Raw genomic sequence first — 71,856 nt, forward strand, 5'->3', positions numbered from 1 at the left:
CAGAGTGCTCATTTGAAGGGTCGGCGCAGACTCGATGGGCTGAATAGCCTCCTTCTGCACTGTCTATGATATCCCCGTGAACATGACATTCTGGACAATATTTACAGACCTGTACAACCCAGTCCAGTTTGTCAGTGTTCTTTAATCATACAAGGAAGTTACATTATTAAAACACGGTGAGAGTTTGAAGTGAGTCAAACTGACAGATTTATCACGATTACAAGAAGCAAACCAATTAGAAATTAATATTAACAGAGAATGATGGAAATACTCAGCAGGCCGGGCAGCTCGATAACGGCACTTACTCACCGCCTGAGCCCAAACTGAAGACAGCGAGTATCACAGCAGCAGCTGGTCTCCCACCTCCCCTCCCCTCCCCTCCTACTGAAAGTCAATGTGAGACTCACCGCTGAAAACCATGACAGTGAAATGTCCATCACCGTGAAAGAGGGAGAAAATGCGGGAGGATAGGGGGTCGAAATATCGACAGCTGCTCAATACAGAATGAACACTAAATTATTTTTGTTTCATTTTCTCACCCACCTTGTTTTGTGTTCTCCCTCTCTTTTCCTCCCTCTCTCCATCTCCCATCCTCTCAGATAAATTGGAGAATCCTGGAAAGACTATTCAGACCCCAGTATGAGAATCACTGAACTGATTCATCTCAAACACGGTGATCTATCGCCACCTTCCGCCTGTGGAGCAACATTACAGGCAGGAAGGACACCGGCTTCCTGCAGTTCACAACTCATTCTACCCAGTAAGTTCCTCTCTACAATTGAACTTCTATTTGTTTCTTCTCTCTCCCTCCTTCTTCCCCCCACCCCCCCCCCCCCACCCCAGCCCTACAGAGGTCCTTGCTGATCTTCAGTTCCCAGTTTCGATACAGCGTTTATACCCGGAATGTTAACCTGGTTTCTCTCTGCACCTGTGACTGACCTTTAATCCCGCAGATTGTCAATGGTGCGGTGTCTCCCCCACCGTCATTCAGTCCCGGAAAGGAGATGGGAAAGATTCAGTGAAAGTGAGGGTGAAAGTGTGGAGATGGGACATGCTGTCCACATTGTAAAATGACATCTGTCCAGCCTCCTAGTCCAGGAAAACCCCGATCCTTTGGGGAAGCTCACTCAGGCTGAGGGGAGTCTCAGAGGGGGAGGTCTTGGAAAAATAGCCACTTCCAGGTTCTAGTTTAACAATCCAAATTCCAAACTCGGACCTGAGGGCGATTAGCTCTTTCCTGCTCACAGACTCTCGGGTCACTCCCAGCCACCACTAGGTTTTCTCCCTCGCCCCCACCTCCCAGTAATGTCTCCCTGATGTGAATCCCTCTGATCCCAGGACACATTCCCAGGGGTTAAACCTCTCCGGGGTGTCAGGGAGCGGCTGCTGTTTGTCTCCGAGTCTCACATTGATCGGGTCCTCAGACAGGATGAGCCGGGGACTCGCTGTGGTCAGAACCAGAGTCAGAGAGGCTGGAGCTGGGGGAAAGTTAAAATAACACATTCAGTGATTTAAGAGGGAGGGGGGCAGCATGAGGAGTGAGGAAGAATCCCAACAGGAAAGAGGGGCGGTGAGGCGTGAGATGGAGGACAAAGGGTGGGGCTCTGGGGAGATGTGAGATGGAAGGGGATGACATGGGAGTTTTGAGAAAGGGAAGGGGAGCACGTGTGAGAGAGATAGAGCAGACCGTCAGGGGAGGCGAGAGCAGTGTTTTTTCAAACTTTTTTCCCGGGATCCACTTTAGTCAACTGGCCGAACTTCGGGACCCACACTGTGACACGGAAGCCTTTTTAAAAATAAATTTAGAAAACACAAATGTGACATGTAAGCCTGCTTGGTCCACATGATCGCGTTCCAATGAGCCTCATGTCTTGTAGCCTGCCTACCCAGCTTTGTTTCATTTCCTGCCCACAACCCTCCGTTGAATTTCGGCTACTTGCCACCTACATCTTCCACTATCTGCTGCTGCCATTGAGCCAACTAATCTTGAACTTTATTTGGTCTTGTATTTATTCCACTCATACTTTTAATTGCGAGTTTCGATTGGAAGCATAATGATATGGAACATGTTTTGGGGGCTTAGCCAGAGAGAGCGGTACAGCTAGCAGAAAGCATTTGGAAGTTGGGAAGCGATAAAATAACGGGATTGTTCATTGTCCATCCGGCACTGCTCACATTTCTAAGAAACTATTGATCTGTGATTACAGATCCGGGTTCGCCCTGCAGCGTCATGTAATTCTCTCATTCTTAATTCTATTGGGTTTTATACAGACCGGAACACGAGCTAACAACAGCAGTCGGAGCGAAATCATTGACAACCGGTAGGGATTGCCCCGCTCTGGCTGAAATCCTGCCATGATGTTTCCAATATCTCTCAATTTGTTGTCAGATTAAAGCAGCCTTTTTTTCGGGGGGGGGGGGGGGCGGGGGTAATCATGCATTCCACTGAATTTTTAAAAGTACATTTCAACACTATGAAACATTTTGGTGATACTTCTTCACAGCCATTCCTGTTGGATCAATCCGTCTTGCGACCGGTTCTCGATAAAATCCACAACAGACATCACACTGATCGGCTTTTAATTTCCTCATGGCCAGGTGTTGGAAATCGCCAGTGTCATGGGAATGTAACCATGTGCAGGCACGGGCTGCTATTGAATCAAATGTCAACAGGTGTAGAGAAACTGACAATGTAGCCCATGTGCTTAAAATGGATCTACCTTGTGAATTTCAGCAGACACCCAATGCTGCCGCTCGATTTGACTGCGGCTGTCGAAATAGTTTCAATAATTGTCTTCAGTGTCAGTATCAATCATGGCATTTTCTAATTGGGTCAATGCCGATGTCCTTTACTTATCAGGAGTACTATCAAACTACGAGTCAACACAAAGGTGACAAAATTCAATATTTATTGGAACGCAGCTGAAGGATTCAAACCAAATCGCGTGGTATCAAAGTGAGGAAATAGCAAAATTGCACCGTTCTTGAGTGTGGCCGAACCACCACGCTAACAGTCGATTGCGCTACCCGATGGAGCTGCAGAGACAGCAACCGCTACTAAAACCAGAATATTGCATGGGACATTTATGATGGGCACATGAGAACGGTCTTGTCTCCTCCATTCTGCAAACATCCATGTCACCATGAATAACTTATCCAGCAGCCTTCGACATTCCGGCCGTTTATTGGCGTTTATGTTTCCAGATTGTCATGAAGCCAATATTACGCTTTATTTCCTGATGTACAATAACTAAAGTCTGGTCAGTTACTAATTCTGCCAATTTCTCCAATCGGTTCAGAATACATCTTTCAGAGTCTGAAAGATGGCAAAAGTGCTTTGGCTATCGCTGTGCAGCCAGCGATCACACTTCATTGACATTTGTTTCCATTCCCCAAAACTCTTCCCAAGACTCATAAAGCTGCAGACTGTGTTTTCTGCCTTGTTCCGTTTCCATTTTACCCTCCCTCAAATGGCAATATTTTACAAAACATTGTGCGTTCTTCCACCTTGCGGAATGTCCAGGGATGTGGAAATTTAATTCGGCAGAGAGCATATGGCCGGCATTCTTCCGTTATATTTTCCCCCTGTTCCTGGGGGAGGAATCATCAATTAAACAAACAGTTACTTGTTCAAAAGTCAGTGACTTGAACAGATTTCTGGCCCATTTCCTTAAATATAGCCACCACTTAACTTTACAAATTGCTTAAAATGTATCATGTGGTTTTTATGGGAATTATTATGAATGCCAGATGGGTTGTGCGGGTGGAGTGTCCGTTGTTGGAACAGCATTGCATCGTAATACTCCAGAATTGGCTTGGGGGAAACTTACATAGTGCTTTCAGGTGAAAAGTGCCGATCCAACATTTTGTTTTACAATGGTGTGAACACGGGAATCGTTTCGTTACCTGCCAGGTAAAAGCTGGAGAAGTAATGCTTGCTCTATCAGAAATGAAGCGCAGGAGGGTCAGATATCCAGATACTAAGAATATAAAATCCATCCATTGCAAAGCTGTTTCAGACCGTGGCGGGAAGGTCGCGACCCTGAGCTCCGCGACCCTTCTTCCACCCTCCAGTGACCCACCCGCGGGTCACGACCCACACTTTGATGACCCCTGATCGACAGGGAAGGCGGTGGGGCAGTTGAGGAAGGCGAGAGGGTCGATATATGAGTATGGTGAGAAGGCGAGAAGGGGTGACATGTGGCGCTGTGAATAGCACTGGGACTGCGGCGCTGAGGACCCGGGTTCAAGTCCCAGCTCTGGGTCACTGTCTGTGTGGAGTTTGCACATTCTCCCCCTGTTTACGTGGGTTTCATCCCCACACGCCAAAGATGTGCAGGGTAGGTGGATTGGCCACGCTAAATTGCCCCTTAATTGGGAAAAAAAAAGAATTGGGTGCTCCAAATTTAAAGAAAAGAGAAGACCAGGAGGATGCTAGCACGCCAGCTCAGGAAAAGGGAGGCGGCCAGGAAGATAGGTAGAGTGAAGGACAGAGGGGGGAACACAGTCTTGGACACAGCCCCAGCGGGGGTGAATGGGGTGTTTCAGGAGTTTTACCGTCGGTTGTATGAGTCGGAGCGCCCAGCTGGGGTGGAGGGGATGAGGCAGTTTTTGGAAGGTTTGGAGTTTCCAATGGTGGAGGGAGGGTTGGTGAAGGGTTTGGGAGCCCGATCGGGATTGTAGAAGTAGTAGAGGGATTGGAGGCCTTGCAGTCGGGTAAGGCCCCGGGAACCGGACAGTTACCCAGTGGAAGTTTAGAAGAAGTTTTCTGGGATGCTGGGTCAGCTGTTGGTGAGGGCATTTAATGAGGCAAGGGAGCGGGGTGTTCTTTCCCCAACAATGTCCCAATCATTGATCCTGAAGCGGGAGAAGGAATCAGAACAATGCGGGTCATACAGACCAATCTCCCTACTGAATGTGGATGCCAAATTGCTGGCCAAAGACCTGGCCTTGAGGATAAAGGACTGTGTTCCATGGATGAGAGGGTAAGACCAGGCGCGGTTAGTTGGGAATTATCTGTGGGCGAGCCTGGGATGGTTTGGGTAGGGCTTTGTTAACTGTGTTGCTTGCTGTACCAGGCAACGGTGACGAGTGTGCAGACAAACCGGGTGAGTTCAGACTACTTTAGACTGCACTGGGGATCAAGGCAGGGGTGCCCCTCTCCTCACTGTTGATTGCCTTGGCCGTAGCGCCATTGGCGATGGCACTGAGAGCATCAAAGGCCTGCAAAGTGCTACTCGGGGGGAGGGGGAAACACAGGGTCTTGTTATATACAGACGACCTACTCCGATATATTTCTGACCTGTTGGGGGGGATGGGGGAGATTATGCGGATCTTAGGGGAGTTTGGTCGGTTTTTGGGGCACAAATTGAACATGGGTAAGAGTGAGGTTTTTGTGATCCAGGTGAGGGAGCAGGGGAAGGGACTTGTGGAATGGCCATTTAAAGTGGTGGGAGGTTTTGTTACTTGAGTATTCAGGTGGCACGGGGATGGGAGCAGATACATAAATAGCAACATAAATAGCTACATAAAGAGTAGTTTAGCTCAGTGGGCTAGACAGCTGATCTATGATGCAGAACAATGCTAGCAACCAGCTGAGAATTCTGAATTTTCCCTCTGTGTACCCAAACAGGCGTCGGAATGTGGTGACTAGGGGCTTTTACGCAGCAACCTCATTGCAGTGTTAACGTAAACCTACTTGTGACAATAAAGGCTATTTATTTTATTTAATTAAATTTGGCCCGGCCGAACTTAAGGAACTATTACTGGTTGACAATTATCGCCATGATTAGGAAGTGGGTAGTGGGGGAGGAGTCGGTGTGGGAGCAGGTAGAGGTGGTGTCATGTCAGGGCGCACGTTTGGGGGCATTGGTAATGAATGCTCTGCCGTTCTTGCCGGTCCGGTATGCTACAAACGCGGTGGTAGTGGCGGCTCTGAGATTTGGGGATGTGGCGAAAGCATATGGGAGCAGACGGAGCATCAGTGTGTGCTCCAATTTGTGATAATCGTCGGTTTGTCCCAGGAATGTTGGATGGGGGTGGGGGGTGGTTTCGGAGGTGGCAGAGCGTGGGGATTGAGAGGCTTGGAAGTCCGTTTATTGGTGGGAGCTTTCCCTGTTTGGAGGATCTGGAGAGGAGTTTGAATTGCCGGGAGGGAATGGATTTCGTTATCTGCAGGTGAGGGATTTTGTGCGAAGGCAGGTTTTGACCTTTCCACTTCTACCGCCACAGTGGATACGTGACAAGGTAGTCGCTGGAACGAGAGTGGAAGAGGGGAAGATCTCGGAAATCTATAAAGAACTTATGGAGTTGGAGGAAATCTAGATAGGGGAGATAAAGCGTAAATGGGAAGATGAGTTGGGAACGGAGTTAGAGGCGGGTCTGTGGGAGGATGCGCTGAGCAGAGTCAACATGTCCTCACCATGTGCCAGGTTCAGCCTGATACAATTCAAGGTGGCCCACCGGGCACACATGTGGCCCGGATGAGCAGGGTTTTTGAGGTTGAGGTGTGCAGGAGGGCCCACAAATCATGTCCACATGTTTTGGGCATGTCCAAAGCTTAGGGGATACTGGCAGGGATTTGCGGATATCATGTCCATGGTGCTAAAAATGAGGGTGGCACCGTGTCCAGAGGTGGCGATTTTTGGAGTGTCAGAAGAGCCGGGAGTCCAGGTGGCGCGAGAGGCCAACGTTTTGGCCTTTGCCTCCTTGGTAGCCCAGAGACAGATCTTATTAGCGTGGAGGGACTCGGAACCCCCGAAATCAGGGGTATGCGTTAGTGACATGGCTGTAAGTTTGCCCTGAGAGGATCAATATTAAAGTTCGTTTGGAGTTGGCAGCCATTTATCGACTTCTTCGGGGAAAACTTAACTGTCAGCAGATACAATAAGGGTGGGGTGGGGTGAGGGAGTAAGGGGTCAGCGGAAGTTAGGTTAGTTTGGTTTAGCTCAGGCAGGAACAGTGAGAGGTGGAGGGGATGTGACACACTGCATTATGTTTACATTTGTCTTTGTATCTTTTGTTGTTATAAAATCATCAATGCCTCAATTAAATGTTTGTTCAAAAAAAATCTCGATGGCCTGAGGGCTTTTTACAGTTAGCAGTAACGCTATTTTCCATTCATCAGGCTGCACTTGTAAACCTAAAGCTGCCACGTACAAGGGAAACTGCTGCTTAAACTCGCGTCAATTTGCACCGACGTTACCAGTTACATGAAAACTTTGTGGTGTTTTCAAACCATCCATCTTTTTCTTCTGTGACCAGTTCAGCATTGAGATATTTCTGGTGATGCTCTCCATTTATTAGGTTTTCTTTGTCGTATCATTTCCGAATTTCTTCACTTCAAATCTTCAATTCGCCGATCACCATGGTATCATGTCACGTTCTTCTATGTTGCAATGATTGAGTCAGTGCACCAAAGATCGTTTAGTTCTTGACTAGTTAGATTTCAACTACAATGGGAGAGGTAACACTGAGCATGACTATCCATGACGGACTTCTCACTCCGAATCCGCGAGGCTTCAGTGTCACATGGTGTAACTCGGCTGCCACCTACTGGTTGGAGGTCCAACATATATATACATATCTATATACATCTAGAATTGCTTATGCATATCTTTACAGTTAGCACCGCTGCCTTGGATTGGGCCTGGGTGGGGAGCTGTTTCAGAGGGTCAATGCAGACTCGATGGGTCGAATGTCTCCTTTGGCACTGTAGGAATTCTATGTTGTTTTATATTATTTATGCAAAAAGCGCAGACTCGTATGAATTAGGAGATTAAACATCCCCAGAAAATCGGCAATGAACTCACAGAATATCAGACAATATCACTGCTATAAAACAAGTTATTTATTTCCAACCTACAGTGGACTCTCATCTCCTCGTTTCCCCTTTCGCGTTACGTTCCCATCAGGAATGCACAAAGAGTTTTAACAAGTCTTTCCAATGTGATTCTGTAAACTCCCCGAACATGGAACAACGGGATTTTCGAGGCGATGCATGACACGGGAGCAAAAGTGAAAATGCTGGAAAATCTCAGCAGGTCTGGCAGCATCTGTAGGGAGAGAAAAGAGCGAACGTTTCGAGTCCGATGACTCTTTGTCAAAGCTTGACACAGGAGGTTCAGAAGGGGATGGTGACAATATTGATCAGGCAGAGGGAGATGTACTGGTCACAGGAATCTTCGGTCTGGCAATGAGTCTGCTTTTCATTGATTCATTTACCGTGTTCGACAGTGATTGCACATCCACAGAATGTGGAGCAGATTGGTTGAAATATTATTTGGATTCATTAAGTAGTAAAGATCGATGTAAGGTGTAGGAATCTGAAAGTCCTGCTTGTTTCAGGTATGGGGATGACAACATTTTAAAATGACATTTTAAAAGTTACTGGATAGAGTGGTGATTCGGTGGAGGAGAGCTGGGGTCAGCCACTTTCTCAACACAGATGTTGTATCGGGTGAGATACCCTTGCTGCTGAGCAAGCCATGCATGAAAAAGGCACGAAGGGAATTGGACGTAGAACATGACAAAAAAAATAGCCTTTGGAAAGCCAGCAGATTTGCAATTTCCTTGATCCGTTTAACAAAACCCAGCATCTCCACTCAGAATGTTAAAGACGGTTTAACAATATCAGGTGAAAGGAGTTTGAGGAAAAAAATCAAATCAAAATGTTATACTAACAATTTGCTCACCACTCCTGCCATAGATTAAGCAGAGGGCAGCACGGTAGCACAGTGGTTAGCACTGTTGCATCACAGCTCCAGTTCCCCAGGTTCGACCCCGGCTTGGGTCACTGTCTGTGCGGAGTCTGCATGTTCTCCCCGTGTCTGCCAGGGTTTCCACCGGGTGCTCCAGTTTCCTCCCACAGTCCAAAGATGTGCAGGTTCGGTGGATTGGCCATGATAAATTGCCCTTAGTGTCCAAAAAGGTTAGGTGAGGCTACTGGGTTACGGGGATAGGGTGGAGGTGTGGGGATAAGGTAGGGTGCTCTTTCCAAGGGCCGGTGCAGACTCGATGGGCCGAATGGCCTCCTTCTGCATTGTAAATTCTATGATTCTATGAATGTCCTCTCTGCTCCTTTGGGAGGAGGGATTTTACACGGAAGAGTTTCCAAATCGATCCCAATAAAATGCGGTTTCAGTCCGCCCCATTTCCATTGCTCTACTTCACATTGACACGCCCATAACCTGTCAAGTACTTCCTCATGATGGGCGGCATTGTGCGGGACATGAATCCACAGAATTCCTGATCCAGAGTTTGGGGTCACAATCAGATACAAAACAAGCTCTACATACATTCTGTGCGTGTTAAAGTCATTTTTGAATTCAAGCTTCCCTGTCAATGTATTAACTCTCTCTGCCTCAATCAATTCACTGTGACAGCATGTTTCATATTCTCACCACTGTCTCTGTGAAGAAACCGCTCAGGATATTGGAGGATAGATGACGCTCCAAGTCCTTCCAACATCAGTTGATGATATTGTTTGGGCCTCTGACCCTGTGAGGGATGCAGTGAACACAGAGAGTTGTGTTCTGGACAGAGAGCTGTGTTATGGACAGGAAGCTGTGATATGGACAGAGAGCTGTGATATGGACAGAGAGCTGCGTTATGGACAGGAAGCTGTAATATGGACAGTGAGCTGTGATATGGACACATTGACTTCACATTTTTGTGCTTCATTACGAGCGCAATGACAAACGCATTTCAATGAATGGATGCAGATCTTCCTGGTAATGGCAGCAAGTTCAGACTGAAGGACAATACAATGGAATCTCAATCCCGCCCATCCTCCTCGGAAAGGGCACCCTACCTAAGCCCACTCCTCCACCCTATCTCCATAACTCAGGAACCCCATCTAACCATTTTGGACATTAAGGGCAATTTGGAATGGCCAATCCACCTAACCTGAACATCTTTGGACTGTGGGAGGAAACTGGAGCACACGGAGGAAACCGAGGCAGACTTGGGGAGAACGTGCATACTCCGCACAGACAGCTGCAACACATTCCAGCAGAAGCACTGGATTACCATCAAACAGTGGGGAGGTGGGGGAAGAGGGCAGCATCTCCGCCTCCTCCCTTATTTCAAGGGCACTTAAAACTAATTGAAATACCTTTAACAGTGCCATACTAAAGATCAACAAACCCCACACAAAACAAGGACCGAACTCCGAACCTTCTGGTCAGTGAGTTCAAGCTAGTGTGCTTGCCTATTTAATGTCTACTAGCCTAAAACTGATCTACCAGATATTCACTCATTTATTTTGCGTTAGGCCATTGTTTGTTAAACTTGTGGGTTTCCAGTACAGGTATGTTTTTAAATTTCAGGTTTCCAGTAACTTTTATGTTTTGATCTTCATAAAATCAGAATTCTTGATGATTTGGACACCCCTCTCCCCCAAACAAAAAATCAGTATCATATGCACATCCATTTAACTGAGAGAGATTATAATTATCAAGGCAAGTAATTACCTGTAGCGCACCTGTTCAAAAGCAAATTGGGACAAGCTTCTCGGTATTTTGCACCCCCCCCCCTAAGTTTTACTTCTCTCAGTATTTTGCACACCCCTCTAAGTTTTACTTCTCTGTTGTTCTCTTAAATATTAATGTTGTCGCTTCACAGCACCAGGGTCCCAGGTTCCATTCCGGGTTTGGGAAACTGTCTGTGTGGAGACTGCACGTTCTCCCAGCGTCTGCGTGGGTTTCCTCTGGGTGCTCCGGTTTCCTCCCACAGTCCAAAGATGTGCAGGTTAGGCGGATTGGCCATGATAAATTGCACTTAGTGTCCAAAAAGAGGGTAGGTGGGGTTACGGGGATAGAGTGGAGATGTCGTCATTAGTAAGAATCAGCTATTTGCTTGGATTGCATTTTAGCTCATGACCCCTGCACAGGAGCTGGATAATCATGACCCTTGCACAGGCTCAGTTATATTAATGGATTCCACAACACCGACCACTGGAGCCCAGGCAGTTTCCCACCTGTTTCTGGAATATTTCTTTGCCCAGCAGGTCTGGAGAGATGATGCGATGGGTTTCCTGATGTGGCCGGTTCCTCCCAGACAATTTCATAATTCAGGAAGAAAAGCAAAATACTGCAGAAGTTGGAAATCTGAAATAAAGACACAAATGCGGGAAATATTCAGCAGGTCAGGCAGCATCTGTGGAGGGGAATACAATTAATGTTTCAGGTTTCAGAACACTGATGAAAGGTCATCTCGGCCTTTAGTGAAGGAATCATGTGGAATTCTCTCCATCTGCAGCCTGTGGATACTGAGACAATTGCAGCTTCCCAGAGTATCCAGGGTTGTGGAGCTGAGCTGGGTAAATGAAGCTGGGATAAATTCAAACATGATCGACTTGAAAGGCGGAAACGTTGGAGAGACTGATTGCCCAACTTGTTCCATTCTCCCTCCGGCCAGCTCAGTCCTTCAGGTGAGATATTAAACCTCGGCCGCGTCCGCTTCAAGTGGGTGCTTCAGATTCCACAGTAAAGAGGAGCAGGGGAGTTCTCCCGGTGTCCTGGACAACATTCCTCCCTCAACCTACACCGTCAACGAGAGGTTAACTCATGTTCTGTGGCATCTAGCTGTGTGTAAATTGGCCTGTGTATTTTTCTACATATCGACGGTTTCTGTACTTGTGAGTAATCCATTGCAGATTCAGTAAGTTTACGGGATGCGTTGAGACTCTGTGTGAAATTATCGGCTGGATTCTCTGACTAAGTGCTGATGCTGGGCAGGATTTGGGGATTTCCATGACAGCAGACCTGGTGCTGCACCTGGATGGATTTAGTGACTGTTAAGACACCTCGGAGCTCGAGTCCGGGAATAAAACTGTTTTCCTGTCACAGTGTCTCCAACACCATCCACCATCCCAGAGATACTCACTTTGAAGAGGCCCATGGGACACCGTCTGTTGCGTACCACATAGATGTTGCGGTTCAGCAAGTGGAGGCAGGAACTACCAAAGGGGTGGAGGGTCGGAGGGCGAGCCTACCCCAGGCAGTCAGCGGGCATGGGATAGGGGTACGATCAGCCCCGGGAGGGGATAGCTAGCACAGGAGGTGCGAGAGCAAGCGGGGGCCGCGGCTCACCTCCCAGTAGGGACGTAGCATGTCGAGGTGGGGGGGGGGGACAGGGCCGGGGGGAATGCTAAGGGCGGGATGGAGAGGGGATTGCGCGGGGGGGGGGGGATGGAGGGACAGTAGGGGAGTGAGGGGAGAAAGAACACAAAGGGAACACGAAGGGAAGAAAGGGTTGGTCTCCAGATTGGCTTCAGCGGGTAAGCCACAGGTTCAGAGAACAAGATGGCGCAGCAAGCAGCCACTTTGGAGGGTCTCTGAACAAAGGGAAACCCTGGACTGCAGGGGCGCATCTACCAGGTTAGTCTGGCTGATTCCGCAGGAAGGGGTGGACAAAACCCGCCCCCACCAGGATTATCACCTGGAATGTTCGGGGACTTAATAACAGAATGCGGATCATATCGACCCATTTCACTGCTCAATGTGAATGCGGACCTACTTGAGAAAGTCATGGCTAAGAGACTTGATATGGTCCCACCCAGCAAGAGTGGTTACTGGGAGATCAGATTGGGAGCCAACAATGGGAGAAGGAGGGATTGTCCTCCCGGTAACAGGCCTAGGTAAGAGGGGCTTCCTTTTCATTGAGGCTGTGTGGGGGTGGGGAAGGGGAAATGTCTTTCTCACAAGACCTGTATCTTAAAGCACACATTAGAGCGTGGTACAGTGGTTAGCACTGCTGCATCACTGTGCCAAAGACCCAGCTTCAATTCCAGCCTTGGCTGTCTGTGCGGAGTCTGCACTTCCTCCCAGTGTCTGCCTGGGTTTCCTCTGGTTTCCTCCCACAGTCCAAAGATGTGCAGATTAGGTGGATTTGACACGTTAAATTGCCCCTGAGTGTCTGAAAGTATAGGTGGGGTTACTGGATTGGTGCAGACTCGATGGGAAAACTCACAGGGATTCTATGATTCTTCGGGAATTTTCACTGCCCTGAACTGTACAGAATATTGTGTCAGAACAATTCAGTGTCTTTTACACTCATGGGGTTTGAGGCAAAATTCTCCTTAAAGCACATGAAGAAATACAGAGTCAGTCTGAGAAAGTGGATTCAAATTATTTGCTGTTGTTTCTTGTTCCACCTCCACTAAAGGCTCAATGACCTGAAACAGAACGATTGCAACTCAGAAACCCCAAGTTCGATTTGATTTAAACAAAGTATTATTAAAATCAAACTTTTCATGCTCTCTGTCGTTGTTAAAAGCTAATTGTTTGGCCCGCGACTCTTTTGCTCCCCGTTTTCGAAATGAAATGTAAAAGTTCCGGTCTTCTGAGCCGGGCTTCAATTCTGGGGCCATTCTGTCCGGAAGTAATATCAACCAGGGATCCTAACAATATTTACAGCAAGATTATTTAACTCTTAGACTACAACTACGTTTAACAGAGACAAGAGTTGACGGCGAACTCATTAAATGAATAATAAAATAATATAAGGAGGCATTTTCGGTTCCAAGCACGGACTCCATCAATTCTATTGGATTGCGTTAGTCTCTGATCGTGCGCGGTATGGAACTAGATCAGTGGGGAGAGTTGAACTTCCCGCCACTGAAACCCAGACTGACAAGGATCCTGTTCAGTTTCACAATTATCCACACATTTCTTCCCCACCATTATTGCACTGAAATTGTCCTCGAGACACAGCACTGCTTTGGTGTCAATCTGATTCGGGGAGGTGGCGCGTTTTAACTCTAACTAAATACTGCGACAAATGTCAAAACTTACCCATTTATGGCGATCCTGATGTGTCTGCATTTCCCACACAATTGTACCGATTAAGTGACATGTAATAACAAATCCTCCCCAATGGTAGCCAAGGAATATAATCCAACAATTAAATTGATTGAAATCAATTTTCAGAATGTGGAATTAATCAGATCCAGTGTAAAATGCCCAACAATCAAAATATGATCCAACACAGACGGAGTTCGGTCTCTCCCATCCGTCCGTGAACCTACAAAGGCACTCCCCATTTCTCGGGCTGTTTTGAATGGGCACCGTAAGAAGTCTTGGTGAAAGTCCAACAGATGTGTTTCGGATCAGTAGCTTTCGGAGCACAGCTCCTTCCTCAGGTGAATGAAGAGGTCGGTTCCATAAACACATATATAGACAAAGTCAACAATGCACGACTGATTGATATTTATTGTCACATGCACCGAAGTACAGTGAAAAATATTTTTCTGCGGCCAAGGGAATGTACACGGTACATAGTAGACAAAAGAATAATCGACAGAGTACATTGACAGTGGTGCATCAACAAATCGTGATTGGTTACAGTGTGGAACAAGGCCAAACAAGAGCAGCATAGGGCGTCGTGAATAGTGTTCTTACAGGGAACAGATCAGTCCGAGGGGGAGTTGTTGAGGAGTCTAGTAGCTGTGGGGAAGAAACTGTTCCTATGTCTGGATGTGCAGGTCTTCAGACCTCTGTATCTTCTGCCTAGTGAAAGGGTCTGGTAGAGGGCAAAGCCTGGGAGTGAGGGGTCTCTGACAATGTCTGCCTTTCTGAGGCAGCAGGAGGTGTATAAAGAATCAATAGGAGGATGGCAAACGTGTGTGATGCGTTGGGTTGAGTTCACCACACTCTGCAGGTTCTTGCGATCTTGGGCCAAGTAGTTGCCACACCAAGCTGTGATGAAGCCAGATAGGATGCTCTCTATGGTACATCTGTCGAGGTTTGTGAGAGTCGTTGCAGACATGCTGAATTTCTTTAGCTTCCGTAGGAAGTAGAGATGCTGTTGGGTTTTCCTGACTGTTGCATCAACGTGAGTGGACCAGGACAGACTGTTGGTGATGGTGACCCCCCAGGAAATTAAAGCTATCAACCATCTCTACAGTCTCAGCAGTTTTATAATCTTTATTGTCACAAGTAGGCTTACATTAACACTGCAATAATGTTACTGTGAAAAGCCCCTAGTCGCCATATTCCGTCGCCAGTTCGGGTACACTGAGGGAGAATTCAGAATGTGCAATTCGCCTAACAAGCACACCTTTTGGGACTTGTGGGAGGAAACCGGTGCACCCGGAGGAAACCCACGCAGACACAGGGAGAAGGTGCAGACTCCACACAGACAGTGACCCAAACGGGAAATGAACCCGGGTCCCAGGCGCTGTGAAGCAGCAGTGCTAACCACTATGTCACCATCACCGCCCAGAAACTTACTGCATTCGCAATGAATTATTCGCAAAGGGAGAAAGTCGTTATTGTGGAAATGAAGCGGCTTTCGAAACACAAAGAAGTCACATTCGACTTGAATCCTTAACTCTGCTTCTCCCAGGGAAGTGCGGGCTTTGTTCCCGCGCTATGAAAACTGTGGCGGGAAAAGGGGGCGCAGGAAGGAGGGGGCCTCACATGCAGGGAGGCTAAGGACAAACGGAGAAGCCGAGGTCAGCCAGAGTTTGTTGACGCCAGGAAGCAATATGGGGGGAGCAATCAAGCGAGAGGGGAATCTAGCGGGGGGGGGGGGATTAACTGGGTTGCTGCTGCTAAGGGGAAGGGGGAGCTGTTACGGGATGGGATGGTCAGAATGGGAGGGTGCCGTCTGGGGGACAAGCGGATGCGTGGGAACCGGGTGAGGAGCTGGTTTAAAAAAGGAGATGGCTAGTCGACGATGGGAGGGGGGTAAAGAGCCCCCCAACCTGGTTGATCACGTGGAACGTGAGAGGGTTGAATGGGCCGATTAAGAGGGCAAGGGTATTTGCGCACCGAAAGAAGCTAAAGGCAGACGTGGTCATGCTTCAGGAGACGCACCTGAAACTGGCGGATCATGTCAGATTAAGAAAAGGATGGGTGGGACAGGTATTCCACTCGGGCTTGGATGCAAAAAATAGAGGGGTGGCAATACTGGTGGGGAAACGGGTATCGTTTGAGGCGAAGACCATAGTGGTGGACAGTGGGTGTAGGTACGTGATGGTGAGTGGCAGGTTGCAATGTGAAGCGGTGGTGCTGGTGAACGTTTATGCCCCGAACTGGGATGATGCGAACTTTATGAAGCGTATGTTGGGGCGCATCCCGGACCTGGAGATGGGAAAGTTGGTAATGGGGGGGAACTTCAACATGGTGCTGGACCCAGGGTTGGACCGGTCCAGATCTAGGACTGGGAGGAGGCCGGCAGCGGCCAAGGTGCTTAAGGGCTTTATGGAGCAGATGGGAGGAGTGGATCCCTGGATATTTACTAGACCGAGGAGTAAAGAGTTTTCCTTCTTCTCCCACGTCCATAAAGTGTACTCCCGGATAGACTTCTTTGTCCTGGGAAGGGCGCTGATCCCAAAGGTGGCAGGAACGAAGTATTCGGCTATAGCCATTTCAGATCATGCCCCACATTGGGTAGATCTGGAACTAGGTGAGGAAAAGGAGCAGCGTCCACTTTGGAGATTGGACATGGGACTGTTGGCGGACGAGGGGGTATGTGGAAGGGTGAGGGGATGTATTGAAAGATACCTAGAGGTCAATGATGACGGAGAGGTCCAGGTGGGAGTAGTCTGGGAGGTGTTGAAGGCAGTGGTTAGAGGGGAGCTGATCTTCATAAGGGCGCATAAGGGGAAACAAGAGGGTAAAGAAAGTGAGAGACTGATGGAGGAGATTCTGAGGGTGGATAGGCAATATGCGGAGGCTCTGGACGAAGGGCTATACAGGGAAAGACGGAGACTACACACGGACTTTGACTTGTTGACCACGGGTAAGGCGGAGACGTAATGGAGGAAGGCACAGGGAGTACAGTATGAATACGGAGAGAAGGCGAGCCGACTGCTGGCCCAACAACTTAGGAAGAGGGGGGGTGGCGAGAGAGATCGGAGGGGTTAGAGACAAGGAGGGAAGGATGGAACAGAGAGCGGAGAGGGTGAACGGGGTGTTTAAGGTATTCTACGAGAGGCTGTATAAGGCCCAACCCCCAGAAGGGAAAGAGGGAATGATGCATTTCCTAGACCAGTTGGAGTTCCTGAAGGTTGAGGAGCAGGAGATGACAGGACTAGGAGCGCAGATTGAGGTGGAGGAGGTGGTAAAAGGAATCGGGAACATGCAGGCAGGGAAGGCCCCGGGACCAGATGGGTTCCCGGTGAAATTTTATTGGAAATATGTGGACCTGCTGGCCCCACTTCTGACAAGAACCTTCAATGAGGCTAAGGAAAGGAGGACACTACCCCCGACGACGTCGGAGGCGACGATATCGCTGATCCTGAAAAGAGACAAAGACCCGCTGCAGTGCGGGTGATACAGGCCTATCTCCCTCCTGAACTTAGATTCCAAGTTATTGGCCAAAGTGATGGCGGCAAGGATGGAGGACTGTGTCCCTGGGGTGGTGCATGGTGACCAAACAGGGTTTGTTAAAGGGAGGCAATTGAATACCAATATACAAAGGTTGTTGGGGGTGATGATGATGCCCCCACCGGAGGGGGAGGCGGAGATAGTGGTGGCTATGGATGCAGAGAAGGCATTTGATAGAGTGGAGTGGGACTACCTGTGGGAGGTACTGAAGAGATTTGGATTTGGAGAGGGGTTCATTAGATGGGTTCAGCTCCTGTACGGGGCCCCGGTGGCAAGTGTGACTACAAACAGGCAACGATCCGACTACTTCCGACTATATAGGGGCACAAGACAGGGGTGCCCCCTGTCCCCGTTACTGCTTGCGTTGGCAATTGAGCCATTGGCCATAGCGCTGAGGGGTTCTAGGAAGTGGAGAGGGGTACTTAGAGGAGGAGAAGAACATTGGGTGTCATTGTACGCGGATGATTTGTTGTTATATGTCGCGGACTCAGTGGAGGGGATGCCTGAGATAATGCAGACACTCAGGGAGTTTGGAGAGTTTTCGGGATACAATTTGAATATGGGGAAGAGTGAACTGTTTGTGATGCACCCCGGGGAACAGGGCAGGGGAATAGACGATCTGCCGTTGAGGAGGGTAACAAGAGATTTCCGGTATTTAGGGATCCAGGTGGCCAGGAACTGGGGAACCTTGCGGAAGCTTAACTTGACACGACTGGTAGAGCAGATGGAGGAGGACTTTAAGAGGTGGGACATGATGCCCCTGTCATTGGCGGGCAGGGTGCAGGCGGTTAAAATGGTGGTCCTCCCGAGGTTTCTTTTTGTGTTTCAGTGCCTCCCCATACTGATTACAAAGGCCTTTTTTAAGAAGGTGGACAGAAGTATCATGAGCTTTGTGTGGGCCGGAAAGACCCCAAGGGTAAAGAGGGGGATCCTGGAGCGCAGTAGGGATAGAGGGGGACTGGCACTGCCAAGTCTGAGTGATTATTATTGGGCCACCAACGTATCTATGATATGTCAGTGGATGAGGGAAGAAGAATGAGCGGCGTGGAAAAGGCTGGAGATGGCGTCCTGTAGGGGAACTAGCTTAAAAGCACTGGCGACGGTGCCGTTATCGTTCTCCCTGAAAAAATACACCACAAACCCAGTGGTGGTGGCGACTCTGAAGACTTGGGGGCAGTGGAGACGACATAGGGGAGTGACGGGTGCCTCAGTGTGGTCCCCGATAAGGAACAACCACAGGTTCGTCCTGGGAAGGATAGATGGGGGATTTCAATCTTGGCAGCGAGCAGGAATTACGAAGCTGAAGGACTTGTTCTTGGACGGGACGTTCGCGAGTCTGGGAGCACTGACAGACAAATACGGGTTGCCACCTGGGAATGCATTTCGGTATATGCAAGTGAGGGCATTTGTGAGGCAACAGGTGAGGGAATTTCCGCACCTCCCGGCGCAAGGGATCCAGGACAGAGTGATTTCGGGGGCATGGGTGGGTGATGGTAGGATGTCCGATATATACAGGGAAATGAGAGACGAGGGGGAGACGATGGTAGAGGAGCTGAAAGGAAAATGGGAGGAAGAGCTGGGGGAAGAGATTGAGGAGGGGCTGTGGGCAGATGCCCTAAGTAGGGTAAATTCCTCGTCCTCGTGTGCCAGGCTCAGCCTTATCCAATTCAAGGTTCTACTCAGGGCGCATATGACGGGAGCAAGATTGAGCAGGTTTTTTGGGGTAGAGGATAGGTGTGGGAGGTGCGCGGGAAGCCCGGCGAACCACACCCACATGTTTTGGTCATATCCGGAATTACACGGGTTCTGGGTTGGTGTGGCAAAGGTGATTTCAAAGGTGGTGGGGGCCCGGGTCGAACCAAGCTGGGGGTTGGCTATATTTAGGGTTGCAGATGAGCCGGGAGTGCAGGAGGCGAGAGAGGCCGATGTTTTGGCCTTTGCGTCCCTAGTAGCCCGGCGAAGGATTCTACTTATGTGGAAAGAAGCTAAACCCCCGGGCGTGGAGGCCTGGATAAACGACATGGCAGGGTTTATAAAACTGGAGCGGATAAAGTCTGCACTAAGAGATTCGGCTCAGGGGTTCACCAGGCGGTGGCAACCATTCCTCGACTATCTTGCAGAGCGATAAGGGAAAATAGGAAAGATAGCAGCAGCAACCCGGGCGGGGGGGGGGGGGGGGGGGGGGAGGGTGCATTTGGGTCTTCGGGATTTTTTTGTGTGGTGTTATATATTAGATGCTCATATTTATTTTCTCAATGTTATTATTTCTTTTTGTTTATTATTTGTTGATGGCACTTGCCATTAGTTAATATATTATTTTAAAAACGATCAATGTATATATTGTTACAAGTTGTAAAAATTGAAAATTCTTGGTTGATCGAAAAACTTTAATAAAATATATATTTTTTAAAAGAAACTGACGAGGGATTTGAGCACAGGGGGCTGCGGACTGTAATGAAGTGACGGGGCTGTCAGACTGGAATCTGCCTTGTGTCTCTTTAAAAGCGAGCCTGCACTGAGGGGAGAGCCGCCAGCAGTCAGCCAGACTCGATCATTTGAACTGATAACACGAAAGCTCAGCGAGTGATGCTCTGGAAGTGTGCGCACCATGGAGACTCCAGGAGAGACTTTAAAGACTTGTTTTACTGTCCCTCGCCATTATTATTGTCTGTACATAAAATTATCAAATTCTACAGTGAGAATATGCTCTCAAATATACAACTGGGCTTCGTAACAAAAAAAAAACTCTGCTTCTCCCTCCACAGATGGGTTTTGCCAGCACTTTGTGTTTTCATTATCTATCCCTTTGGGATGTGGTTTTCAGCCCCTCCCATTTTCCATTGGTCTGCCCCACATTCTTCCCCCCACAGCTGGAATGTACTTTCTCAATGCCTGGGAGGGCAGCCCTGTCTGAGATGTGAATTCACAGATACAAGGTTCCTGATCCAGTCTTTGAGGATCTGAAGATTTTGTTTTCTATTTTCAAACATGACCTTAATTTCCTCAAACAGATAAAAAAAAAACAAGCTTCGTGTTCATTCTGTGCGATACAAAGTCATCTTGGAATTCGAGTGTCGCTGTCAATGTGTCAACTCTCTCTCCCTGAATCAATGCCTGTGACAGCGAGTTCCCCATTCTCCCCACTCTCTGTGAAGAACAGTCCTCAACACATAAGCCTGCTTTGTAGTCACATTGCTAATGCGTTACCGCACTTTGCAATAAGGTCTCCGCTTCTAAAATATTGAATCGGACAGGAGGCGCTTTGAGACGGACGGGGTTAGTGGAATGCGCTGCAAAACCGCAGGACTTCACTTGCTGGCAAATAACATCAAACCTCAGGTTCAAACCCTTTAAAGATCTTCTCTGTCGCCGTTATGAAAATTACACTTTGACATTTGTGACACTTCCTGTCCCAGGTCGAGCGCGACAATTCTGAACACAATCCCGTTCATGGAACTTGCACCTTGTTTCACCAGAGGCTTTTTATTCGGCAGCGAGTTCAGGCTGGAGACATGGGCAATGCAATGGGCAATGCAACATCGACTCCCCCCCGCCCCCACCCCCCCCCCCCCCCCCCCCAACCACTCCCCCTCTCTCTCCCTGTCAACATTCCTGGAGCCCAAAAGGGTTCCAGTTTTCCCCTCTGGACTTTGACCCAGTTTATTCTTCACACTGCGCGAGGATTAATCAACTCGTGTGAAAGTCGAGATCACATAGAGCAGTTTGTGATATTTATCTTGAGTATCGCAGCGAAGGTCATCAGCAAATCGCGGAACTGAAGATGTTCAGGAATGCAGTAACACCCAAAAGCGAAACCAGTTTGAATCAGGAAGTGCTGAGTGTGAACATGGCTCTCAGACAGCAGGTCCAGAGTTTGGCCGAGGAGGCAGTTTGTCCCATTTGTCTTGATTTATTCACTGATCCGGTAATACTGGATTGTGGACACAACTTCTGCCGCTCCTGTATCTCCCAGTGTTGGGAAAAGAAGGAGATAAACTCCTGCCCGGAATGTAGAGAGGAGTTTCCGGAAAGAAACCTCAGGATAAATCGGGCCTTAGCGAATCTGGCCGAGAAAACACGAAAATTAAATCTGAATCGGAAAGAGAAGGAAAGTAAACTTCACTGTGAGGAACATCAGGAAGAACTGAAGCTGTTTTGTGAAACTGACAAGAAATTGATCTGTGTGAATTGTGCTGGTTCACGGGAACACAGAGATCACCGCTTCCTTCCGGTTAGAGAAGCTGCTGAAATCTACAAGGTAAAGGGGAAATATTTTATAAACCGATCAGTTTTATCACATTTTTATGGTCTAACACTTTCATTCTGTGATTTTTACTCCCAATCTCAGGATCAGCTGAAATCTTCCTTAGATTCTCTCACAGTGAAGAAATCGGAGTTTCTCGAAACGGAACTGAAACAGAAAGGGAAGATTTCTGAAGTTAGGGTAAGGTCTCCCTGTGCTGATTTTCTGGGATCTCGGTTAGTTTTGTTCCCTTTATCGCGGGACATTAATTATGTTTCACATTTCATTTGGTAGGAACAATCGAGCAGTCTGCGGACCCACATCACATCCGAGTTCAGTAAAATGCACCAGATTCTCATTGGGAAAGAGCAGCGTTTACTCAGAGATCTCAGGGAAGAAGAGAAGAGGATTCTAGAACCAATGGAGAAAAACCTTCGAGAGATTCAGGAGAATTTAAATTCTATTGAGGAGAAACTCTCAAAGATTCAGAAACAGATGGAGCAAAAAGACGAGCTGATATTTTTGAAGGTGAGGGAATATATTGCGGGTCAGTTCAGTGAAACTTCACAATTACAAAGTAACTTGATTGTCACATTTTTATTGTCACATGTACCAAAGTACAGTGAAAAGTATTTTTCTGCGGCCAAGGGAACGTACACAGTAATCTACAGAGTGTATTGACAAATGGTACATGAACAGTGATTGGTTACAGTGTGGAATAAGGGGCCAAGCAAAGCAAATACATGAGCAAGAGTAGCATAGGGTATCGTAAATAGTGTTCTTACAGGTATCAGATCAGTCCGAGGGGAGTCGTTAAAGAGTCTAGTAGCTGTGGGGAGGAACTGTTCCTATGTCTTCAGACTTGCCTGATGTAAGGGCCTGGAAGAAGGCAACGCCTGGGTGGGAGGGGTCTCTGATAATGCTGTCTGCCTTCCTGAGGCAGCGGGAGGTGTAGGCAGAATCAATGTGGGGGTGGCAAGTTTGTGTGATGCGTTGGGCTGAGTTCTCCACACTCTACAGTTTCTTGTGATCTTGGACCGAGCAGTTCCCATACCAATCTGTAATGCAGCCAGATAGGATGCTCTCTATGGCACATCTGTAGACGTTTGTTAGAGTCGATACAGACAGGCCGAATTTCTTGAGCTTCCGTAGAAAGTAGAGACATTATTGGGCTTTCTTGACTGTTGCATCAACGTGACTAGACCAGGACAGACTGTTGGTGATGGTGATCGCCAGGAACTTTAACCTATCGGCCATCTCACTTCAGAGCCATTGATGCAGACAGGAGTGTGAGTGTGAGTCGTGCTACGCTTCCTGAAGTCGCAGTTCCTTGGCATTTCCGACATTTAGAGAGAGGTTGTTTTCGGAATACCATGCCACCAAGTGATTTATCTCCCTTAAATAGTCTGATTCATCATTGTTTGAGATGTGGCACACCTCAGATAACTGATGATAATTGTGAAATAAATATAGAATTTACTGACATAAGAGAAGCGGAATTCAACTTAAATTGTTTCCCTTCCTGAACTGTTCTGCTGTTGGGAACTAACGGTTTCCACACTGTCTGCAGATTCCTGGGAATACATGTCACCTCCTGAGGATGAATTTTCTAGATCTTTGTTTTGCCCAAATTTAATTTTCTCCTGGAACTCCCATTGTAATCTAGTTCCAGTTCCATATTGTGAGTGTGTGGGTGTGTCTGGTACGGTGTGTGAGAGTCACTGTGTCTGTAAACTTTGAACTGTGATGCTCAGTTCCAGTTTATTTGACTCTCCACAACCTTCCTTCCAAAATCCATCACTTCACACCTACGTGTGAAATCTCATCTGCTCTGAGTCTGCTCATTTCACCAGCCTGTCTAACTCCTCCTGGAATCTGTTACAGTCATCCTCACTGTTCCCCATTCATTTCTTTCAGGAGGAAGCTTGTCGGAAGAGAAGGTAGGACATGTTCTTTCCTGAAACTCTGCAGAGTTTCCTTTCAAAAAGCCTTCGAATTATGTTCTGATTTTTCATTATTTACTGAAATAACTCAGTATAGTGTTCTTAGGGATTTATTTCTTTGTTGTTGTCCATCAGGCCATGAAAACTCGGCGTATAGTTCACGGACGAGTATTTTATAATAGCCATCTTTATGGTTGTGATTAAACATAGAACATAGAAAATACAGCACAGAACAGGCCCTATGGCCCACGATGTTGTGCCGAACCTTTGTCCTCGATTAATCATAGATTATCATTGAATTTACAGTGCAGAAGGAGGCCATTCGGCCCTTTGAGTCTGCACCGGCTCTTGGAAAGAGCACCATACCCAAACTCAACACCTCCACCCAACACCAAGGGCAATTTGGACATTGAGGGCAATTTATCATTGGCCAATTCACCTAACCCGCACATCTTTGGACTGTGGGAGGAAACCGGAGCACCCGGAGGAAACCCACGCAGACACGGGGAGGACGTGCAGACTCCGCACAGACAATGACCCAAGCCGGAATCGAACCTGGGACCATGGAGCTGTGAAGCAATTGCGCTATCCACAATGCTACCGTGCTGCCCTTAAGAACAAATAAATCTACACTATATCATTTAACCGTCATCCATGTACCTATCCAATAGCTGCTTGACGGTCCCTAATGTTTCCGACTCAACTACTTCCACAGGCAGTGCATTCCATGCCCCCACTACTCTCTGGGTAAAGAACCTACCTCTGATATCCCTCCTATATATTCCACCTTTCACCTTAAATTTATGTCCCCTTGTAATGGTGTGTTCCACCCGGGGAAAAAGTCTCTGACTGTCTACTCTATCTATTCCCCTGATCATCTTATAAACCTCTATCAAGTCGCCCCTCATCCTTCTCCGCTCTAATGAGAAAAGGCCTAGCACCCTCAACCTTTCCTCGTAAGACCTACTCTCCATTCCAGGCAACATCCTGGTAAATCTTCTTTGCACCTTTTCCAGAGCTTCCACATCCTTCCTAAAATGAGGCGACCAGAACTGTATACAGTACTCCAAATGTGGTCTTACCAAAGTTTTGTACAGCTGCATCATCACCTCACGGCTCTTAAATTCAATCCCTCTGTTAATGAACGCGAGCACACCATAGGCCTTCTTCACAGCTCTATCCACTTGAGTGGCAACTTTCAAAGATGTATGAACATAGACCCCAAGATCTCTCTGCTCCTCCACATTGCCAAGAACTCTACCGTTAACCCTGTATTCCGCATTCATATTTGTCCTTCCAAAATGGACAACCTCACAGGGTTAAACTCCATCTGCCACTTCTCAGCCCAGCTCTGCATCCTATCTATGTCTCTTTGCAGCCGACAACAGCCCTCCTTACTATCCACAACTCCACCAATCTTCGTATCGTCTGCAAATTTACTGACCCACCCTTCAACTCCCTCATCCAAGTCATTAATGAAAATCACAAACAGCAGAGGACCCAGAACTGATCCCTGCGGTACGCCACTGATAACTGGGATCCAGGCTGAATATTTGCCATCCACCACCACTCTCTGACTTCTATCGGTTAGCCAGTTCGTTATCCAACTGGCCAAATTTCCCACTATCCCATGCCTCCTTACTTTCTGCATAAGCCTACCATGGGGAACTTTATCAAATGCCTTACTAAAATCCATGTACACTACATCCACTGCTTTACCTTCATCCACATGCTTGGTCACCTCCTCAAAGAATTCAATAAGATTTGTAAGGCAAGACCTACCCCTCACAAATCCGTGCTGACTATCCCTAATCAAGCAGTGTCTTTCCAGATGCTCAGAAATCCTATCCTTCAGTACCCTTTCCATTACTTTGCCTACCACCGAAGTAAGACTAACTGGCCTGTAATTCCCAGGGTTATCCCTAGTTCCTTTTTTGAACAGGGGCACGACATTCGCCACTCTCCAATCCCCTGGTACCACCCCTGTTGACAGTGAGGACAAAAAGATCATTGCCAACGGCTCTGCAATTTCATCTCTTGCTTCCCATAGAATCCTTGGATATATCCCGTCAGGCCCGGGGGACTTGTCTATCCTCAAGTTTTTCAAAATGCCCAACACATCTTCCTTCCTGACAAGTATTTCCTCGAGCTTACCAATCTGTTTCACACTGTCCTCTCCAACAATATCGCCCCTCTCATTTGTAAATACAGAAGAAAAATACTCATTCAAGACCTCTCCTATCTCTTCAGACTCAATACACAATCTCCCGCTACTGTCCTTGATCGGACCTACCCTCGCTCTAGTCATTCTCATATTTCTCACATATGTGTAAAAGGCCTTGGGGTTTTCCTTGATCCTACCCGCCAAAGATTGTTCATGCCCTCTCTTAGCTCTCCTAATCCCTTTCTTCAGTTCACTCCTGGCTATCTTGTATCCCTCCAATGCCCTGTCTAAACCTTGTTTCCTCAGCCTTACATAAGTCACCTTTTTCCTCTTAACAAGACATCTAACCTCTCTTGTCAACCATGGTTCCCTCACTCGACCATCTCTTCCCTGCCTGACAGGGACATACATATCAAGGACACGTAGCACCTGTTCCTTGAACAAGTTCCACATTTCACTTGTGTCCTTCCCTGCCAGCCTATGTTCCCAACTTATGCACTTCAATTCTTGCCTGACAACATCGTATTTACCCTTCCCCCAATTGTAAACCTTGCCCTGTTGCACGTACCTATCCCTCTCCATTACTAAAGTGAAAGTCACAGAATTGTGGTCACTATCTCCAAAATGCTCCCCCACTAACAAATCTATCACTTGCCCTGGTTCATTACCCAGTACTAAATCCAATATTGCCCCTCCTCTGGTCAGACAATCTACATACTGTGTTAGAAAAGCTTCCTGGACACACTGCACAAACACCACCCCATCCAAACTATTTGATCTAAAGAGTTTCCACTCAATATTTGGGAAGTTAAAGTCGCCCATGACTACTACCCTATGACTTCTGCACCTTTCCAAAATCTGTTTCCGAATCTGTTCCTCCACATCTCTGTTACTATTGGGGGGCCTATAGAAAACTCCTAACAAGGTGACTGCTCCTTTCCTATTTCTGACTTCAACCCATACTACCTCAATAGGGTGATACTCCTCGAACTGCCTTTCTGCAGCTGTTATACTATCTCTAATTAATAATGCCACCCCCCGCCCACCTCTTTTACCACCCTCCCTAATCTTATTGAAACATCTATAACCAGGGACCTCCAACAACCATTTCTGCCCCTCTTCTATCCAAGTTTCCGTGATGGCCACCACATCGTAGTCCCAAGTACTGATCCATGCCTTAAGTTCACCCACCTTATTCCTGATGCTTCTTGCGTTGAAGTATACACACTTCAACCCATCTCCGTGCCTGCAAATACTCTCCTTTGTCAGTGTTCCCTTCCCCACTGCCTCATTACATGCTTTGGCGTCCTGAACATCGGCTACCTTAGTTGCTGGACTACAAATCCGGTTCCCATTCCCCTGCCAAATTAGTTTAAACCCTCCCGAAGAGTACTAGCAAACCTCCCTCCCAGGATATTGGTGCCCCTCTGGTTCAGATGCAACCCGTCCTGCTTGTACCGGTCCCACCTTCCCCAGAATGCGCTCCAATTATTCAAATACCTGAAGCCCTCCCTCCTACACCATTCCTGCAGCCACGTGTTCAACTGCACTCTCTCCCTATTCCTAGCCTCGCTATCACGTGGCACCGGCAACAAACCAGAGATGACAACTCTGTCTGTCCTGGCTTTCAACTTCCAGCCTAACTCCCTAAACTTGTTTATTACCTCCACACCCCTTTTCCTACCTATGTCGTTGGCACCAATGTGTACCACGACTTCTGGCTGCTCACCCTCCCCCTTAAGGATCCTGAAGACACGATCCGAGACATCCCTGGCCCTGGCACCCGGGAGGCAACATACCTTCCGGGAGTCTCGCTCGCGACTACAGAATCTCCTATCTATTCCCCTAACCATTGAATCTCCTACAACTATTGCTTTTCTATTCTCCCCCCTTCCCTTCTGAGCCCCAGAGCCAGACTCCGTGCCAGAGACCTGACCGCTAGGGCCTTCCCCCGGTAGGTCATCCCCCCCAACAGCATCCAAAACGGTATACTTGTTTTGAAGGGGAACGGCCACGAGGGATCCCTGCACTGTCTGCCTGTTTGTTTTTTTCCCCCTGACTGTAACCCAGCTATTCTTGTCCTGTACCTTGGGTGTGGTTACCTCCCTGTAACTCTTCTCAATCTCCCCCTCTGCCTCCCGGATGATCCGAAGTTCATCCAGCTTCAGCTCCAGTTCCCTAACACGGTCTTTGAGGAGCTGAAGTTGGGTGCACTTCCCGCAGGTATAGTCAGTGGGGACACTGGTGGTATCCCTCACCACCCACATCCTACAGGAGGAGCATGTAACTGGCGTAGCCTCCATCCCCTCTTATCTTAAAGAATATAGCTGCTGTGTGGACTAACTAGATCACCGCCCTCCGACTCTGCTCCCAGTCAGCTACACTTCCTGTAAACTCCTGGCTCTCTTCGCACTCTTTGTGGAAATGTCGGAAACAAAATGAAAGGAGCACCTTACTCCCTCCTCACCTAACTCCCTCGGTCACCAAACTCTCACTATCGCACTCAAAAAGCACCAAATTCAGCACTCAGTGATTATTCAGCAAACAGTATTAGACTTTTTTATATAACTGTTCTACAATATTGTATAAATGACAAGATGTCAGGTAAATAATACAACCTGGTCCCCAGGCTGGAAGAGATCACTTGCCTGATGTTGGCTGTTAGTGTCTGTGACCTTCCGACTGACCCTGAGAGAGCCGCAGGGTCCATGTATCCAAGGAGAGGGTCATCCATGTCCCTGCATGGAGCCTGAGCAACCCGAGAAAGTCAGACGTTAAAGGGGGAACGGGTGCTAATTTTATTCAATAGCATAAACTGGCTCCGTGTCCTTAACAAAAACAACAGCAACTACTTGTATTTATATAGCACCTTTAATGTAATATAAAGTCTGAAGGAGTTTCCCAGGAGTGTCAAAAGGCACAAATCGACACATACACACATCAGGAAATATTAATCCGGACGACGGAGGTGGATTTTAGAGATTGTGATTGAGGAAGAAAGAGAGACGGAGAGGATCAGGGAGGGAATTCCAGAGCTCAGGACCTGGGCAGCTGAAGGTCCAGCTCCCAATGGGGGAGTGACTAAAATCAGAGATATTCAAGATGCCAGTAGAGGAGAGCAGGATTCTCGGTGGGTTGTGGGATCAGTTATTAAGGATGAACATTAAGTTGTAGATGTTTTCAGACTGTCTTTGTTCTCCAAACTTTGTTTGTAAAACAGCAAGTGGACAGGGTAAATGTTTCTCTTCCCCTGTGATTTGTGATATCCCGGTAACGAATCTGTTATCAGACTGTGAACCTTTTTCAGGACATGGGGGTCTCCATTCTCTGCCTTTGAATCTCCAAGTTATCCCTTTCCCAGTTATAGAAACGTGATTAATATTTCACTAAGTATATTTTCTCTATCATCAAAAATGCTGAAAACGTGACCATTTACATACGTTCTAAAATCTTCTGACAAAAATAAATTGATTGCATTTTTTTAACATCCAGGATTAGTGATGAGGATCGCACACTCTCCGTATCTGCTGCCGCCCTGTCTATCGGAAAGTTCAAAGGCCCTTTACAGTACACAGCGTGGAGAGAAATGATAAACTCCATTAACCCCGGTAAAACTCTTCTATTCATTTTCCTGATTTTAAATCCAGTTGTGAAGGGACTAAAGGGTCTCCAAGGTCCCAGATTAAATATTCACTTTGCCGGTTGTTAATCCTCGGGAGCCTCTCCATTCTCATATTTGACTCTCTGTGGGTTCCTCTGGGTGAGTGTCTGTAGCCATCAGCACCGTGTGTCAAAGCAGTGAAGGGATCTGTATAACCAGAGGAATCGAGCACCAATCTCAGGATGGGAAACCCAATTTGTAGAGGAGACTGGACTGGTCCCGTCTGTCATTCTGGGAAACATTTTTTATCATTGTTTATCGGGAAGACATTGAGACATTAGAGAACAAGTGTTAAACAGCAGATAATCTGGTTGTTGGAATTGGACACCTTCATCAAGAGGAGGGGCTGCAGAAACTGTGAGTCTGCACTGGATAAGGGAGGGAGTGTGGTGATCTTATTTCATAGAATTTACAGTGCAGAATGAGGCCATTCGGCACATCGAGTCTGCACCGGCTCTTGGAAAGAGCACCCTACCCAAGGTCCATACCTCCACCCTATCCCCATAACCCAGTAACCCCACCCAACACTAAGCACAATTTTGGACACTATGGGAGATTTAGCATGGCCAATCCACCTAACCCACACATCTTTGGACTGTGGGAGGAAACCGGAGCACCCGGAGGAAACCCACGCACACACGGGGAGGTTGTGCAGACTCCGCACAGACAGTGACCCAAGCCGGGAATCAAACCTGGGACCATGGAGCTGTGAAGCAATTGTGCTATCCACAATGCTACCGTGCTGCATTATTGAAATGTTCAAGGTTCAAAACAGAAGGGAGAATGTAAAAGTACACAGGTTTAACACAGTCACAGAGTCCAGACCAAAGTCAGTATACGTTTCAATCTAGAATAGGGATTTTGGATTGAGTGAGATTGATTTTTTGAGTGACTCCATTGATGGAGCAGATAGTGAACCAGTGAAGCCACTGCTCACTCTGTGAATTTGCTCAGAGGCCCAGTCCATTCTGAGGGCTGATCTTCAGAACAATATCACTGTCCAGTTTAGAACATAGAACATTACAGCGCAGTACAGGCCCTTCGGCCCGCGATGTCGCGCCGACCTGTGAAACCACTCTAAAGCCCATCTACACTATTCCCTTGTCATCCATATGTCTATCCAATGACCATTTGAATGCCCTTAGTGTTGGCGAGTCCACTACTGTTGCAGGCAGGGCATTCCACGCCCTTACTACTCTCTGAGTAAAGAACCTACCTCTGACATCTGTCCTATATCTATCTCCCCTCAATTTAAAGCTATGTCCCCTCATGCTAGACATCACCATACGAGGAAGAAGGCTCTCACTGTCCACCCTATCCAATCCTCTGATCATCTTGTATGCCTCAATTAAGTCACCTCTTAACCTTCTTCTCTCTAATGAAAACAGCCTCGAGTCCCTCAGCCTTTCCTCATAAGATCTTCCCTCTATACCAGGCAACATTCTGGTAAATCTCCTCTGCACCCTTTCCATCCTTCCTATAATTCGGCGACCAGAATTGCACGCAATACTCCAAATGCGGCCGCACCAGAGTTTTGTACAGCTGCAACATAACCTCATGGCTCCTAAACTCAATCCCTCTACCAATAAAAGCTAACACACAGTACGCTTTCTTAACAACCCTCTCAACCTGGGTGGCAACTTTCAGGGATCTATGTACATGGACACCGAGATCTCTCTGCTCATCCACACTGCCAAGAATCTTACCATTAGCCCAGTACTCTGTCTTCCTGTTATTCCTTCCAAAATGAATCACCTCACACTTTTCTGCATTAAACTCCATTTGCCACCTCTCAGCCCAGCGCTGCAGCTTATCTATGTCCCTCTGTAACTTGTAACATCCGTCCGCACTGTCCACAACTCCACCGGCTTTCGTGTCATCTGCAAATTTACTCACCCATCCTTCTACGCCCTCCTCCAGGTCATTTAAAAAAATGACAAACAGCAGTGGCCCCAAGACAGATCCTTGTGGTACACCACTAGTAACTGGACTCCAGTCTGAATATTTCCCATCAACCACCACCCTTTGTCTTCTTCCAGCTAGCCAATTTCTGATCCAAACTGCTAAATCACTCTGAATCCCATGCCTCCGTATTTTCTGCAGTAGCCTACCGTGGGGAACCTTATCAAACGCTTTACTGAAATCCAAATACACCACATCAACTGCTTTACCCTCATCCACCTGTTTGGTCACCTTCTCAAAGAACTCAATAAGGTTTGTGAGGCATGACCTATCCTTCATAAAACCGTGTTGACTATCTCTAATCAATTTATTCCTTTCCAGATGATTATACACCCTATCTCTTATAAACCTTTCCAAGATTTTTTTGCCCACAACAGAGGTGAGGCTCACTGGTCTATAGTTACCGGCATTGTCTCTACTCCCCTTCTTGAACAAGGGGACAACATTTGCTATACTCCAGTCTTCTTGCACTATTCCTGTAGACAAAGATGACTTAAAGATCAAAGCCAAAGGCTCAGCAATCTCCTCCCTAGCTTCCAAGAGAATCCTAGGATAAATCCCATCCGGCCCAGGGGACTTATCTATTTTCACAATTTCCAGAATTGCTAACACCTCCTCCTTATGAACCTCAAGCCCTTCTAGTCTAGTAGCGTGAATCTCAGTATTCTCCTCGACAAAATTGTCTTTTTCCTGTGTGAATATTGATGAAAAATATTCATTTAGCACCTCTCCTATCTCCTCGGACTCCAAGCACAACTTCCCACTACTGTCCTTGACTGGCCCTACTCTTACCCTAGTCATTCGTTTATTCCTGACATATCTATAGAAAGCTTTAGGGTTATCCTTGATCCTACCTTCCAAAGACTTCTCATGTCCCCTCCTGGCTCTTCTTAGCTCTCTCTTTAGGTCCTTCCTAGCTAACTTGTAACTCTCGAGCGCCCTAACTGAACCTTCATGTCTCATCTTTACATAAGCCTCCTTCTTCCTCTTGACAAGGGAACCACGGTTCCCTTGCTCGACCACTTCCTCCCTGCCTGACAGGTACATACTTATCAAGGACACACAGTAGCTGTTCCTTGAACAAGCTTCACATTTCCATTGTGCCTATCCCCTGCAGTTTTCCTCTCCATCCGATGCAGCCTAAGTCTTGCCTCATCGCATCATAATTGCCTTTCCCCCAGATATAACTCTTGCCCTGCGGTATATACCTATCCCTTTCCATCACTAAAGTAAAGGTAATCAAATTGTGGTCACTATCACCGAAGTGCTCACCTACCTCCAAATCTAACACCTGTCCTGGTTCATTACCCAGTACCAAATCCAATATGGCCTCACCTCTCGTTGGCCTATCTACATACTGTGTCAGGAAACCCTCTTGCACACATTGGACAAAGACGGACCCATCTAAAGTACTCAAACTATAGCGTTTCCAGTCAATATTTGGAAAGTTAAAGTCCCCCATAACAACTACCCTGTTGCTTTCGCTCCTATTCCAGATTCATCTTTGAAAAACTTTCCTCTACATCTCTGGAACTTTTTGAGGCCTATAAAAAACCCCTAACAGGGTGACCTCTCCTTTCCTGTTTCTAACCTCAGCCCATAGTACCTCAGTAGATGAGTCCTCATCAATCGTCCTTTCTGCCACCGTAATACTGTCCTTGACTAACAATGCCACCCCTCCCCCCCTTTTACCACCTTCCCTGCGTTTACTGAAATATCTAAGGCACGGCACCTGCAACAACCATTCCTGTCCCTGCTCTATCCATGTCTCTGAAATGGCCACAACATCGAAGTCCCAGGTACCAACCCATGCCGCAAGTTCACCCACCTTATTCCGGATGCTCCTGGCATTGAAGAAGACACACTTTAAACCACCTTCCTGCCTGCTGGTACACTCTTGCAACTTTGAAACCTTACTCATGACCTCAGTACTCTCAACCGCCTGTATACTGGAGCTACAATTCAGGTTCCCAAGCCCCTGCTGAACTAGTTTAAACCCTCCCGAAGGGCATTCGCAAATTTCCCCTCCAGGATATTGGTACCCCTCTGGTCCCGGTGTAGACCATCCTGTTTGTAGAGGTCCCACCGACCCCAGAATATCCCCAATTACCCACAAATCTGAAACCATCCCTCCTACACCATCCCTGTAGCCACGTGTTCAACTCCTCACTCTCCCTATTCCTCGGCTCGCTATCACGTGGCACGGGTCACAACCCAGAGATAATAACTCTGTTTGTCCTAGATCTAAGTTTCCACCCTAGCTCCCTGAATTCCTGCCTTACATCCCTATCCCTTTTCCTACCTATGTCATTTGTACCGATGTGGACCACTACTTGGGGCTGCTCCTCCTCCCCCTTAAGCTTCCCATGGGTTTGCAGTGTGGGAAGATGTTCTGTGGTTCCTGAGGAGGGGACAGGAGACAGAAAATCCTCCTCTGACTCCTGTGAGGGGAGTGGGGGTGACATGAATATACAGCAGGGGTGAGAGAGGGAAAAGAGCGGCGAATAGCGGCAAGAAAAATCTCACCTCCTGGTCACAGAGAAATCATTACAAAATTGGGAAATAATGGACCTTGAACTTAAAAACTGCCCTCATTCCCGCAGTGTGACCCAAAATGCTTCCGAACCAGTGGAATATTGTTGAGGAACAGTCACTGTTGTAATGTAGGAAATGAGAAAACGAATTTGTGAACAACAAGATCCCAGAAACAGCATTGTGAAAATGATGAAGGTTTCTGTTTTGATGATGTTGTTTGGGGCGGCACTGTTCCACAGTGGTTAACACTGTTGCTTCACAGAGCCCGGGTCCCAGGTTTGATTCCCGGCTTAGGTCACTGTCTGTGCCGAGTCTGCACGTTCTCCCTGTGTCTGCGTGGGTTTCCTTCGGATCCTCAGATTACCTCCCACAAATCCCAAAAGACGTACTGTTAGGTGAATGCGATATTCCGAATTCTCTCTCTGTGTACCGGAACAGGTGCCGGAGTGTGGGGAGGGGATTTACACAATAACTTCATTGCATTGTTAATGGAAGCCGACTTGTGACAATAATAAAGATTATTGATAAAGTTCATTGGGCAGGACACAGAGAAAATGATCTCCTCACATCATTTCGATGGAGTTTCCGGAGGTCACTTTCAGACTAGTGATTCAACTATTCTACAGACTGTTCCTCTGGGTGGGGCACCACGATCTACTGGAGGATCAAGATTGTATTGACTCCCCATCTGAATAAAATGTCTCCAGTTTGTGGAGACAATGAGGCTTCTTCTTGTGTTCAGTGTGGGAACACTGGATACCTGCAGCTGCTACATAACTGCAGAGGGTTTGGTGACATTAGTGGGAGTTGGGTAGTAAGTACTGAGAGTGATTTTGGTCTCCTAACGGCTCCGTTTACTGTGTAAATCTGGAGGATTCTGAAATGAATTTTGCCTGAAGAATCTGCATCTTTGTCTGTGAGGCAGGATTGGATTTGGACCAGCAAACGGCAGGTCAGAATGACCTTGAGGTGGATGGTAAGGGAGCAATCCCCACCCTCCCTCCAGCTTTGTTATCAGGGGAAGCCAGGGTTACCTTGTCTTCACTGGACAGCCCAGTCGTTGTTGAATCTGTGGAAAATCAGGCCTATTTGGGCATTGTTATTTATGTTATTTAGCTTAATTTACTCAATCCATTAACTTAGCATCATTCCCATGTATAACACACCACATCCCGGGGGAGGGGGGGGGGAAGTATAACACACCACATCCCGGGGGGGGATGTATAACACAATACATCCCGGTGGAGGGGGGGGATGTATAACTCACCACATCCCGGGAGGGTGGGGGAGAGGATGTATAACACACCACATCACGGGGGAGGAGGGGGGGGGGAGGATGTCTTCCACACCACATCCCGGGAGAGGGGGGCGGGGTGGATGTATAACACACCACATCCTGGTGGGGGGGGGGGGATGTACAACACACCACATCCTGGGGGCGGCGGGGGGGGTGATGTATAACACACCACATCCCGGGGAGGGGGGCGGAGGGGAGGATGTATAACACACCACACCCGGGGGAGGGGGGGAGGATGTATAACACACCACATCCCGGGGAGGGGGGGTGGGTGGGGAGATTTATAACGCACCACATCCCGGGGAGGGGGGGGGAGGATGTATAACACACCAAATCCCTGGGGGGGGGGGGGATGTATAACACACCACATCCCTGGGGGGGGAGGGGGGGGGGGAATGTATAACACACCACATACCGGGGAGGGGGGTGGGATGTATAACACACCACATCCTGTGGAGGGGGGGGGGATGTATAACACACCACATCCCGTGGGGGTAGGGGGGGGGGGGGGGGGGTGGTGGCGGGGGGTGATGTATAACACATCACATCCCGGGGAGGGCCAGGGGGGAGGAATGTATAACACACCAGATCCCGGGGGGGGGGGGGGGGATGTATAACGCACCACATCCCGGAGGGGGGGGGTGATGTAAAACACAATACATCCAGGTGGGGGGGGGGGATGTATACCACACCACATCTCGGGGGGGTGGGGGGGAGAGGATGTATAACACATCACATCCCGGGGAGGGGGGGGGGATGTATAACACACCACATACCGTGGGGGGGGTTTGGGGTAGGGGGGGGTGATGTATAACACACCACATCCCGGGGAGGATGTAGAACACACCACATCCCGGGGAGGGGGGAGGATGTATAACACACCACATCCTGGGGGGGTGCGGGGGGGAGAGGATGTATAACACCCCAATCCCGGGTGGGGGCGGGGGGAGAGCATGTATAACACACCACATCCCGGGGGGGGGGGGGGCGATGTATAACACACCACATCCCGGAGGGGGGGGTGATGTATAACACAATATATCCCGGTGGGGTGGGGGATGTATAACACGCCACATCCCCGGGAGGGGGGGAGCGGGGGGGAGAAGATGTATCACACACCACATCCCGGGGAGGGGGGAGGGGATGTATAACACACCACATACCGGGGAGTGGGGGGGATGTATAACACACCACACCCCGGTGCGGGGGGGGGGGGGATGTATAACACACCACATCCCGGGAGGGGGGGTGGGGCTGGGGGTAGGGGGGATGTATAACACACCACATCCCGGGGGGGTGGGGGGTGGGAGCGGGGGGGGGGGGAGGGGGGAAGAGGATGTATAACACACCAAATCCCGGGGGAGGGGGAGGAGGATGTACAACACACCACATCCTCAAGGGCGGGGGGTGGGGAGCATGTATAACACACCACATCCCGGGGGGATGGATAACACACCACATCTAGGGCGGGGGGGGGAAGGGGGATGGAAAACACTGTTGCTCTTTTTAGCCTTAGTTTATTAGCTCACCTCCCGGTAGGGACGTAGCACCTGTCGGGGGGAGGGGGGGGGGGGGGAACAGGGCCATGGGGAATGCTAAGGGCGGGTTGGAGAGGGGTTGGCACGTGGAGGGGGGGGGTGTTGCTCTTTTTAGCCTTAGCTTTATTAGCTCTGATAATGTCACCTTTGCTCACGAGTCGCCAGGTATCTTTCTGATACCGCCACGTGTTTCAAGCTCGAGTTTTGATTAATAAGTCAGCACACCGCTTAGTAAGATTGAAACCAACGGTCATTTATTATATACAACAATTAATGCTTACACAATAATCCTACTATCTATATCGAAACCTACCACTACTGGCCAATACTTAACTTTAGGAAGGGCCCACCAGGTCAGGGAAATGAATGGCTTATCGAATCGGATCTGGCCCGAGGGATTCAAAAGGCTGATACGGGTCGATGGCTAGGAGTCTTTATCGGGTAGCGATCGCTGGAGTCAAACTTACAGTTTCTGGTCGATGTTCTTGCGAATGTCTCGAGCAGGAGAAGAAGGGAGAGAGAGCGAGATCTGACATTGGCCCCTCACTTTATAGGGCTCAGGGGCTTCCCTTCTCTCAGGGCGGCCCTTGACCCTGAGTCCCAAGTGATTGGACTTGTTCCCAATCACTGGGTTCGATACGTCCAATAACGGGGCGATTTCTCGATCGGGGGTTGGTCGTTCACCTGTCTTTGTTTCGGCCACTGCAGGCGCCGACAGGTCTGGCCCAGCATTCAATCGCTAATATGTTGCAATTGTTCCCGGGGATAGCCGATTAAACTGCAGATGTCTGTGTTGATGTGCTGCTAATAGTCTTGAGTATCGATCTGGGCCGACTTCCCCAGAGCCGAATACGCTATTCTGTCTGCAGCTGTCCGTTTGTGTCCTGTTGGCTGCTTTTCCCATCAGCCTTTCCGGTTAGCCATTTTAAATCGGGTTTTGGCCAAATTAATAGGGGGGGATGTATAACACACCACATCCCGGGGGGGGTGGGGATGTATAACACACCACAGCCCGGGGGTGGGGGCCGGGGAGGGGGGGGGGGGGAGCAGGGACACACAACGTGAAATTGGTGACCCCAGAGGACATGGCGGAACTCAAACAGGATTACAAAAAAGTGAAACTCCGCTTTGAGGTCATGGTGTCTGGGGAAGCAGTCAAGTGGAACATTGAGATGTTGTTTATCCTTAGAGGTGTTCAGAGGGTGAGAGAGACAAAAGGAAATGTCCTGACTCGAGAAAAGCAAATAGAATCTGCTCCTGCTGATGATGATCGGGGTCAATATCAAGAGAGAGAGAGAGTCAGGGAGAGAGATAGAGAAACAGAGAGATAGAGAGAGAGAGAGAGAGACAGAGATAGAGAGAGAGAGAGACAGAGTCAGAGAGACAGAGAGATAGATAGATAGAGAGACAGAAAGAGAGAGCGAGAGAGAGAGAGTGAGTGTGAGAGAGAGAGAGAGAGACAGAGATAGAGAGAGACAGAGAGAGAGAGAGAGCAAGAGAGAGAGTGAGAGAAAGAGACAGAAAGAGAGAGAGACAGAGACAGAGAGAGAGAGTGAGAGAGGGACAGAGAGCGAGAGAGAGAGACAGAGAGAAACAGAGAGTGAGAGACAGAGAGTGAGAGAGAGAGGCAGAGAGAGACAGAAAGAGAGAGAGAGAGACAGAGAGAGAGACAGAGAGAGAGACAGAGAGAGTGACAGACAGAGAGAGAGACAGAGAGAGCGAGAGAGAGCTCTGTGATCAACAGCCTGAAGGATAAAGTTGGTTCAGTGACATCATCGCAGTCTGACATAGGATCAGCAAATCCTTTTGTGCCAGATTGTGTGACATGAAGCCCACAGCACCACCCCCCCACCCCCCACCCCCACCCCCACCCCCCAGCCTTACTGTCCTCTATCACAGAAATCTTAGATGACACGAGAAAATACACTAAATTTGGTCGAGTTGACACAAACTGCCAGCTCCTTGAGAGGAAGTGACAGTTCATCAGGTCATTTGTGTTTGACTCTGTGAGACTGGATCAGTGTGTGAGAGTTTGATTCTGACTGATAAGCTTTTAGAATCCATGAGGAAAGGCTTCCTCACCTTCACCTACAAGTGGAAGAGAAGAGAGAGGATTTAGAAATTGGTGACATTTCACTGCTTAACATGGACAACAGAATTCTGCCCAAGGTCATCAATCGAGTCAAGTCTGCTCTAGAGTTGGTGATCTACTTTAATCAGACCTCGGCTGCATCCGGAAGGAAGATCTCTGATAGCCCTGTGCTCCTCAGAGATGGAGTACGCAATGGAGTACGGACCCGAGTACTTTGGTGACAGGAATGTGCTGGGGTTGTATACGGAGAGCATGACTTGCTGTCCTACACTGAACTCAGTCGCATGCACTGTCTTATCGAAACAGGCCTTGCTCTGTTTCTTTCTTGTGCCCAATTTCACTGCGGCTGCTAGCTGAGCCGTTTTAACATTTTCCACTAATTGTTTGACTACGTTCTCGTGGGTGAGGGCCGTTACTTCGGGGCTGGTCAAGTCTAAACCTAATAAAAATTCTGTGCCTTTCATGGGGCATCCGGTCATGAGGGTGTGTGGGGTGTAACCTGTGGATGTGGAAACTGTATTTCGCAAAAACATCAGCGCTAAAGGGAGGACTGAGTCCCAAGTGGTGTTGTTTTGCTGGACCATTTTTCTGAGGATGGATTTTAGGGTCCGATTCATGCGCTCCACGATACCACTCGACTGGGGGTGGTATGCAATGTGGAATTTTTGGGTAATGCCAAATATCGTGAGGACGTTCTTCATGACACGTCCCTTAAAATAGGAATCTTGGTCGGATTCAATGCTGCGAGGGACTCCCCATCTCGCAAAGATGTGGTGGGTTAAAATCTTGGCTGTGGTCTTTGCCGTGTTAGTTCTGGCTGGGAATGCATCCACCCATTTTGTAAACGCGTCTATCACCACGAGTACATATGTATAAGCATTCCTACAAGGGGGCAATGGTCCTATAAAATCAATCTGGAGGTTAGTCCAGGGGCCATTAACGGGTCGGGTGTGACTGAGTTGAGCCTTCTTGGCATATCTGTCCGGATTATTCTGTGCACAGATAAGACAATTCTCAACGTAGTGAGTAACATCTTCTTTTAAACTCAGCCACCAGCAGAGCTGCCTGAGGTGGGCTGTAGTGGGATCAATTCCCTGATGTCCATGACTGTCATAGAACAAACAAATCAGTTGATTCCTGTCCTGTGCAGGAACCACATAAAGGGTGTCTTTTAACACCACACCATCCTGTGTGGTCAGCGTATTCTTAAACCTCTCCTAGGGTGCTGGATAGTTTCCTTTTAAAATCTCCCTGAGATTGCTGTCCTGCTTCTGGGCCTGCACTAAATCCTCGATCTTAGTCTGCGAGACCTGAACTGCATTCACTGGTGCGCTTTCGGGGGGTGTCCAAAAATATCCATGCCTGCAACCTGCTTTAGCCAGTGCATTGTCTTTTACATTTCCATGGGGGGGAGGAACGATGGTGACTTCGAACTTTGACTATCCCGAACGTCCGGTTTTGTGCTCTCTCTAAAATGTGACGGAGGAATGGGGCTGAGGGGAGGGGTTTTCCATCTGCGGAAACAAATCCTCTTGCTTTCCACAGGGGCAGGAATTCCGTAAGGCTGTTGCAGACATAGAGGCTGTCCGAGTATATGTCTGCTGGGCTGGGGAAGGAATCTGGGTGTTCCACTATGTATGTGATGGCCGCAAGTTCTGCTGCCTGCGCGCCGAAGTGTCCTGGATGTTTTATTGCTATTTCTTCTACGGCGCGTCCCTGCGCGTCCTCGACATAAATACTGCATCCTGTTGTGCGCTTCCCTTCTAATATTGTGGAAGATCCATCCACATATATCTTTATGGGTTTGCACGTGTGTGTGTGCTTGGGGCTCTGGGTTGAACTACCTATCTTTCTGGGGGGTGTTTTAGCAATAAAGGGGCCTGTGTTGTGGTGTGGAGAGATAATTTCACATTCATGGGGGGTTCTGGGGTACTGTAGGTTGTCGGCTAAAAAAGTGTGGGTCTTTGTCCTTTTAACAGTGATGTCCCGTCCCTGCAAAAGAAGGGTCCATCTAGCTGCTCTAATCTGACTGACTGTACCATCCTTGAGTCATCCGTCCAGTAAAAGTTGGGTGGGGGGGTGTATTCTGTGAGGATTGTGATGGGGTTCAATCCGGTAATGTACGAAAAATACTGTACTGCACAGAATACTGCGAGCAAGTGCCTCTCACAGGCTGAAAATCCCTGCTCCACAGCATCTAAAACTCTGGAGGCGTAAGCCACGGGCCTTAACTGTTCGTGCCGTTCCTGAAGGAGCATGGCCGAAGGGTGTGGTCTGTGCTTGCTACCTCTATAGCGTAGGGGGAAAGCGGATCTGGAACTTGTAGTGTGGGGGCTGCTATGAGTGCTTCCTTCAACGCATCCACAGCATCCGTATGCTGCGGAAGCCATTCCCAGGTGACTCCTTTCTTTAGGAGGTCTGAGAGGGGCGCTGCCTTGATGGCGAAAATGTCAATGTGGTTTCGGCAGTAGCCAACTTGTCCAAAAAACGACCGGAGGGCTGAAACGCTCTGGGGAAGGGGCAATTTAGCAATCGAGTCAATCCTTTTATGCTCGATCTCACGTTTACCGTGTGTGATAATTGTACCCAAATATATCACCTTATCTTCCAAAATCTGGGCCTTTTTGGGGTTAACTTTACAACCAATTGAGTGTAAGAGTTCCAGGAGTTCGGACAGAAGCTCAATGTGCTCTTCCTTGGTGTCTGTCTGCAGTAGTAGGCCGTCTACGTACTGGACCAGACATTCGGGGCGAGAAAATTTGGCAAAACCATTTGCCAGCTGTCGGTGGAAAATGGAGGTGGAGTTGTGGAATCCTTGTGGAAGGCACGTCCACGTGGACTGTTGGTTTTTAAAGGTGAAGGCAAATTTGTACTGGCACGCCTTTGCCAATGGAGTGGACCAGAATCCATTACTGACATCCAAAACCGTGAAGTATCGGGAATTGAGTCCCTGCTTGAGCATGGTCTCGGGACTTGTGGCTACTGTGGGGGCTGCTGCGGGGGTGATTTTGTTGAGTTCCTGGTAATTGATGATCAGTCGCCATGATCCATCGGGCTTACTCACTGGCCAAATCGGGGCATTATTAGTGCTGGCTACTGATCTAAGTATGCCCTGCTCTAATAATCTGTCTATTACCTTTGAGATTTCTCCCTCTGCCTCCTGGGGAAATCCATACTGTTTTTGGGGTCTTGGGTCAGGTCCTGTGATTTGTACGGAGCCAGTCATTAGGCCACAGTCATGTTTGCGGGTCGCGAATGCTGTCCTGTTTTTCTGTAAAACTGCCCTAACCTGCTTGTCCGTGCTAAGCGTGGACGGGTTGAACCAAAATTCGCCTACTGCGCTAATTTTGTTCGTGTATTCACCTAAGTTGAACGTTGCGGGGCTCTTGCGGATATTGCCACTTTCCAGACACATTGGTTGACTGGATCAAATGATAGGTTGTGGGAATTCATAAAATCGATTCCCAGAATGTGTTCTGCTGTGTGGGGTAGATTGACTAAAACTACGGGGTGCTTGGTGGTGACGTTGCGGATTTGAATGGGTACAGGGGCTGTGATGTGTCCCTGCTGTGAGTGGCCTGTAAAGCCGCTGAGGGTGATAATGGCTGTAGTGGGCCACGTGTCCTTCTGGAACATGGTGGAGGAATTTATTGTGGTGCGGGACCCTCCTGTGTCCCATAGAAATTCGATGGGCTGTCCCCGAATTTTCGCTGCAACTACCGGTCGTCCGGACCTATCCCAAAGGGTGTCGCAGATCCAACTGGGGGAGCCCGAACACCGTCAGTCCGTTCCATTCAGGTCCATCTGAGCCGAACGGGTGCTAACACTATGAATGGGCTCTGTCTTATTCTTACAGAGAGTGCCTGTCTGCTGGGCTCTCTGTGGCTTTCGTGGGGCATTGCACTCTCTTGCAAAGTGTCCTAAATGGCCACAGTTGTAACACTCCTGTGACTTTTGTGGGGGCTGTTCGTTCCTTCATTTACCCATGCGGGGTTCTGGTGTGTTTTAACGGCTTGTATGTCTATTTCTGCCTGCTTTTCTTCTGGATTTTTAACTGCGGGTTTGTTTTGTACAGACTGCTCCCAGGTGCGGGACAATGTTTATACAACCCATTTCTCGTTATGAGCCTCCTCTGAGGGATCATAATTCGCACAAGCTTTTTGTCCTGTTTCTGTGGCATGGGAGATAAGGGTGCGGGTCCATTTGGCCATGTTGTCTCGGGACAAATGGGTGCTGTCTAAGTCTCCAAAAAGAGCTGCAAAGTGGATCCACAGGCGTCCAGCAAACGCTGTGGGGTGCTCGGTTTTCTTTTGCCTGCATTTGTTGAGGCCATCTACGGGGTCACCCCCGTTATACCCGATCGGGTCTAGGACCGCGGTATGCATTTCTGCAAGGGTGCCTCCTCCTACATTCTGTGGGTCGGGAAGGGCTGCTACGACCGAAGGGTCTAAACTCAAAACTGTGAGCTTTACGTGCTCTCACTCATCCAGGCCGTACATGGTCGCCTGATGCTTTACTCTGGCAAAGAAATGGTGGGGGTCTGAGGTGGGGAGGAACGGTGTGATTTTCTCGCACGTGTCCCATAATTGGGTCACTGTTAAGGGGGTGGTATACAAATATTCCGTATTGTCCGATGTGGCTGTGCGGTGGGTGGTTACTGGGTTCATTGGAGCCTGAACTATCTGCTCTGTGGGGGGTTGGGGCGCTTTTCTCTTTTGTGGCTTTCCCTGCGCACATGTTCCCTGAACATATCTCTGCGCTGTCTCGTTTAACTCTTCCCAATCAGGGCCGTCTTCCTCTTCTAACTTTGCTCCAAAGGTTTCCTGGAATCCTTTTTGGACTGAAAGCAGAGATTGCAGCTCTGCAATCTGCTTCTGGCACTTTGCGTGGTCTAGTGAGCTTTGTCTTTGCTCTGTGGTGGCAGCATGGAGTGCTCTTAACGCTGCCTTCAGGTCACTACACTGCCTCTGCAATGCTTCTACCTGCTTCTCGGTTTCTTCACGTACCAGGACTGCGTGTCCTGATAGGCCTTTTCATATGGACTGGAAGCTGCTTAAGTGCGCCAGGCAAGACTGGTCTGCCCACTTGGCATCCTCCACCTCTCCGTCTTTTGCTGCCAACATCCTCCTCAACTCTAAGTTCTCTCTTTCTACCTCACTGACATCGACCTTACTCATTCGATGTATGCCTTCTACCTCTTTCCAGAGCGTCCTAACGACCTCCTCTGTGCCTTGCAACTGTGCCAAGCAGGACACGATTGCCATCAGCTTGCGAGCTTTCCCTAAGCTCTTCTTGTGAATCTTGCTCAGGTTCTCCCACCAAGTATGTCCTATACTCCCGGGACCTGATTCCTCATTGTTACAGAATTCGCTCCAAAGGGGCCATCCTTTCCCTTTGAGATACTTCCTGATTTCTTCCTCCCATACGGGACATTGTCCTACTCTACTGCTGCTGGTCACTGCGACCGCAAATTCCTCTGGGTTCATGAGGCGCTGCATTGCCTGCATTGCCATCTTTCCTATTCGAATGGTTCTTTTAAATTTGGAACAGGGGGACTAAGGTGGTGCTGTAATTACGGGTACGGCTTTCACTAATTTCCGAAATACAAACTCCCGACAGTTTTGTTGCAACAAATAATCTATCAGTATTACCTTATAGCCCTGTTAGTTACGCATGCATACACACACTTCCGAATTATGAGGATTGATGAGAACTGCTTGAACACTTGTGGTTTTCTGTTCCCAATTGGATCTCTAATTCAAATTTTTGGGTTCTCCCGGAGAGTTTAAGCCACTTCTAGTTCGGGATTCCAACAGAATGTTGCCAGTAATATGTTGCTAACTTTTGGTTGGTTCAATTGGCTCTGTTTTATAACCTTTGCTCTCGAGCCACCAGGTATCTTTATGATACCGCCACGAGGTTCAAGTCCAAGTAATGATCAATAACTCAACACACCAATTAGTAAGATCCACATCAAAGCACATTTATTATACACAGTAATTGCTACTCATGCACAAATTCTACGTCTAAGCTACTTCTGCAACTAACAGGCCTATACTTAACTTCGGACTGGCCCACCAGGTCAGGGGAACAAATGGCCTTTCGTTCGGAATCTGAAACTGCGGGATTCAAAGCCGGTACGGACTGGGAGCTAGGAGCGCCTATCTCGTAGCGAGCGTCGACTTGAGACTTACTTCAGGGATGTGGCAGCTTGGACCGTTCACTCTCAGGGGTTGCTTCGTGTTGCTGAGTGACACGGTCAAGGAGAATGATTTGAACTTGGGGCTTAACTTTTATAATCCCCAGGGGCTTCCCGCCTTTCGGGGCAGACCCTGTACCTGGTTCTAGGTGATTGGACTTCGTTCCAATCGCTTGGTTCGATTTCTCCAATACTGGAGCGGTTCCCTGATCGATGGGCGGTCTTGAGGTGTTCGTTAACCTCTTTTCGTTAACCCTGCTGGCGCCGGGGAGTCTGGCTTAGTTTTGTGTGTCCCAAATGTTGCTATTGTTCCTGGGGATTGCTCATTAGTATGTAGATGGCTGCTACATTATTATGCTGATGGTCACTGGTATCGATGCTGTCTGGGCTTTTGCAGAGTTAAATACACAGCAAACCTGCACCTGCTGGTTTCTGCCTGTGTTGGCTGAATTTCCCTTCAGCCTTTGCCGTTCACCATTTTAAATCGGGACTTGGCCAACGTAGGTGGCTACAAAGCCCCACTTCAAAATCCCCAAACTCGATCCCTCTGTATTTATAATTGTTCTCTGACCTTACATTCTTCTACAAAGTCTTCCAGAAATGATCACTCCTGAAATAAATGTACAATTTTTCTGCACATGGATATTTGAACCACAGCAACCAGATTTTCATCCCGATCACAGCGCAGAATGGTCCTAATAAATGACACACATAACGGGTATAATACATTATCCCTCCTCATCCCTCTGAACCTCTCTGCAAACATTGACATGGTCAACACCACTATTCTCATCCAAACTATCTCCTCTATTGCTCGACTCTGTGGCACTGTCTTTATTTGGTTCCACACTTGCTGATTGTATCACAGCCAGAGTATCTCCAGCAATAGTTTCATTTCCCACCTCCATACTGCACCCTAGGGGTGCAGCACGGTAGCACAGTGGTTAGCACTGTTGCTTCACAGTTCCACGGTCCCAGGTTCGATTCCCGGCTTGGGTCTCTCTTTACGGAGTCTGCACGTTTTACCCGTGTCTGGGTGGGTTTCCTCCGGGTGCTCCGGTTTCCACCCACAAGTTTTGAAAGATGTGCGGTTTGGTAATTTGGACATTCTTAATTCTCCCTCTGTGTACCCGAACAGGCACCAGAATGTGGTGACAGTAACTTCATTGCGGTGTAAATGTAAGCCTACTTGTGACAATAAAGATTATTATCGGAGACTCTCAAGCATTTTATCCATGATCGTCTCCTTTTTCTGATCTACTTGCTGCCACTAAGTAAGCTCACCCACAGAAAGAGGGACAGTTTTCAGGTGACACCCAGTTCGAACTCTCCATTACCTCTCTTGACCCCCCCACTGCCAGTGTCTTGTCAGCTTATCTGCAGCTCCATCAACACTAAAGAAGTTCAACACCATCCAGGACAAAGTCGCCCGTTTTATCGCTCCCCCTTCCACAAACATGCAATCCCTTTAACCAGAATGAACAATGTCAGCCGTGTGTACCGTCTACAAGATGCACTGCAGAAACTTGCCAAGGCTTCTTAGGCAGCACTTTCCAAACCCACAACCGCTCCCATCTCGGAGGGCAAGAGCAGCAGATGCCTGGACACACCACCACCTGGAAGTTCCCCTCTCAGCCACACACTATGCTGACTTGGAAATATATCGCCATTCCTTCATTGTCACTGTGTCAAGATCCTGGAATTCCCTTCCTAACAGCACTGTGGGTGTACCTACACCACATAGACTGCAGAAGTTAAGAAAGTAACGCACCAACACTGTCTCCCTCCCCTGCTTTCTCCCCACCCCTAGCCTATTTAGACCCTTCCCCTCTCCATTCCTCCATTCCTCCCCCCTTCTGCTCCCTAATTCTCTCTGCCCTCCCACTCATCCAGAAGTTGCTGCCAGCCACCTCCCCTTTCGCTGCAGTTTTCTCTCTCGCCTCCCATTCCTCTGCCCTCTCTACCCTCTATCTACACCCCTTCTGCCCACGACCCACAGCTCTCTCCTCGCCATCTCACACATGCTCTGCTCCCTGTACATCCTCTCTCCCACTATCTATCCTTCCCTCGTCTCCCATCCCATCACTCTCACCATTCTGCTGTTCCACACCCCTCAATCACACACTCTCTCCTACTCCCACACACTGTTCCCCACAATCTCCATTCCTTCACTTCCAGCTTCCCTAACCGTCTCTCCCTCTCCTCCAGCATATGCCCTGTCCCCTCTAGCTCACTCGATCCTCCCTCAGTCCATTCACACTCTCCCCGACTCCAAAGTGATGTTCATCACAGAATTTACAGTGCAGAAGAGGCCATTGGCCCATTGAGTCTGTACTGGCCCTTGGAAAGAGCACCCAACTTAAGCCCAGGCTCCCACCCTATCCCTGTAACCCAGTAACCCAACCTAACCTTTTGGACACTAAGGGGCAATTTAGCATGGCCAATCCACCTAACCTGTACATCTTTGGACTGTGGGAGGAAACCGGAGCACCCGGAGGAAACTCACGTAGACACAGGGAGAAAGTGCAAACTCCACACAGTCACCCGAGGCCGGAATTGAACCTGGGACCCTGGAGCTGTGAGGCAGCAGTGCTAACCACTGTGTCACCATGCCATGTGTTGATAGTTCAGTTAGTAGATGGAGTATAAGTGGAAAAAGGCAGGAAGAATAGAAAGAGAATATATTAATTACATGGAGAAGGTGAGGAAATATATATTCTGGAGATTGTCTTGTGTTGGTTTTCAGTGTGGAACATCTGTGGGAGTGACCTTTGAGTTGACTGGAGATTGTAACGTTTCAGGTTCATGATGTCCCGAGGGTTGACACATTCAGATCCTGTCTCAGGGCAGGAGGCTGAACCCTGATGGGGGGTCACAGGTCAGAGGTCAGCTCAAGGGTCAGTGAACAACAGTTTGTGTTCAGTTGTTTTTAGTTTAAGGAGCTGGGAGCAGCAGTTGTTGGCAGCAGCTCAGCTGAGGAGCTGGGACTGTGGGACCGACAGGGCCGGGGGTGAGGGGATGGGGGGGAGATGCGGGGGTAGATCCAAGGAGCACAGGGAGTGGACCATCTCCATCTGGGACTGCGCCAGAACAGACTGCTGCTGTGCCACCTCCCTCTGGGACTGGGCCACCTCCCTCTGGGACTGGGCCACCTCCCTCTGGGACTGGGCCACCTCCCTCTGGGACTGGGCCACCTCCCTCTGGCACTGGGCCACCTCCCTCTGTGTCTGCGCCACGTTGGCCAGGGCCTGGGCAATGCTGCTGACGTTCCCAGCCATGGCCCGCTGTGACTGGGCCATGCTCCGGAGCACCGCTGCAATTTCCAGGTGGCTCTGGGACATGGTCGCCTGTGGGGCAGCAAACCCGGTCCTGGGCCTCGGCCATCGCCTGCACAGAATGCCCCAGGCCTTGGGCATGCCGATCCTTAGCCAAAACCATCGCCCCAATGCCTCCACTCTGGACCCCACCCATGCGGTGTTGCCCTGGGTGACAGGCATGGTCGGCACCACCTCCTGCTCCGGCACGCGGTTGGACTCCTCCACCTGCGCCTGCAGGTGTTGGATGCTCGCCGACATCCCCTCATGTAGTCCCTGGCTCTGCGACTGCATCTCCACTATCGATGGGACTGTCTGTTCCAGACGCCCGAGAGCCATCTGGACGGCAGCTAGTCCCTGGGATCGGCCCTCCGACCGTCCTCCCCCTCGGGTGCTCCTACCTCCACCTGCTGTACCGGGTCAGCTGTGTGCTGAGCACCAGAGAGTGTCCCAGGAGCCTCTTCACTAACATGGCCAACCGAGGTGTGTGTCTCCGGGATGGGGGAGGGTGTTGGAGACGCTGTGACGGGAAGTCAGTGTCATCCTCCGACCTGAGCTCTGGGGTGTCCTGGGCCTCGGGCTGAGGGCTGGTGTCCGAGCTGCTCCCATCACTGCTCGGTCACGGGGGGGGGGGGGGTCCGGCTGTGGCACTGGCTGGGGACGGGGGACGCCAGGTAGACCCACCCTACCTCCAGCAGGTCCTGCAACTCACAAGATAAAATAAACGCTGGTGGGGTGGGGGGAGTGGGGGTGGGCGGTGTTAGTGTGGGGGTGAGGGCGGTGTGGGGGTGAGGGAGGTATGGGGGTGAGGGTAGTGTGGGGATGAGGGTGGTGTTGGGGGCAAGGGTGGTGTGGGGGTGAGGGTGGTGTGGGTTTGAGGGTGGTGTGGGGATGAGGGTGGTGTTGGGGGTGAGGGTGCTGTGGGGGTGAGGGTGGTGTGGGGTGAGGGTGGTGTGGGGGTGAGGGTGGTGTTGGTGGTGAGGGTGGTGTGGGGGCGTGGGTGGTGTTGGGGGTGAGTGTGGTGTGGGGGTGAGGGTGGTGTTGGGGTGAGGGTGGTATGGGGTGAGGGTGGTGTGGGGGTGAGGGTGGTGTGGGGATGAGGGTGGTGTTGGGGGTGAGGGTGGTGTGGGGGTGAGGGTGGTGTGGGGGTGAGGTTGGTGCGGGGGTTAGGGTGGTGTTGGGGGTGAGTGTGGGGTGAGGGTGGTGTGGGGGTGAGGGTGGTGTGGGGGTGAGGGTGGTGTGCGGGTGAGGGTGGTGTTAGGGGTGAGGGTGGCGCGGGGTGAGGGTGGTGCGGGGGTGAGGGTGTTGTGGGGGTGAGGTTGGTGTGTGGGTGAGGGTGGTGCGGGGTGAGGGTGGTGTGGGGGTGAGGGTGGTGTGGGGGGGAGGGTGGTGTGGGGGGGAGGGTGCTGTTGGGGGTGAGGGTGGTGTGGGGGTGAGGGTGGTGTGGGGGTGAGGGTGGTGTGGGGGTGAGGGTGGTGTGCGGGTGAGGGTGGTGTTGGGGGTGAGGGTGGTGCGGGGTGAGGGTGGTGCGGGGATGAGGGTGGTGTGGGGGTGAGGTTGGTGTGCGGGGTGAGGGTGGTGCGGGGGTGAGGGTGGTGTCCGGGGTGAGGGTGGTGTGGGGGTGAGGTTGGTGTGCGGGGTGAGGGTGGTGCGGGGGTGAGGGTGGTGTGGGGGTGAGGTTGGTGTGCGGGTGAGGGTGGTGCGGGGTTGAGGGTGATGTTGGGGGTGAGGTTGGTGTGCGGGTGAGGGTGGTGCGGGGTTGAGGGTGATGTTGGGGGTGAGGTTGGTGTGCGGGTGAGGGTGGTGCGGGGTGAGGGTGGTGTGGGGGTGAGTGTGGTGTGGGGGTGAGTTTGGGGGGGGTTCACACATGTGTCCTGGGGAAATGCAGCTCAGCGGAGTGTCAGTTCCTCAGTCGTGGCCGAGCTCCACCTCGGCGACCTCCCTTTCCTCCGGACCGCTGGCCACGTCCGGAGGTTGTGTGCGGCCTTCTCCTGGGGGGGGGGGGGAGTGGAGGACAGGGTGGGGCAGCCTTCTTCCCGGGCCGGGGTACAGGGTCGCCCGAGTCTCCTCCACGGCGTCCAAGAGGGTCTCGAGCTCTGTGTCCGTGAACCTTGGTGCCGCTCCCCTTACAGCCACCGTGTTGGCTGGGATGGTGTGTGTGGGGGGAGAATTGTTTCTGTGCGGCTGCAGCTTGTCAGCCTCCCGAGTGTCAATCACAGACCCGGCGAATCCCACACCGTTTTTCATTCGAATCGATTGTGTTCCACGTGGTGCCGGTGCGAGCCCCTTAATAGTAGCAGAATCGGTGCAGGTGTGGCACCAATTTTACTGACGTGAAAGTCCACAGATTCTCCGTTGGTGTCAACACTCAGGGCGGGATTCTCCGATTGCCGACGCCGAGATCACGTTCAGCGATTGGCTGGAGAATCCGTGTTCATCCCGAAACCGGGGGTGGTGCAGTTATTCCGATGTTCCGGCCCTTAATAATGGCGGACCCGCTGACTGCGCCGCACGCCGTTGGGACGATCTCCGCCCCCGATGGGCTGACTTCCCAAAGGCGTGGGGCGCAGTTCCTCCGTGTTCAGGGACCTCGCGTGGTGGCTGCGGTCCGTGTCCAGCGCCGCCACAGTTGGGGGGGCAATCCTCTGGCCGGGGGTCGCTCCCTCTTCTCCCCCTTCCTTCCCTCCATCTGCACTTTCCCTCTCCCCTGTTCCTCACAGCCAATTACTCCCACACACGCTCTCTCTCTCTGTTTCATATCCACTCTCCTTACCTCTGCCCTTCCCACAATCTCTCTCTCCCTGCCATGCACTCACACTGTCCCCTCTGCTCAATCTAACATCTTTCCCTCCCACTCTCTATCTCCTGTCCCCCTCCCACCCTCTCTCTCAGCCCCTTCCATTCTATCTTCCACCTAACCACACTCTCTCTTCCATTTCTCTCCTTCCCTCTTCCCTCATCATTCCGCTATACCTCTCCCTCCACCCTCCCCTCCTCCTGCTCTCTCCCTCCACCCTCCCCTCCTCCCACTCTCTCCCTCCACCCTCCCCTCCTCCTGCTCTCTCCCTCCCCCTCACAATCCCCCATCCCTTCACTTTCTTCCTCATCCCATCTTGTACATTCTCTCCCCCACTCTCTCTCTTCCCCTCCCATTTCCCCTCCCACCTTCTTTCGGTTACGAATATCCCCCCCCCCCTCTCTTTTTAACACTCTCCCACTTTTGCACTCATTCCTCGGCACTCTCTCTCACCCTCACACTCTCCCTGCTAACCTGCTGTCTCTACTCCTCCACCTCAGTCTCTCACACCCTCCTACACTCCCTGTCACTTCCTGTTCTCCCTGCCACACCCTCTATTTCCCAACCCTCTCCCAACCTCTCTGTAATCCGGCTCCCACACTCTCAAACCCTCCAGCTTTCCGTCACCCACTTCTGCCTCACTTTCACTCCATTCTCACACTCCCTCTCTCCTTTCCTGCTCTCTCCCTTCACCCACTCCCTGGCTCTGCTGCTCTGATTTCTTTCCCCTGACTCCCTCCCCCTCCCTCACTCTCCTCTCCCTCACTTACCCCGTTGGCCCCTCTCTACCCCTCACTCTCTCTTCCCTCCCCCTCCCTCTGTCTTCCCCCCCCTCCCTCTCTCTTCCCTCCCCCTCCCTCTCTAAATCACTGACTGTGTTATTTTAACTTTCCCCCAGCTCCAGCCTCTCTGACTCTGGATCTGAACACAGCGAATCCCCGGCTCATCCTGTCTGAGGACCGGACCAGTGTGAGACTCGGAGACAAACAGCAGCCGCTCCCGGACACCCCGGAGAGGTTTAATTCCTGGCCCTGTGTCCTGGGATCAGAGGGATTTACATCAGGGAGACATTACTGGGAGGTGGGGGTGGGGGAGAAGACTTGGTGGGAGCTGGGAGTGGCCCGAGAGTCTGTGACCAGGAAAGCGGGAATCTCCCTGATCCCTGAGTCTGGATTCTGGATTTTGCGGCTGGAGCCCGGATTTGGTTATTTTGCCGCCACCTCCCCCTCTGAGACCCCCCTCACCCCGAGTGTGAATCCCGGGAAGATCGGGGTTTTCCTGGACTATGAGGCGGGACAGGTGTCATTTTACAATGTGGACAACATGTCCCATCTCCACACTTTCACCCACACTTTCACTGAGAGAATCTTTCCCTTCTTCTGTCCGGGATGGAATAGTGACGGGAAAAACTCGGCCCCGCTGACAATCTGCGGGATTAAAGGTCACAAACAGATCCATCCCATAATTTCACACCATCTCCCTGCCTCCTGCCAGCTGTAAGCTGCTGGGTGTGGGTCTCAGTCACAGGGGGTGCGGATGGTTCCAATGGTTCCTGAGCTCAGGGTGATTACAGCTGAGTGACAATAATGTTTTGGAGATTTTGTTTTTGGTTTCCTTACTCGGTGAGGAGCAACAAACCCGCGGCAACTTTTCCAGTGACTCCTGGAAAATAGATTAAAATCCCCAAGATAATGGAGAATAATCAAAGCGCAGAGACGATGGAGAATTAAAACCCAGACAGAAATAAACTCAGGGTCTCCGAGACTCCGGGTGGGAAATTGAACGTTCAGAGGGGCAGGGAAGAGGAACTAGGGTGAGATTGATCACCAATGGCAAGGAAATGACAAAGGAGAAAATCCAAGAGCGGGAAAATTAAATAATACCCAGGGAAGCACAAAGGAAAATTCACAAGTACATAGAAGCAAAACCAATAGGGAACAGGCAGGAGAATCAGAAACACTCACAAACCAGGGGTTGGAAATGAACAAAACATTCGACAGCCTGGAGTGTTTAAAGGTGTGGGGAGAGAAACCAGGTTCACATTCCGGGTATAAACCCTGTATGGGAACTGGGAACTGAAGATCAGCAAGGATCTCTGTAGGGCTGGGGGGAAAGAGGAGGGAGAGAGAAGAAACAAATAGAAACTCAATTGTCGAGAGGAACTTACTGGGCAGAATGAGCTGTGAATTGCAGGAAGCCGGTGACCTTCCTGCCTGTAATGTTGCTCCACAGGCGGAAGGTGGCGATAGATCACCGTGTTTGAGATGAATCAGTTCAGTGATTCTCAAACTGGGGTCGGGCAGCTTTCCAGGGGGTTTAAAAATAATTTCTCCAGAGAGCGAGAGAGAGAGAAACACAAGAGAGGAAATGAAATGAAACAATCTTAACTATTGCACTTTGTCGAAATTCCCAGGAGTTAGTGTTAGTTGTGCATTGAGCAGCTGTCAATATTCCCACCCAAACCTCCCGAATCCTCTCCCTTCTTCACGGTGATGGACATTTATCACTGTCATGGTTTTCAGCGGTGAATCTCACATTGGCTTTCAGTGGGAGGGGAGCGGAGGTGGGAGATCAGCTGCTCCTGTGATACTCGCTGTCTTCAGTTTGGGCTCAGGCAGTGAGTAAGTGCCGTTATCGAGCTGCCCGGCCTGCTGAGTATTTCCATCATTTTCTGTTAATATTAATCTCCAGTTAGTTTCTGTCTTGACATTGTGATAAATCTGTCAGTTTATCTCACTTCAAACTCTCACCGACTTTCAATAATGTAACTTCCTTGTGTAATTAAATAACACTGACAAACTGGGCTGGGTTTGTACAGGTCTGTAAATAGTGTCCAGAATGTCATTGGCCCAGTGGGTAATCTGTAATAAAATTGGAGGGAAATAAATTTGTGTTTCTTTATTTTATTTTATTTAACATTAAAACAGTTTAAAGATGTAAATGATGTGACACTGCTGTGAATGCTGATTTGACAGTCTGTCTGTATTTGACATGATGTGTGAACTGGTGTGGTTTGTATGCGCTTCATATCATCACTGTTTACATCTGCAAAACAGTTCTTAAATCACCAATTTTTGATGATCAGTTTTATTAAAGGATTATTGAAGATCTTTATCTATGTATCTGTCCATATTAACGACTTGGATTCAATGATAGAAGGTCCTAAAACAAATTTGTAGATGACACTACAATAGATGGGACACCAAGTTGCAATGAGGAAATAAGAACCTTACAGATAGGTAGAGATATGTCAGGAGAGTGGGCCAAAATGTGGCGGATGGAGTTTAATGTGGATAAGTGTGAAGTCATCCAGTTTGGTCAGAAAAATGGAATAGCAACTTTTATCTAAATGGTGACAGACCTCAGGGTGCTCGGATGCAGAGGGATCTGGGTGACCTCCTGTCTGAGTCACAGAACACTAGCCTGGTACAGCCGGTAACAATAAAGCAAAGTTGGCATTTATTGATAAAGGAATATAGGATAAAGGTCAGGAAATAGTGTAGCAACTGTACAAGGCCGGGGGTATTGTGCGAGGTTTTGGTCCTCTTATTTGAGGAAAGGGGAGAGGGGAGGGAGGGTGGGGGGTGAGGAGAGGAGGAAGTGGGGAGGTGGGAAGGGAGGGTGAGGGGAGAGGAGGGAGGGTGGGGGGGGTGAGGAGAGGAGGATGGGGGAGGAGGGAAAGGAGGGTGGGGAGGGAGAGAAGGGCGGGGAGGAGGGAAGAGGGTGGGGGAAGGGGAGCCTCTCAAACATCTCAGGAACAGTCGATGTGCCAGGATGAAGGTGTTGTGCACATTGTCCAGGTATCGGGCACAGACGTGTATGATGTGCAGCTGATGGTCACATATCACTGCACGTTTGAGTGGAGCCCCTTTCGGTTTGTGTAGGGTGGCCTGTGATCTGCACGTGCTCGTAGGGGGACATGGATCCCGTCTATCACCCTGTGGACCGGGGCATGTCGGCGATGGTGGCCTTGCCCGGACAGCCTGGTGGGCTCGGTCCACATTGCAAAAGATGTATTGAGCCGTGGGTACATAGGCCTCTCTGACGCCAGGGATGCACCTGTGCACTGAGGCCTGTGGGATTCCAAACAGGTCCCCACTCGGTGCCTGGAAAGACCTTGTGGCGTAAAGTTTCAGGGCGCCCTTCACCTTCACCATCACCTTGGGAGCGGGTGTCTTCCCCCATACCCCCTGCGGTGCCAGGTGTGCCATCATCTGGCAGATATGTCACCTTGTCTCTCTGCTCAGCCGGAGTCTTCGACAGCATGCCCGGTGGTGCTGGTGCACACAAGGTCTCATGTGGCACCTTCTAGGAACCTCCTCTTCGGCCTGTTACACATCTGGCTCTTGCCAGAGGTATACACCGTGGCCCCCTTAGGGGCTGCCCTTGGTTGGCTGCCGGAGTGTGGTGGCCGGGTGGAGGGGGTGGTGTACGTAGGTGTGGGGATTCGGGGTGGGGGCACCCATACGGCCAGTGTCGCTCTGCAGAACTAGGGGCAAAGATGGGCGATCAGTGGGGTGTGCAGCAAGTTGGCTGCGGTAATGGCGGTCTGTGCCCGGACACTGCCCCAATCCTGTGGGGGGTTACCCCAGCCGCTTGACCTGTTCCTCCATCACCTCTCCCTACCCTAGCCCTGGCAGGACCCCAGCTTCCCCAGCCAGCCTGGCCAGTGTCCAGCCCGGCAGCCCACAGTCGCTCCTCTCTGTGTCCGACTTCCACTCTCTCCCTCATCAGCCACGGCGTCAGTTTCACGATCTGTAAAAGCACAAGTGAACCGCGCGTTCGGGAACTCAGCCCACGGGAGGAGGAGAATCGCGGAGGCCCTGGAGAATACCGGGTCAGGCCCGCTAATGATATGCAAATGGTGTTTACTGTTCGTGCCTTCCAGAATGCATTGACGCCGCTGTCAAAGAACAAAGAACAAAGAAAATGACAGCACAGGAACAGGCCCTTCAGCATCCAAGCCTGCGCCGATCCAGATCCTTTGTCCAAACCTGTCTTCTATTTTCCAAGGATCTACTTCCCTCTGTTCCCCGCCCGTTCATATATCTGTCTAGATGCATCTTAAATGATGCTATCGTCCCCACCTCTACCACCTCCGCTGGCAAAGCATTCCAGGCACCTACCACCCTCTGCGTAAAAAACTTTCCACGCACATCTCCCTTAAACTTTCCCCCTCTCACCTTGAAATCGTGACCCCTTGAAATTGAAACCCCCACTCTTGGAAAAAGCTTGTTGCTATCCACCCTGTCCATACCTCTCATAATTTTGTAGACCTCAATCAGGTCCCCCCTCAACCTCCGTCTTTCCGACGAAAACAATCCTAATCTACTCAACCTTTCTTCATAGCTAGCACCCTCCATACCAGGCAACATCCTGGTGAACCTCCTCTGCACCCTCTCTAAAGGATCCACATCCTTCTGGTAATGTGGCGACCAGAACTGCACGCAGTATTCCAAATGTGGCCTAACCAAAGTCCTATACAACTGTAACATGACCTGCGACTCTTGTACTCAATACTCATACAGCAAGCATGCTGTATGCCTTCTTGACCACTCTATCGACCTGCATTGCCACCTTCAGGGTACAATGGACCTGAACTCGCAGATCTCTCTGTACATCAATTTTCCCCAGTACTCTTCCATTGACTGTACAGTCCGCTCTTGAATTAGATCTTCCAAAATGCATCATCACGCATTTGCCTGGATTGAACTCCATCTGCCATTTCTCTGACCAACTCTCCAATCTATCTATATTTTGCTGTATTCTCTGACAGTCCCCCTCGCTATCTGCAACTCCACCAATCTTAGTATCATCTGCAAACTTGCTAATCAAACCACCTATACCTTCGTCCAGATCATTTATGTATATCACAAACAACAGTGGTCCGAGCACAGATCCCTGTGGAAGACCACTAGTCACCTTTCTCCATTTTGAGACACTCCCTTCCACCACTACTCTCTGTCTCCTGTTGCCCAGCCAGTTCTTCATCCATCTAGCTAGTATACCCTGAACCACATACGACTTCACTTTTTCCATCAATCTGCCAAGGGAAACTATCAAATGCCTTACTGAAGTCCATGCATATGACATCTACAGCCCTTCCCTCATCAATTAACGTTGTCACTTCCTCAAAGAATTCTATTAGGTTTGTAAGACATGACCTTCCCTGCACAAAACCATGCTGCCTATCACTAATAAGTCTATTTTCTTCCAAATGTGAATAGATCATATCCCTCAGTATCTTCTCCAACAGTTTGCCTACCACTGACGTCAAGCTCACAGGTCTATAATTCCCCTGATTATCCCTGCTACCCTTCTTAAACAAAGGGACAACATTAGCAATTCTCCAGTCCTACGGGACCTCACCTGTGCTCAAGGACACTGCAAAGATATCTGTTAAGGCCACAGCTATTTCGTCCCTTGCTTCCCTCAGTAACCTGGGATAGATCCCATCCGGACCTTGGGACTTGTCCACTTTAATGCCTTTTAGAATACCCAAAACTTCCCTCTTCCTTATGCCGACTTGACCTAGAGTATTTAAACATCCATCCCTAGCCTCAACACCCATCATGTCCCTCTCCTTGGTGAATACCGATGCAAAGTACTCATTAAGAATCTCACCCATTTCCTCTGACTCCACGCATAAATTTCCTCTTTTGTCTTTGAGTGGGCCAATACTTTCTCTAGTTACCCTCTTGTTCCTTATATACGAATAAAAGGCTTTGGGATTTTTCTTAACCCTGTTAGTCAAAGATATTTCATGACCCCTTTTAGCCCTCTTTATTGCGCGTTTGAGATTTGTCCTACTTTCCCGATATTCCTCCAAAGCTTCATCAGTTTTAAGTCGCCTAGATCTTATGTATGCTTCCTTTTTCATCTTAGCTAGTCTCACAATTCTACCCGTCATCTATGGTTCCCGAATCTTGCCATTTCTATCCCTCATTTTCACAGGGACATGTCTGTCCTGCACTCTAATCAACCTTTCCTTAAAAGACTTCCACATTTCAAATGTGGATTTACCCTTAAACAGCTGCTCCCAAACCACATTCCCTAGCTCCTGCCGAATTTTGTTATACTTGGCCTTTCCCCAATTTAGCACTCTTCCTTTAGGACCACTCTCGTCTTTGTCCATGAGTATTCTAACTTACGGAATTGTGATCGCTATTCCCAAAGTAATCACCGACTGAAACTTCAACCACCTGGCCAGGATCATTCCCCAATACCAGGTCCAGAATGGCCCCTTCCCGAGTTGGACTATTTACATACTGTCCAAAAAACTCTCCTGGATGCTCCTTACAAATTCTGCACAATCTACGCCTCCAACATTACATGAGTCACATTCAATGTTGGGGAAGTTAAAATCCCCGATCACGACGACCCTATTGCTCCTACATTTTTGTATAATCTGTCTACATATTTGTATCTCTCCTTCACGCTCGCTTTTGGAAGGCCTGTAGTAAAGTCCCAACAATGTTACTGCACCCTTCCTATTTCATAGCTCTACCCATATTGCCTCAGTACTCGAATCCTCCATCGTGCCCTCCTTAATCACAGCTGTGATATCATCTCTGAACAGTAATGCAACTCCTCCACCCCTTTTACCTCCCTCTCTATCCCTCCTGAAGCATCTATACCCTGGGATATTTAGTTGCCAGTCTTGCCCTTCCCTCAGCCAAGTCTCAGTAATACCAATAACATCATATTCCCAGGAACTAATCCAAGCTCTAAGTTAATCTGCCTTACCTGCTACACTTCTCGCATTGAAACAAATGCATCTCAGACCACCTGTCCCTTTGCGTTCATCATCTCTTCCCTGTCTACTCTTCCCCTTAGTCACATTGAGTTTATTGTCTAGTACCTTACTGGCTTTAGTTGCTGCCTCTTTACTGACCTCTAACTTCCTAATCTGGTTCCCATCCCCCTGCCACATTAGTTTAAAACCTCTCCAACAGTGTGAGCAAAAGCACCCCCTAGGACATTGGTTCCAGTACTGCCCAGGTGTAGACCATCCGATTTGTAATGGTCCCACCGCCTCTAGAACCGGTTCCAATGTCCCAAAAATCTGAACCCCTCCCTCCTGCACCATCTCTCAAACCACGTATTCATTCTGACAATTCTTGAATTTCTAAACTGACTGTCACGTGGCACTGGTAGCAATCCTGACATTACTACCTTTGAGGTCCTACCTTTTAACTTGTCTCCTAACTCCCTAAATTCTGATTATAGGACCTCATCCCCTTTGTTACCTATATCATTGGTGCCTATATGACTATAGCCCTGCCAGTCTTTTTCTCGCCCGTCTGTACAGCAGGGCCAGCCACAGTGCCATGAGCCTGGCTACGACTGCCTTCCCCTGGTGAGTCATCTCCCCCAACAGTATCCAAAATGGTATACCTGTTTTGGAGGGAGATGACCGCAGGGGACATCTGCACTTCCTTCCTGCTCTTTCTCTGCCTTTTGGTCACCCATTCCCTGTCTCCCTCACCAATCCTAATCTGTGGTGTGACCAACTCACTGAACGTGCTATCCACGACCGCCTCAGCATCGCAGATGCTCCAAAGTGAGTCCATCCGCAGCTCCATAGCCGTCATGCGGTCTAACAGGAGCTGCAGCTGGACACACTTGCCACACATGAAGGAGTCAGTCCCTGAACTCCCACATTGAGCACGAGGAGCATAACACGGGTCTGGGATCTCCTGCCATTTTTACACTTTACCGTAACTGATTACACATATAATATCAAATAATGAATAAGTGAAAGGAATAAAGATTTTTTTTAACTTACCAATCACAATACTTACCAACACACGAAGAGTTACATTTCTCTTGCTAATTGGAGCACTTTCCTGACCAGCCAATCAGGTCACTGCTTTGCTGTGATGTCATTCTTCAAGGTAAGTTTTTAAAGTTTTTAAAGAGGAAAACTTACCTTCCCGACAGACCCCTGTCCACTGTTCAAGCAGAAAATCTGAAGGCCGCTTCTCCTGCAGCTGTGTCCCCGCCGCACTCCTCTCATTCTTATATCCTGTGTCCCGTCGCTCTCCTCGCGCTCTTTTATCCTGTGTCCCCGCCGCTCTCCTCGCGCTCTTTTATCCTGTGTCCCCGCCGCTCTCCTCGCGCTCTTTCATCCTGTGTCCCCGCTGCTCTCCTCGCGCTTTTTCACTGAGTCTCCGACACTCTCCTCGCGCTCTTTTATCCTGTGTCCCCGCCGCTCTCCTCGCGCTTTTTCACTGAGTCTCCGCCGCTCTCCTCGCGCTCTTTTATCCTGTGTCCCCGCCGCTCCCCTCGCGCTTTTTCACTGAGTCTCCGCCGCTCTCCTCGCGCTCTTTTATCCTGTGTCCCCGCTGCTCTCCTCGCGCTTTTTCACTGAGTCTCCGCCGCTCTCCTCGCGCTCTTTTATCCTGTGTCCCCGCCGCTCTCCTCGCGCTTTTTCACTGAGTCTCCGCCGCTCTCCTCGCGCTCTTTTATCCTGTGTCCCCGCTGTGTCAAGGTGACGGAGATTTGTGATTTTCCATTAAATTGGCACCCGCCGCGAGTTTGGCGTCTGAACTGATTCTCCGCCCAATCGCATTTTGCAATTTCGGCGTTGGGCAGTGGAGAATCCCGCCCCTGATGTTTCTTTGTCAATTCCTGTGTGGGCGTTGACCTTAACATTTGCCTCACAGGAAATTATGCTTTCTAGGTAGGGGAAGTGATAGGTGCCACCAATATTTTCTTGCCCAATAGTGATTGTTTTTTTTAAATTAACATTTTATTGAGGTATTTTTGGTATAGTAACAAGAATAAAATAAACAATATACATGAAATCATAAACATAGTGAAAAAGCCATTTACCTCTCATTCAGGTCCCACTCTTATTAACCCCCTCCTCTAATCTAAAGTACTCCCCCCACCCCCACTCCCCCCAGGCTGCTGACGATTAATTTCCTGCAAAGAAGTCGACGAACAGTAGCCACCTCCGGGTGGAACCTAACAGTGACCCTCTCAAGGTGAACTTGACTTGCTCCAAACAGAGAAAGCTAGCCATGTCCGATAGCCAGGTCTCCGACTTTGGGGGCTTTGAGTCCGTCCACGCGAATAGATTTCAAAACCAGCTCATTAATGCAACATGTATTAACTAATGCAGAGCTTTAATACGTAAACATTATTCTTGCACAATTGTAGATGTGAATGTCACATTCTCCAGCTAATCTTTCCACTGGAATGACATTTCCCAGAGGACATGAGGACCCTGGGCTGCTCTCCTCTTTGAAAATGAGAGCTGATTGGTGCTGGTTTAACCTGAGGGTCATTCCCCTACCTTTTCTCTGTACCCCGGTATATTTTTTATATTCAAGTAATCATCTAATTCGCTCGAATATGTCAACTGAACCTGCCTCCACCACACTTCCAGACAAAACATTCCCGATACTACCCACATTTTGAAATATTTTTTTTTCTCGCAGAACTTTAAGGTCTTTTGCAATTCACTTTAAATCTGTGCCCTCTCGCTCTCGATCCTTCTACGAACGGGAACAGTTTCTCCTCACCTGCTGTGTCCCTCTTGATTTTGAAAATTTCGATCAAATCTCCGCTTAACCTTCTCTCCAAGGAGACCAGTCCATGTCTATCCTCATAGCTGAAGTTTCTCATCCCTGGAAATATTCTTGTAAACCTCATCCTCACTCTGTCCAATGTGTTCACATATTTCCTATAGTGTGACGCCCAGAACTGAACACAATATTCCAGCTGAGTTTAACCAGTGTCTTGTATAGGTTTAGCATAACATCCATGTACTTGCCCCCGATAGCCCTATTAGTAAAGCCCAGAATCCTTTATGTTTTATGAACTGCTCTCTCCACCTGTCATTGACCCAGGGCCAGGATTCGAACCCAGGTCCTCAGCGCCGTAGGCAGCAATGCTAAGCACTGTTCCTCCTCTCAGTTTTAAAGGATCGTCCCTTCAGTCTGAGCCCTCGAGTTCTTGTTTTTCCCACAAGTGGAAACTTCCTCTCCATGTCCACTCTATCCAGGCCTCTCAGTATCTTGTGAGTTTCAAAAGGATCCCTGCTCATCCTTCTAAACACAACGACACAGAGACCTCAACCTGCAGCTTGTCAGCCTCCCGAGTGTCAATCACAGACCCGGCGAATCCCACACCGTTTTTCATTCGAATCGATTGTGTTCCACGTGGTGCCGGTGAGAGCCCCTTAATAGTAGCAGAATCGGTGCAGGTGTGGCGCCAATTTTACTGACGTGAAAGTCCACGGATTCTCCGTTGGTGACAACACTTAGGGCGGGATTCTCCGATTGCCGACGCCGAGATCGCGTTCAGCGATTGGCTGGAGAATCCGTGTTGATGCCGAAATTGGGGGTGGTGCAGTTATTCCGATGTTCCGGCCCTTAATAATGGCGGACCCGCTGACTGCGCCGCACGCCGTTGGGACGATCTCCGCCCTCGATGGGCTGACTTCCCAAAGGCTTGGGGCGCAGTTCCTCCGTGTTCAGGGATCTCGCGTGGTGGCTGCGGTCCGTGTCCAGCGCCGCCACAGTTGGGGGGGGCAATCCGCTGGCTGGGTGTCGCTCCCTCTTCTCCCCCTTCCTTCCCTCCATCTGCACTTTCCCTCTCCCCTGTTCCTCCCAGCCTATTACTCCCACACACGCTCTCTCTGTTTCATATCCACTCTCCTTACCTCTGCCCTTCCCACAATCTCTCTCTCCCTGCCATGCACTCACACTGTCCCCTCTGCTCAATCTAACATTTTTCCCTCCCACTCTCTATCTCATGTCCCCCTCCCACCCTCTCTCTCAGCCCCTTCCATTCTCTCTTCCACCTTACCACACTCTCTGTTCCATTTCTCTCCTTCCCTCTTCCTTCATCATTCCGCTATACCTCTCCGTCCACGCTCCCCTCCTCCCGCTCTCTGCCTCTCCCCTCTCCTCCCACTCTCTCCCTCCCCCCTCGCAATCCCCCCCGTCCCTTCACTTTCTTCCTCATCCCATCTTGTACATTCTCTCCCCCACTCTCTGTCTTACCCTCCCACCTTCCTACTGTTGCGAACACCCCCTCTCTTTTTCACACTCTCCAACTTTTGCACTCATTCCTCTGCACTCTCTCTTCTCTCACCCTCACACTCGCCCTGCTAACCTGCTGCCTCTACTCCTCCACCTCAGTCTCTCACACCCTCCTACACTCCCTGTCACTTCCTGTTCTCCCTGCCACACCCTCTATTTCTCAACCCTCTCCCAATCTCTCTGTAATCCGGCTCCCACACTCAAACCCTTCAGCTTTCTGTCACCCACTTCTGCTTCACTTTCACTCCATTCTCACACTCCCTCTCTCCTTTCCTGTTCTCTCCCTTCACCCACTCCCTGGCTGCTCTGATTTCTCTCCCCCTCCCTCACTATCCTCTCCCTCACCTACCCCGTTGGCCCCTCTCTACACCTCCCTCTCTCTTCCCTCCCCCTCCCTCTCTCTTCCCTCCCCCCCTCCCTCTCTAAATCACTGACTGTGTTATTTTAACTTTCCCCCAGCTCCAGCCTCTCTGACTCTCGATCTGAACACAGCGAATCCCCGGCTCATCCTGTCTGAGGACCGGACCAGTGTGAGATTCGGAGTAAAACAGCAGCCGCTCCCGGACACCCCGGAGAGGTTTGATTCCTGGCTCTGTGTCCTGGGATCAGAGGGATTCACATCAGGGAGACATTACTGGGAGGTGGGGGTTGGGGAGAAGACTGAGTGGTGGCTGGGAGTGGTTCGAGAGTTTGTGGACAGAAAAGCGGGAATCAACCCGAGATCTGGGGCGTCATTCTCCGACCCCCCGCCGGGTCGGAGAATGGCCGTTGGCCGCCGTGAATCCCGCCCCCGCCCCCGCCGAAGTCTCCGAAGGGAGAAAAGTCGGTGGGGCGTTAATGGCGCCGGTGCCGCGGAGAATGTCACGGGTCTGCGCAAGGCAGCCGATTTTCGGCCTGCCGATATTCTCCCTTCCGGATGGGCCGAATCCCGTCGACGTGATGACCGTTCACGTCGACGTGAATCAAACCTCCTTTTCATCGGCGTGACCCGGTGCTCCAGGCTCACGCCGACCAGCGAGGAGGTGAGTGACGGCCTGGGGGGTTGGCTCTGGGCAGGAAATGGCGTGGCCGCAGACTGATTGCGTGAGGAGAGGTGTGTCTCGGCTTGTGTGTGTGTGTGTGCGGCGGGGGGGGGGGGGGGGTGGTTAGAGTAGGCTGGGCTCCGGGGGAGTACCGGGAGGGGGTCCGTGCTGGGGTGGAGGTTGGGGGTTGGGGGGGGTCCGTGCTGGGGTGGAGGTTGGGGAGGGGGTCCGTGCCGGGGTGGAGGTTGGGGAGGGGGTCCGTGCCGGGGTGGAGGTTGGGGAGGGGGTCCGTGCCGGGGTGGAGGTTGGGGGTTGGGGGGGGTCCGTGCTGGGGTGGAGGTTGGGGAGGGGGTCAGTGCCGGGGTGGAGGTTGGGGAGGGGGTCCGTGCCGGGGTGGAGGTTGGGGGGGGGCTCCGTGCCGGGGTGGAGGTTGGGGAGGGGGTCCGTGCCGGGGTGGAGGTTGGGGGGGGGGTCCGTGCCGGGGTGGAGGTTGGGGGTTGGGGGGGGTCCGTGCTGGGGTGGAGGTTGGGGAGGGGGTCCGTGCCGGGGTGGAGGTTGGGGAGGGGGTCCGTGCTGGGGTGGAGGTTGGGGGTTGGGGGGGGGGGTCCGTGCTGGGGTGGAGGTTGGGGAGGGGGTCCGTGCCGGGGTGGAGGTTGGGGAGGGGGTCCGTGCCGGGGTGGAGGTTGGGGGTTGGGGGGGGGTCCGTGCTGGGGTGGAGGTTGGGGAGGGGGTCCGTGCCGGGGTGGAGGTTGGGGAGGGGGTCCGTGCCGTGGTGGAGGTTGGGGGGGGGGGGTCCGTGCCGGGGTGGAGGTTGGGGAGGGGGTCCGTGCCGGGGTGGAGGTTGGGGGGGGGGTCCGTGCCGGGGTGGAGGTTGGGGGTTGGGGGGGGTCCGTGCTGGGGTGGAGGTTGGGGAGGGGGTCCGTGCCGGGGTGGAGGTTGGGGAGGGGGTCCGTGCTGGGGTGGAGGTTGGGGGTTGGGGGGGTCCGTGCTGGGGTGGAGGTTGGGGAGGGGGTCCGTGCCGGGGTGGAGGTTGGGGGGGGGGTCCGTGCCGGGGTGGAGGTTGGGGGTTGGGGGGGGGTCAGTGCTGGGGTGGAGGTTGGGGAGGGGGTCCGTGCCGGGGTGGAGGTTGGGGTTTGGGGGGGGTCCGTGCTGGGGTGGAGGTTGGGGAGGGGGTCCGTGCCGGGGTGGAGGTTGGGGAGGGGTTCCGTGCCGGGGTGGAGGTTGGGGAGGGGGTCCGTGCCGGGGTGGGTGATGGGAGGGCAAATGAGTTGGTCCACCTGGCCAGGTGCCAGCCTCCAACAGTTGGACCCATGCGGTCCATGCCACCTGGCTGGGGGGAGGAGGGGATATGGGCAATGATGACATGTGGTCATTCCCCTCCCCCCCACCAGGCCGTCATGTTTTCAGACCATCCAGCGATGTTGGCCGCCGTGGTGGCAGCCGCTCATGTCTATGTTGCCCTGGATGAGGAGGAGGAGGAGGAGGAGGAGCGTGCCAGAGAGGCGGCGCAGGCTGCCGCAGAGGGGCAGGCGGCAGCCGCCCAGGCTGGAGGGACACTTGACCGACAGGACGAGGAGGGGGAGGAGGACGTCGCGGCCCCACGGCAACGGAGGCACCCGAGGGCACCCCGTGTGTACCGGCCCCGGCAGTCATACCAGGACCTCACGGACCGGGAATGCAGGAGGAGACTCCGGATGAGCCGGGAAACCGTGGCACACATCTGCCACCTGCTGGCATACCTGTCACCGCGTGGCACTGGCGGGGGACACCCTCTCCCCGTGTCCGTCAAGGTTACGGTGGCCCTGAACTTTTATGCAACGGGGTCATTCCAGGCACCGAGTGGGGACCTGTCCGGCATATCGCAGACATCGGTGCATCGGTGCATCCGGGCAGTGACAGATGCCCTTTATGCCATGGCGCACCGCTACATCCGCTTCCCCGTGGACCGGGCCAGCCAAGATGCCCGGGCCGTGGGCTTCTCTGCCGTTGCCGGGTTCCCCATGGTCCAGGGCGCGATCGATGGGATGCACGTCGCCGTGCGGCCACCTGCAGAGAACAGGGCCATGTTCACTAATAGGAAGGGGACCTATTCAATGAACGTACAGGTGGTCTGCGACCACCGCATGATGATCCTGCACGTCTGCGCCCATCACCCAGGCAGTGTACACGACTCATTCGTGTTGTCGCGGTCATCCATCCCCGGCATGTACGAGGGACGCCATCCCCGGCTGAGGGGCTGGTTGCTGGGCGACAGGGGCTACCCATTGCGATCGTGGCTGATGACGCCGAAACGGAGGCCACGCAATGAGGCGGAGAACCGCTACAATGATGCCCATGTAGCGACAAGGGGAGTGATCGAGAGGTGCTTTGGCGTGCTGAAGATGCGTTTCAGGTGCCTGGACCTCTCTGGGGGCGCCCTCCAGTATCGGTCAGATAGGGTCGGCCGCATCATTGTGGTGTGCTGCGTCCTGCACAACATAGCCCAGCAGAGGGGCGATGTGCCGCAGGCAGAGGAGGGCGGAGTGGAGGAGCAGCAGGAAGAGGCCCAGTCCTTCCCAGATGAGGGGAATGGGGGCAATGGTCAGGGCAGACGGGGTAGACACAGGCGGGTGGCTGTCCACCATTACCGGCTGGCCCAGCGGGCACGGGACAGACTGATAGACGCCCGCTTCACTGACTAGATGGGCGTGGGAATCGGGTAGTATGGCCACAGACTGCACACCATGACAACAGCCGACCACCCACACCCCCCACCCATCCACCCACCCAGCACCCTCACCCCCCTCCCCAACCCCACACACCCCACCCGCATGCACACCACCCCCCCACCCCCAATTGCCGATCCACCGGCGGCACAACGGGCCGGGCTCACCCAGTTGCGGGTGGACGCGTGTCTATCGCAGGCCATGGAGGATGATGACAACCCGCCTCCGATGAGCTCCTGGCTCTACATCGTTGGACTATGTCTGACCCATGGCCACAGTACCACCATCCACCCGGACCATCCCTGCATGCGGCTGTGACACTGCAGCGCACGGTCCCGTCCTTTGCCCGGGGGATGTTGATGGCGGCCCAGGGGGAAGGGGGCAGACTCACCTGGGGCTGAGGTAAGACCACCCGTCACACACACACTTGCGCTCAACGTACATGACACGCCCGCACACTTTGGACAGAGCACAAAGGCAGCTTCGGTAGGTGTAACATTGACTTTAATAACCAAAGGAGTTCATGCACGTGCCCTAGCCCCTAAAACTCATCTGTGCCCTGCACCCGTGCCAACTTACTCAGTGTCTAATTGTTTGGCCTTACGGGCCCTTTGACTACATCTACGTGGTTCCCCAGACGGTACAGCAGAACTGGAGGTGGACTCCTGTGATTCCTGCCCTCTGACACTGGATCCCTTTGGCGGCCGTTTCCTGGGGCGTCCTGGCCTAGATGGGCCAGGCTGCGGCCCGGGCGACTGGGATGGCGAGCTGCCAGCCTGTCCTGCCCGTTGCCCACCCGATGCACCTGGGACGGAAGGGGGGGAGTCCGAGGTGTCGCGGTGTACCGGGACCTCCCCTACAGAGGGAGCCGGGACGGACCACACCACCTCCTCCTCCCTCGGGGTGCCCGATGGCTCCCAGGCCTCTACATGGGTGGGGGATGCGAACGGACTGGCCATCCGACGCGCCCCCGACATCTGGCGCTGCCAGTCCTGGAGGCCCGTGCTGGTATCGACAGGGGTCTGCAGGTTTGCAGCCATGGAGCCCAGGGGGTTGTCGAACCCTGTCTGCGACAGTGCGACGCCAGCTCGCACATGGCCACTGGCGCCGATGCCCTCAGCGATGGCCTGCTGAGACTGGGCCATGGCCTGCAGAGACTGGGCCATGGCCTGCAGAGACTGGGCTATGGCCTGCTGAGACTGGGCCATGGCGTTGAGCGCCTCTGCCATCTGGCGCTGGCACTGGCTCATGGCCTCCAGTGAGAGGGCAGCCATTTCCTGGGCCACAGACGCCGCCTGCACGGAAGGCCCCAGGCCTCGCAAACCGTTCCCCATGTCTGACACCGTTGCACCCATTGCCTCCACCGCGGACGCCACCCGTGCGGTGTCAGCCTGGGTGGCACGCATGACCGGGACCACTCCCAGCTCCTGGACGCGGGTGGACTCCTCCACCTGCGACCGCAGCCGCCGCAAGCCACCCGTCACCCTATTCGCTCGTCTCCGTGTCGGTGGTTGCATCGGATCTATGTGTGGGTGTGGTAACTGCAGGAACCCGGGATCCATCTGGGCGGCAGATGTTCGCTTGGCCTGGGCTGCCCTCCGACCGCCCGGTCCCTCTGCTGCTCCTACCTCCACCTGCTGTACCGGGACGGCTGTGTTGTGCGCACCAGTGAGTGTACCAGACGCCACATCACTAAAGTGCCCAACCGTGGTGAGTGTTTCTGCGATGGTGGAGGGTGTTGGTGACAGCAGTGGCGTTGTGTCGTGCTCTTTGTCCCACTCTGAGTCCATGGCACTTTGGGGTGGGGGTTCGTCTCCACCCATCCACTCTGAGTCACTGTCCGGTATTTCGTCTTCCCGGGTAGGGGTGTCCTGGGTAGTGCTGTCCCGGGTAGTGCTGTTCCGGGTAGTGCTGTCCCAGGTAGGGGTGTCCTGGGTAGTGGTGTCCCGGGTAGGGGTGTCCTGGATAGTGGTGTCCTGGGTAGTGGTGTCCTGGCTCGGATGTGACGGGGGCCTGTGGCTGCCCCCCTCATCGCTGGGTGGTCGCTCCCGCACGTGACGGGGGTGTCGTCTCCCTGTTGCTCCAGGTCTCTCCGTCTCCCGTGGTGTGCGAGGGGCATCCTGCGGGCGTCGCATGCTGGAGGGTTCGGGTCTCTCCGTCTCCCGTGGTCTCCGAGGGGCATCCTGCGGGCGTCGCATGCTGGAGGGTGCGGGTCTCTCCGTCTCCTGTGGTCTCCGAGGGGCATCCTGCGGGCGTCGCATGCTGGAGGGTGCGGGTCTCTCCGTCTCCTGTGGTCTCCGAGGGGCATCCTGCGGGCGATCTGCATCTGCGGGGATGGGTGCCTGGACGTTTGGTCCTGCGATACACAATGAAGCATGCATGGTTAGACATCAGGCAGTGATCAGGTGATACGGGGGAGGGGGATATAGGGGAGGGGGGATATGGGGACGGGCTGTTGGTGGCTCACTTGCTCGTGGGGCCCCGACCTCTGCATCAGCAACCTCCCGGTCCTCAAGTCCGCCAGCCAGTTCCAGGGCCCTTTCCTCGTGTACGGTCAGTGGCCTCTCATCAGCGGGCCCTCCTCCAGTCCTCACATGCTCCCTATTGTTGTGTGCGCGCTTCTCCTGTGGGGGGGGGGGGGTGGTGGCAGGGGTAAAAGGCAACAGTGTTAGACAGGTATATGAATGCACGCCATCGGTTGCGCGTGCATTGCAGAGGTTAAGGTTAGGGCTGGATTCACTTGGGGATATGGGGGATATGGGGGAGTGGGGGATATGGGGGATATGGGGGAGGGGGGATATGGGGGAGGGGGGATATGGGGGAGGGTGGAGGGGGGATATGGGGGAGGGGGGGATATGGGGGAGGGGGGGATATGGGGGAGGGGGGATATGGGGAGGGGGGATATGGGGAGGGGGGGATATGGGGTATATGGGGAGGGGGGATATGGGGGAGGAGGGATATGGGGGATATGGGGGAGGGGGGATATGGGGGAGGGGGGATATGGGGAGGGATATGGGGGATATGGGGGAGGGGGGATATGGGGGAGGGGGGATATGGGGGAGGGGGGATATGGGGGAGGGGGGATATGGGGGAGGGTGGAGGGGGGATATGGGGGAGGGGGGGATATGGGGGAGGGGGGGATATGGGGGATATGGGGGAGGGGGGATATGGGGAGGGGGGATATGGGGAGGGGGGGATATGGGGTATATGGGGAGGGGGGATATGGGGGAGGAGGGATATGGGGGATATGGGGGAGGGGGGATATGGGGGAGGGGGGATATGGGGAGGGATATGGGGGATATGGGGGAGGGGGGATATGGGGGAGGGGGGATATGGGGGAGGGGGGATATGGGGGAGGGGGGATATGGGGAGGGGGGATATGGGGGATATGGGGGAGGGGGGATATGGGGAGGGGGGATATGGGGGATATGGGGGAGGGGGGATATGGGGGGGATATGGGGGAGGGGGGATATGGGGGATGGGGGATATGGGGAGGGGGGATATGGGGAGGGGGGATATGGGGAGGGGGGATATGGGGATATGGGGGAGGGGGGTTATGGGGAGGGGGGATATGGGGGAGGGAGGATATGGGGGATATGGGGGAGGGGGGATATGGGGGATATGGGGAGGGGGATATGGGGGAGGGGGGAATATGGGGGATATGGGGGAGGGGGGGATATGGGGGAGGGGGGATATGGGGGAGGGGGGAATATGGGGGATATGGGGAGGGGGGATATGGGGGATATGGGGAGGGGGGATATGGGGGATGGGGGGATATGGGGGATATGGGGGAGGGGGGATATGGGGGAGGGGGGATATGGGGGAGGGGGGATATGAGGGAGGGGGGATATGGGGGGGATATGGGGGATATGGGGAGGGGGGATATGGGGGATATGGGGGAGGGGGGATATGGGGGAGGGGGGATATGGGCGAGGGGGGATATGGGGGAGGGGGGATATGGGGGAGGGGGGATATGGGGGAGGGGTGATATGGGGGAGGGGGGATATGGGGGAGGGGGGATATGGGGGAGGGGGGGATTTGGGGGAGGGGGGATATGGGGGATATGGGGAGGCTCACCCTGCCTGCTCTGACGAGGTCGTTCACCTTCTTGTGGCACTGGGTGCCTGTCCGTGGTGTTAGGGCCACAGCGGTGACGGCCTTTGCCACCTCCCTCCACAGACGCCGGCTGTGGCGTGGGGCAACTCTGCGGCCGTGCCCGGGATACAGGGCGTCCCTCCTCTGCTCCACCGCGTCCAGGAGCGCCTCCACATCGCGTGACTCGAACCTCGGGGCTGAGCGACGGCCAGCCATCAAGTCGGGTGTTGCGGTCGGCTGTTCCGGTCGGGTGGGGGGGAGCTGCGCGGCCTTATGAGCCATCACGCCGTGCAGCGCGTATGACGCTGCACGGCGTGAACCACTGCGCAAGCGCGGATCCCGTTACGTCGCTGCTAGCCCATTTCGGGCCGCAGACTATCGGCCCATTTTTATGACGTGACGCAAGTGGGATTTGCGCCGTTTTTTGCGCCGATCGGCGGACTTTCCGCCGATAATGGAGAATTTCGCCCCTGAGTCTGGATTCTGGGTTTTGAGGCTCGGGCCCGGATTTGGTTATTTTGCCGCCACCTCCCCCTCACTGACACCCCTCACCCCGAGTGTGAATCCCGGGAAGATCGGGGTTTTCCTGGACTATGAGGGGGGACAGGTGTCATTTTACAATGCGGACAACATGTCCCATCTCCACACTTTCACCCTCACTTTCACTGAGAGAATCTTTCCCATCTTCAGCCCGGGACGGAATATTGACGGGAAAAACTCGGCCCCGCTGACAATCTGCGGGATTAAAGGTCACTAACAGATCCATCCCATAATTTCACACCGTCTCCCTGCCTCCTGCCAGCTGTAAACTGCTGGGTGTGGGTCTCAGTCACAGGGGGTGCGGATGGTTCCAATGGTTCCTGAGCTCAGGGTGATTCCAGCTGAGTGACAATAATG

The 71,856-nt window shown here is 51.3% G+C and overlaps 1 protein-coding gene across 1 annotated transcript; it reads left to right on the plus strand.

The window, feature by feature from the left end:
• Positions 1 to 20,953: 20,953 nt before the first annotated feature.
• Positions 20,954 to 54,193, plus strand: LOC140390423 (zinc-binding protein A33-like). Its single transcript, XM_072475566.1, has 6 exons — positions 20,954 to 21,594; positions 21,685 to 21,780; positions 21,874 to 22,107; positions 23,497 to 23,519; positions 29,179 to 29,294; positions 51,980 to 54,193. The coding sequence occupies exons 1-6, from the start codon at positions 21,118 to 21,120 to the stop codon at positions 52,579 to 52,581; spliced, it is 1,548 nt and encodes a 515-aa protein (XP_072331667.1). The 5' UTR covers positions 20,954 to 21,117; the 3' UTR covers positions 52,582 to 54,193.
• The last annotated feature ends 17,663 nt before the right edge of the window (positions 54,194 to 71,856 follow it).

Source organism: Scyliorhinus torazame, chromosome 14, assembly GCF_047496885.1.
Source record: "Scyliorhinus torazame isolate Kashiwa2021f chromosome 14, sScyTor2.1, whole genome shotgun sequence".
Taxonomy (NCBI): domain Eukaryota; kingdom Metazoa; phylum Chordata; class Chondrichthyes; order Carcharhiniformes; family Scyliorhinidae; genus Scyliorhinus; species Scyliorhinus torazame.

What these genes read in the sequence shown, in the direction of transcription:
- LOC140390423 (XM_072475566.1), top strand. Translation starts at nt 21,118, where the DNA reads ATGTTCAGGAATGCAGTAACACCCAAAAGCGAAACCAGTTTGAATCAG. An exon ending in AAGCTGCTGAAATCTACAAG is followed by an intron (nt 21,595 to 21,684) that starts GTAAAGGGGAAA and finishes TCCCAATCTCAG; the next exon opens with GATCAGCTGAAATCTTCCTT. An exon ending in GGAAGATTTCTGAAGTTAGG is followed by an intron (nt 21,781 to 21,873) that starts GTAAGGTCTCCC and finishes TTCATTTGGTAG; the next exon opens with GAACAATCGAGCAGTCTGCG.